A 72,089-nucleotide genomic window follows, 5' to 3' on the forward strand; every position below is an offset into this window, starting at 1 on the left:
AGTGACTAACAGGGCATGGGCCCACATACATCTGAGTGCACAAGAGCCAAGGGCTCACCCATGCATTTTTTACCGGACTTTTTATGCGTATTTCTAGTCTGCCTACCATGCAAACAATGATCAATAGAGTCAAAATGCGAAGAGTCAAAAGGTGGAAGATACTCCAAAGCACAGAGCATTTTCCTTCCTTTAAGGGACATATGCCCCAAACAAGCATACCAAAGGGATACACGGGGGATAGAACCCACAGACAAAACATGATTCAAGGTAGCTCCAGATACAAGGGATAGATGCTGCCAGACATGGAACCTCTTGCAAGCACAAGCCTGCTACAAGTAATCTTCCATGCAGAGTCTCCAAAAGACACAAAATACCCTGCATCATCAAGCTGTCCAGCTGAAATAAGGCTGCGAGTCAACTCAGGTACATGTCATACATCATGCAAAACAAAATAACTTCTAGAAGGAAGCTACAGCCTTACATCTCCAATGCCCATAATGTCAAGGGACCTATCATCACCAAGACGCACAGAACGATAGATGGTACAATAGGTATGAAACTAATCTCTACAGGGTGTCACATGAAATGATGCACTTGAATCCAAAAGCCAGCACTGCGCATGCATAGAATGTGTCTCAGAAGCCTGTAAGGCATCGCATGAGGAAGCTGCAAGTATGTAATCCTCATCTGAATCAGTCGCATGCATGACATTAACCTCTTCTATCTTCATTGGACTTTGCAGGTAATATACTGTGCTCAGAAGACTTTTCCTGCACTTTCTCTCTTCCCTTTTCCTTGCGCTTTTCATCGCGCATCTTATGGCACTGCAGCCTAATATGTCCTGCTTTCCCATAATAATGACAGGTAAGATCAAACTTCCATCCACGGGACTTACTGTGGCCAAGTGACTTTGACCTGGACTTCTGAGAATCCTTGCCCTTATGATCATTATCATGCCTGCCATGTCTGCCACCTCTAACAGTCAATGCATGTAAAGAGCGGGAAGCATCATTGTTTCTCTTGTTAATTTCCTCAATCAATAAAGCACTCTCAACATCTTTGATTTTCAACCCATCAAGCTTGTTCATGCATATGGCAGTACAGAAGACATCCCATGATTCAGGCAAGGTACCAAGCAGAAACAACAAGTGCAAGTTGTCTTTGAACTCAATACCCTGTGACAAAAAATTCTTCATGATAGCATGAAACTGACTGAAATGAGATGATAGGGATGTCCCCTCCTTCATGTGAAGGTCCATTAACTACTTTAGCTAATACATCTGTGACGCAGAACTCTGCTACGCATAAAGCTCTTGAATCTTCTCCCATAAGTCCCTTGCACTCTGATTCTCATCTGCAATAACATTATGATGGACCTCTTCTACGAGTAACAAGATAATGGTAGACTTGCATAGCTCATCAACTTCCATCCAAACATCATCATCCATATCCTCCGGTTTAACACCCTTGAAACACAAGGGTTTAATTTGCAACTTCTACACCAAAACCTGCCATATCTGGGACATCCAATACCCATAGTTGGTGCCATCCAACTTGGCAATGTTAAAGAGAGCTATGTCTTTCAAATGACCAGTCATACTGTCCCAAATCAAAGCAAAATTGCAAAATTGCAGGTTGTTGTAATTAGCAAAAAATGCACTAAAATCGATGCTAAAACTAGCTGAAAGAGTGGATATCACCAACAGAACCACATGTCCATCAAATACGACCAAGAGAACATCAAACACTAAGCATTACCCTCATACAAGTGCTCGAAATCTGCAGATTTTAGCTTGCTGGAATAAATTACAGTAGTATGTAAAACTGTCCCAAAGTGAATCAATCAGCTAAAACTAGCTGAAAGAGTGGATATCACCAACAGAACCACATGTCCATCAAATACGACCAAGAGAACATCAAACACTAAGCATTACCCTCATACAAGTGCTCGAAATCTGCAGATTTTAGCTTGCTGGAATAAATTACAGTAGTATGTAAAACTGTCCCAAAGTGAATCAATCACTGATACAAATATCACTGCAACTGTCAGGTAGCAAGATACAGCCAATAGTGAGTGTCAAGGGGCAAGAAGATACCAAGAACTGTCAAACCAATAACCTGTCAGGCAAGAGACATCTCATAGGTGTAGAAGTCATGCATGTAATGGGTCTCGGGGTAAGAGAAGAGACAGAGAAGAAACCAAGATGCATACAAAACTGACAAACCTATGACAGAGATAGGTGCCTGCCCCAATAGGCATATCAAATCATCCCATTACAGACTAATTGCAGACGTAAAGCTCTCAAGAGAGAAAATGCATGTAACTGTCCCACAAGCTCAATCTCAACTATAAGTAAAACATTGTGTACATCCAAATATGCCAAGAGGCTCCTACTAGAAGTAAAGTCAGATGCAAATAGAGCAAGCAATGCTCAAATACATCAAGTACATAGAATCACACATGCCAAATCCCAGTAGGGTACATCCAGAGCATAAATCCCAAGCTATCTCAAACCCGTAAAGCGTAAGCCTGAAAGCAGTCAAATAGCATGTAACTGACAACCAAATGTAATGCCCAGTAGGTCCAAAATCCTCAAATACATCCAAAGACGAAGCTCCAAGTGATTGTCAAGCATGGGCAAACCAAGTGGCATCCATATCTAACCAAAGCATAAATGCAAGAAGCCTAAATGTCAAGCAGTGACAATGGGCATAAATTAGTCCAAAGCATGCCATCTCAAGCCCAATGCCAGTGAATGACGACCAAGACGGAGCTTAATCCAAGATCAAAAGCATTCCAAAACTAAAAAGAAGCATTTGACAATCTTCGAATAGATCAGTATGATCATTCAATTCTCCAATAAGCACCCCGTATCCAAGAACCAATGCATACACCAAGTAAATGAGCTTCATCCCATTGTATTACAACAGCATATTCACTATCAAATGAAGCTCAATCAGTGCCCAAATGTGCTCCGAATCAGTCCCAAAGCATAGACATAGCATCCCATAACATCCGAGCATCACTAGGCATCGATAGGCATCAAACGGGCAATGCCAAAAAGCGTCAAACATTAAATGTCAAGTGTTGCCCTATTTTTGACAAGTACTGGGACTGTGTATATAGCAATGGCTGAAGGTGGAAGCACTCGTATCTATCACCGGGAGCCAAGATCCCATGCCGAGGAGTCTGAAGATGATCAAGAAGGTTGCAAACAATGCTGGGAACCTAGTGAAGGAGCTGGAAATGCCAAGAGGGAATCAACCTAGCCCCCTAAAAATGCATCGCATTTTGCGTTGGTTGCTCCTGGGGACTGAGGGGTCTTTAGTAGTACTACTGAGCACTTGGCAATGATTAGGGGGCTCCAATGCAGCCTTGCAAGGTACCGAATGAAGGTCAAAAGATCGGGGAGGATGCGAGAGATCAAAACATACCTGCAACTGAAGGTGCCATGGCTGCCATTGAAGCTTGAGTTGAACCTCTTCAAATCCGAGCTAAAGAGAATGGCGAGCAAGCTCCAATGCCTTTACTCTGATACCAGTTGAAAGGGAAGTAGAGCTCAGGAGGAAGAAGCTTGGCGGTGAGAGCTATGGCGGATGGAGAGCAAGAGCAAGAGAGAGAGAGAGAGAGACTCAAAAGTGGAAACTCCAACAACCACAATGTGTTGCTAGGCCTTCTTTTATTCAAACTGTCACTACAAGAATAAAGAATAAGTGACTGTGACGGGCGCCCGCCACCTGCAATGTGCAATGGCGGGTACTGCTAGTGTAGTAATACACGGACGGCTAGGCGGAGGCGCCTTTACCCCCAACATACAAATGGGACACATGCTTGCATTAAAGTGAGATCCATACCAAATACAATATTATCTTCATTTACCACATGGACAAGCCTATTTTTTGCTTTTTCCACGTGGACAATGCTAATATCTATGCATTTTTTTACATTGATTGATGCTTGGCTCAATTAATCTTACTTGAAGTCTTCACGAAAAAACTTGGCTTGGTAACAAGATAGAAATAGCTTTTGGAGGTTTAAATTACATGTTTTCTAGCTAAATTTTCTATAAAACTCAAGGATTTAAACCAACTTCTCTAAATTTTGAAGGTTTTTTGTAGTGTTTGTCATATTCATTTATAATAAACCTGGATTTTTGTGAATACTACTTACTTGGTTGCTTTCATGTTTTATTTGTAGTGACTTCATATTTTATTTGTAATGAAAATGATGATATCAAATGTTGCTTTATGTATAATGGCATAAAAGCACCTCCCTTATGTCAATGCTCAAGTGAATGCTGTAAATATTCTCAAAGGGAAACTTTCTTGGAACAACATTCCTATTGGAATAACACGGAATATAATTTTTTCTAAATGTGATTAATAATATGATGTGGAATCATATTGAATATAATTTTATCTAAATTGATTAATAATACGATGTTTACTGTATTGAAGTTGCAAAGAGACATAGAACAAAAACTATTCCACATTGTATAGATGTAGAGGTTAATTCAATGGTGACAATGAGAATTTTGTTGATTACTTGAATGAATAGTCAATTGTATTTATTCCACTATAAAATACAATTCACAATCAAAGACAATAATACATTTCTAGTGCAATGGACTAACCTCTACCACGATGCTTAATATTAAGCAAGAATTACATGCCATTGTACTCCTATGACATTTGCCTCTCAAACAAATAAGATAAATAGCTAGAGCACACTTGCAAACTTTTCCAATTTATATAAGATACTTGTTCAAAATTTGCACTAAAGGGCATTAGCTAAATTTGCATTGACAAATATAGTGTTTTCATTTTAACAACCCCTATATATATGCTCATAGAAACCCTAAGCACCATGCTTTTGAACTAATGCACCTTATTAAATGTCCTCATCATACATGTATCTTGCATATTATTGCTCTTATATGGATCCCAAATAAAAAGACCATGTATCATTCCCACTCTAATTGGTTTTCCTTATGCATTAGCATCATCAAGTGGATCACTAATAAGGTTTTAGAATTTAACATATAAGAATTCAAAAATCAAACACTTCTAGGAGTCTAATTTTTTCCAATGCATGAGTTTTAATAGCCAAATAGTTCTTTTGTTAATTGAGGTAGATAGCTTGCCATTAGAGAAAAAATCATATTTTTCTAAACCTTCTAGTCCCAAAGTTTTACTATTTTTCTAAACCTTCTAGTCCTCTAGAAATGCCATTATCTATTGCCTACCTAATAAAAAGATTCAACTTCCACATCATTATTAAAGTCACAAAACAACATAAAAGTAAGTCTTCAATATAGTTTATCATTCTTATCAAAGATATTAGAGAAATATTATATAATTTTGAACAAATCATTTCATTAGATATATGTTCTTTTAAGGTTAAAATTATTCAAATTTTGTATTCTCTTTAGAGATTGAATACAAAAATAGAATAATAATTTTAAAAACCTTAAAATTCATATCTTTTGGAAAAATGTGCACATTGTACCACTTTCCAAAAAGATTGGTCATTTGAGGGAATCTAAGGCAATATCCTTAGGAGAAACAAGCCATTTACCTAAAAAGTTCACAAATGTCTTATGTAAATTTGAGATTACATAATGTATCATATATGGTAATTATGTGTGATAGTTTTGTACAAAAGGTATGGTGGACAAGTCACACAAACCTCTCTAACTGAAGGAAATAGTAGGAGCCATTCTCTTTCCTATTGCCTCAAATTACATAATGCATCATATATGGCAATATAGTGTTACAGAAAAAGGATGGTGGACAAATCACACAAACCTCTCTAGTTGAAGGGATAAATGGGGGCTGTGTTATTTCCTATTTTTATTGTACATAAACACTCTTAACAAACAATGTGACACAATGAACCTATGGTGTATTGGTGTAAAGAATGCATGCACAAGTCTCTCTACTTCTTTTGTGCAATACCTTTGGCTTGTGGAAGGTGAATTACTTGACACTACTTATCTTTTTGAATTGAAATAAAGCATTCATGTCTTTAGTGCAAGAAGAGAAATTTGTCACTAAAGGATTAAATGTACTATTAATAAATTCAAAAGATCTCCAAGCAATGTCATTTAAATCCCATGCCAAGTGAAGAGATTAAACCTCTAATGAGGCAATGTTAAATCAATATACTATGGATACATCACATGTCAATGATTGTAACTTTATGGTTGTTTGCAAGCCACACTACTTGTTGGATGCTCTTATTACTCATCGATACTAGAAGCCTTTTCTTTGCACTTCTAGTTTGATGCTTTCCTACAATTCTAGGTATTATTTTACATGAAGCTTTTTTCATTGTCCATCCTTGCTTTCATAGAAGGATGTGTTTTCAATTCATTTGCATTTTGTGATACTTGAACTCCCTCTTCAATCAACTACAATAAGTTGCCAACCAAGTTGCATTGATTTTTCACCATGGAGCAATTTGTAATGGTTATGAGCTTCACACCTAACAAAATTCACTAACTTCACCAATAGACATCTTCAAGACTCCGATCAATGACAACTTAGGGGGACCGAATCTATGGTCACATCTATGTGAAAAAAGTGGAGAATTAATAAGTCAAAATTGATTATGAGAATGGCTCAATTCTTCCACTAATAGATGAGAAAATAGGGTTTTCTATGAATTGCAAAAGGGTTGAACTAGAAGAATAACTAGGAGAAATTTTGGAAGAGGTGTAGGACAAAGAGCTAGGGGAGGAATGTAGCTAAGCTATGGTGGAGAGCTTAGCCATTCACCTTATATGAACACGTGGGCCCTCAGCTCTATGGAACTTTGTAAGCTCTATCCATGGTCACCCTAAATAGTTCTTTCCTTGACACTTTGCTAGAACCTAAGAGTTGTGTTGTAAGCTTGCATTGCTTCAAGGTCTAGCCCAAACTATTTGGCAGATTCATGTGCATTACGTACCTGTTTGCTACTTTTTTTTCAATTCTTCCATATGAAAACAATTTGTTCGAATGAAAGCAAGGAAAGACTTGTTTTTTTTTTCCTCCCCCCTCTAAAAATTGTATGTGGGAGTACGACATGAGGAAGGAGTTAGGATCTGACTCATCTTAACACTGAATGTGAACAGAAGTCCACTACCTTCGCAAGCAAGATCACATCATTGGGGCTCTACAACGGCGAAATTGTAAAAATTAATAGGCTCCATTCCATGAGATTTCGCATAATTCACCATTTTACCTCAACAAGAAAAAAGTGCACCAGTGCAGTAACTCTTTGTTCTTAAGGTGAAATAGTCGATAGAAAAAAACAACTCGTCGTTATTCAACGTAGGATTATTTGTTAGTCGCATTGGATCTAAATTCTTGCTATTTCATTCTTATTCTAAATTGTGGGTATTCTTTGATTAAAGCTTTTCCTTTTGTTCATTTTTTGAAAAGTGCCATAGGAGAGATGTTGGGTATTAACCTCATGTACTCTTGCACTCCTTGTATGCAACATGTTTTAATAACCACCAAGCCATGAGCACATTGGCTTGGTGCATGGATCCGTTGCAATCTATGTATAGGCATCCTGAATTGCGTGACTTCAAAATTATTTTCCCCTCATGTACACTTCTCTTAATAGTAACTAAAGACTATCTTATTTGGCGTTCTTCCAAAAATCATGTCCAACTCCATTTAGCTTCATTTTGCTATTCCAAACCTTGCTTTGCACATTAGTTCTTAGAAAAACCACTAATTTGATAACCAATTCCATCCCATCAACTCATAAACCTCTAGTACTTTAGGAGGTTCATTCATTCTATCACATAATATACATCTTTCTCTCAGTTTTAAGCATGCTTATTAAGCAAGCCTCATATGCAAGCTATGACATGTTAGTGAGTGTTTCAACGAAGTTGAATACTTCTCCATCCAACCAAGTGGGGAGATTAGGAATTGTGATCCACACTCGATACGCATGTTGTGGTACACCATTCGGGAAAAAGGATGGGCACCATGATAAAGCCTAGACTAGATTTCCCTTAAATCCAATGAGAAATCACCAACTTGCATGTCATGTGTCTATTCACATGATTTTGGGAAGAACACCAGATAAGTGACCATTAAGAGAAGTGTACAAGAGGGAAAAATAAATTTAAATTCATGGTGCCTATATATGGATTGCAATGGATTCATCCACCAAGAAAATGTGGTGATGTCTTGGTGGTTAAAGCATGTTGCATATGAGTTCCTTTAACTTCATTTTGCTATTTCAAACCTTGCTTCTTGGAGGAGTTCCTAGAAAAACAACCAATTTGATAAGCAACTCCATCCCTCTACTCACATAAACCTCTAGTACTTTAGGACGTTCATTCTTCCTATCACATAATGTACATGCCTCTCTCTCAGTTTTAAGCATTCTTATTGAGCAAGCAACATATTTAACCTATGATATGCTAGCAAGCACTTCAAACAAGTTGAACACTTCTCCATCCAACCAAGTGGGGAGATTAGAAGTGTGATACACATTGGATACTCATGTTGTAGTACCCATTCGGTAAAAAGGATGGGCACCATGATAAACCCTAGAATGAGAAATAGCCAAGTTGCATGTCTTTTGTTTTAAAATTTTCATCGAATGTGCTAGGAAATTGAGAGTGTTGAGTGATAGATTAGATTAAAAGTTTACCCTTCTCTTTGAATATGACATATCAATGGAGATAGGTCATACGACATGGATTGTATATTGACAAAGAAGTCAACTGTGGGGTGATTTAGTATGTTTCCATTTGTTGTAGGGCTTAGCCTTAATTTAGAGTGATGGGGTGGATTCTTCTTTTACTTAGCATAATAGACATTGGGCATTATTTGGAGGGTCATCAAACTCATGGGATAGTGAATGAGGCTTCTTTCACATATGTTGTCCTTGGATTATATCCATATTCTCTATACGTGACTATTCTCATTTTCTGTATGCAATACAAGGTGCAACCACTCAAGTTTAGTATTACCTTTTTAAGCAATGTATGCTTTATTAGGTGATTAAAAACCACTTGGCTTTCAACAAGTTCATCATAGCTTTTCCCCGAGGTTGATTGGTTTGTGAAGCAATAAACGAGATAATTGCTTGGACTTCTCTCCAAAAGCAACACCCTTCAAATTCCATGAAACACACAAACCTAGCTATTTGAAGGGATCCCAATTTTACCTTGCAACAATACGCAACGTCATAATCCAAATAGAATTAGGTTTTTTAGACTTATAACAAAAAGTTGGTGCCCATCCAAGAAGGTCACTTCACAACCAATCAAAGATGAGAGTGGACTAACACTACACTTGGTTTAAAGAGAGTGAAATGAAGGGGGGTTGAACATCAACCCCTCTACCACAACATAGTCATGCATCTAACCCCTAAAAACAGTATAGATTCTAGGACTCCATGCACAATCATTGCATTCGGCCCCATCCTATCTTCCTATTGAAGAGCCATTCAACTCTAATACCAGGTGAGACATACCAACCCTAGCTAGGATAGAGAGGTGTTTTGCAGTTACTGAAGCTCGTCCATGGGTAGCACCATCTAAAACCCATGAAACACACAAACTTTGTTGGTCATGTAAATCTGAAGCCTATCTTGCAAGGATGCATAAGGCCACAACCCAAATAGGATCATCCCAAGATTTGTCCGGCTCTTAATTCTTCTCCTATAAGAGTAACCTAACATCCATCCAAGAAAGGTCACTTCACAACCAATCAAGGACTAGATCAAACTAACACTGCACTTGATTCAAATAGAGTATGAAACAAGCACACTTTATTCAAAGTGAGTATAAAACAAGGGGGAGTTGAGCATGGACCCCTTTGTCATTGCTTAGTCATGGTCTTCAGCCCTTATCTTCTTATCAAAAAGCGATCCAACTAATCGATTTCACCTATCCATAGAACACACCCATCATACTTTTATTCATTCAAACCTTGTAGTAGACTTTCCTTTGTTGTAGCTTTCAGAAGTTAGGCTTAGACCACCTATAGTAAAATATTATTATTGAGAAGACTCCAAGAAACGCTTGAGATAACATGCCATTTCAAATACAATCTTTTTAAAGCAAGAACCAGCACTGAAAAGATCAGCATAGTGTGTCCTTAATAATGATCTTGCAGATTGGTCTACATTCTGTGTTGACAAAATTACTAACACAGGAATTTCAGAACCAAGAAAACTTGGATTCACTCGGTTTCAGGCTTGTTGACCTGGAGTATATGGATAGCTATGGATACAGGCTGTCGTGGTGAGGCTACAAGCAACCCAAGTATTGCTTTTACAACACACTGGAGGACTTTTACAGCCTGTTCCTCCAGGGAAATATTGCTGCAAAGTATTGCACAAAAAGGTGTATTTGCACTTAGGCTCTCTGGCTCCTATAAATCTGTAATGCAGACATACTCGTACATCCAAGAATTACCTGGTCTTCAATATTAATACTTTTCACATCCAGAATAGAAGAGGTGTGAGGCTTGAGACAATCAATAGCTCTGAGGGTTTTCACGTCCCATAACATGAGTGATTTCGTCTCCTCATCACCAAATGCAAACAAGTTTTGCAACCCAGAACCTGTGTCTTGTGTCAAGTCACAAACAATAGCAGATCGATGCATTCCAACAGGATTCACTGGTCCAAACATTGGCTTTTCAAATTTCCATTTGCAGCTCACATTACCCAAGCTGGGCACCTGATATCCGTTCGTGCTGGATACTCCCTCATTTCCACCAGTTGTTTCACCTGTAGTTGACAAAGCCAAAACCAGGGGAACATGGACTGCACCAAGGGGAGATCCCATATGTACCCTTGCACTGTATTGAGAACACCCAACATCATCCACGGACTGAGATGAAGTAGATACCAGTGGCTCTTGGTGGAATGGCTTTGGCCGAAAAGTGGCAACAGCCATCTGTGCAACAGGACTGTATGCAAGTGCCACACATACCCCTTTATTGTCAACATAAGGAACAGAGCCTGGCCTGAAAAAAGCAGTACAGTCGTTTTATTCTCTTGCAAATACCTTATTCTAATTAGCTATAACTTATTCTAATTAGCTGTATTGAATCAATGCTTATGTCCACAACATTCAGAGGAACTTGTCAAAGAATGATTATGTCCGAAGAGCTCAAGCTCAGGTGGAAACCTGATACCTGCATCCCTGGATTCCTGAGACTGAATAGTCCCAGAAACAGAGACCGCTGGAACAAGCACCCAAGATCCCATTCATTTTATTTCCCTCTGGCAAATTATTCTGAGTAATTGAATATAGTGTGTGGACAGGCTGACGGTATAAACCGTGTATGGATGCCATTGCTGATGAAGTCTGACGAAGGTCAAAGATACTCATTGATCCATCCTGCAGCATAAGGTGTGAGGATCAACTTCAATTGAGAAATGTAGCATAGCTGTACGCATGAGCATTAAGGGCAATATTACCTGTAAGCCAGCAAAGATATAGTTTGGTTCAATTGGATCCCACGAACATGACCAGCAAGGACTCTGCCAAATAATGCCACTCACAACACCCCCAAGGAGAAAAGAAAAAGGAACAAATGAAGAAGGGTTAGTAAAACATTGATGTCTTTTACCACCAGTTGCATCCCTGATATAATGAAGTTGTTTCTGTGAATAGTTCAGTCATGCTGCCCTTGTTATAGCGGGGAAAAGAATTGTGATTTGCAGTATCAGGTTTTTGAGATGAGAAAACAGCAACATTCTTGTACCTGTAAATGGTAGGTCAGAACCACATTATTGGTCTCCATACTGCAGTACAAGGTCATAAGTCAGTTACCCTCAAAAACTTGCTAATAACGGCTTGTGAGCATGTGATGCTTGTGAATATGTGATAGGTGATGTACCTAAATAAGGATACTCTTTTACCAAGTGAAGCTATCAAAGCAAGGCGACCAGGTAACTTCCCACCAGGCGGGGCAATACGAATATCCCGAACTGTTCCTGTCCCTTGAGGAAGAGGCATAACTCCTGCTTCCATCAACGAGAGTAAACTTACCTGTCATTAGAACAATTACAGTAATTGTTCATCCCTAGACACCTATTACATGTAATCTAGAAGTAAGATAAGGAACAAATATCAGACTTACTTTGTTCAAGCAGCAACTGTCGCTAGATGTGCTAGATTTCTGGGCAACAAGAAGCATCTGAGAGAAGGAATCCATATCAAAGATTCTCGCCCCTGGCAATGACAATTCATCCTGTAAACCAAAACAAGTAATTACAATCATCCCTCTGTAACGAGTTCAAAAAGTTGATGCCTTTCTTCTATCATATCCAACACATTTTCTGCAAGAAACATAAATTTCAGGACTATGGGATAAGAAAAATCCAGTCATGCCACATAGCCACTTGCAGATTCCCTCACACACATACCAAATATACCATGTAAAAATGAAAACCTATAAAGTAGCTGCAGATAACTCTACTTTATGCTAACTATCATTCAAAGACACTCTCAAATAATGAATAAATTCTATGCAAGAGACCTCATCGCATTGGGCACATAAGAAAGGAACAGGAAAAGGCATTCAAAGCACCCCACTGGAATTATCCCAAAACATGTGCTACTTGAGACAACAAAATCATCAAAGACAATCCAGTGACACCTGAAGTCGAACAACTATGCAAAGAAACCACTCGTGGCATATAACCAATCAGAAAGCACATTGACTATTGTACATTGCACATGAAGAGAGACAATTATAAATTTATTGCAAGAGTTCCCAGTCTATTTCAACAGATAGAATTTGACTTGCCAGCAATGGACAAAGTATCTGTGGCTGAGAATTCAACAATTCATCAAACCGATAATAATCCAAAGTTAGATTGCATGTTATTGAAACTGAAAAGGTGTCATTGAAGGCAACAATATATATTGACCTAAAGATATGTGCACAGAGACTGCCAACCTGATTTATCTAAATCAAACATGTCTAACATGAATGAGTTGTTTCTCACAGCTCCCTAATCACACACATATGTGGATGAATCTAAAGTCATTGATAGGACCCTTAAACCAGCCCCTCAATCTACTGCATAGCCAACTACTCTCACAAAACATAAAGACAAAGAGACAGGCAAGTTGAAGCATCAAGATGGGGTGGTTCAAGATGGATTTCAGCAACCTAAAAAAAGCCATTGCATTGACAAACAACTGTGAAATCTTAGAATTGGAGTGCATTTTTTTAACTTCGTGATAGACTTTCACTCTAATGATAACAATCTTGCACCAAGGTTATGGACTGATGTACTGTAAGAAGGGACTGCACAATTTTTATATGGATATTTGAAGCAGCCTAGTAGATCCGACAGACAGGATAAGCTTGAAGTTATGGCAGTTATTTGAAGCATTTTTAAATTCTATCTATACATACATAAAATGTTTGCACCAATAAAATGTGTGATGTCCAACAAGGCCTTTGCAATTACATAAGTGTAGGTTAGTTTGGAGTTATACGCATACTATGCATCCAGATGTCACTTTGTCTAAAACAACAAAATCAACATCTGTTGGTTGCACAGCATGGTTTCTTTACTGGATCAACAAATTTTATGCAGCACTCAACAGTATTCTGGTATTGTGATCTTGGTCAAATATGACTTGCAGCTTTTTTGTGGCACATAATCATCTCTAAGGCCAATGAATGGCTATGCAATGCATGCTGAAATAAATGAATTTTCTCTGGAATGCATGCCTTAGTAATAGAAACTCTATAAAGCAAAACTACACCATGCAATCGCAGCATCCCCAGCTACACTCAACTGGGAGTAGAGAATACATGAGAACTCAAAATGACTTTCATGTGTTGAAAATCATGGTACTAGAGTGCACAAATTTGCAAATGCTAAATGTTACAATTAAAAGTGGATTTTTGTATGGTCATTTAGGGTCAATAAAAGACATTCAAGGTGATCAAATGTGTTAGCATATCAACATCCAAGTTGTGGCTATGTTGTGCCAAAGAGTGTTCAAAGAGGTGGAAAGCATCTAGTGGATTCATGGAGATATTTTGGGGATGCTAGTTTGGAGCTACATGATGTAGTTTTTGCGTACATAAAGAGCATCATATCAATAACTCAACTCTAATCTCATCTATCATGATTGCTAATCATGTGCTTAGCTTGGTTTAATAACTATTTTCCACTAAGTTGATGCTCTTTTTTTCAAGAAAAGAAAATTCTATCAATAACACCTCAGAGAAAAAACCTGAGGCAAATACAAAGTGCAAAGAACTGTGTAAAGAGTAGCTAAGTACATCACAAATACGGCGGTTGTGTGACCACTAAGTTGATGCTTTATTTTAGCTCTTATTTCATCTTCACCAAATATTATTGAGGGTGACACTATTGCTGTCCTGAAATAGACAGTTCTGAACAGACTTGGAGGAAACTGTTGGGGGCCGGGCCACCTTCTCAGACCTTTATGTTGGGAACTAAAGCCATGGGCTGAAGCATCTTGATCTCTTTCATCACCTATCAGAAGGTTTTAGTTCATTTTCTCCATAGAGTGAGAAATCAATCTTGCACTGAGAGCAAGCCTTAGGGTTTGCACAAACTTGTTCCCATTTGGTTCTCCACTTTCAAGTATTTAGAATGTTGTTCATGGTTTACGTCTACTGTGATGAGGTCTGCCTAGTGATGGAGTGACTGGACTACTAGTTCCAAACCTCCTCAATTATTGTTAAAGAGTATCTTCAAATCAGAGTTAGATAACACTCCTTTGTTCCTGCGTCATACTACTTTGAATTTCCCTTAGTCCATTCTTTTCTATAGCAAGTATAGAAATCACACAAAAAAGCTCAGAACCAGTGGCATTAGTCCCTATGAATCATGAGCTAAGTCATCTCATCTGTGTATAATATTATCAAAACCCTCATTCTGTCGTCCCTTGTCAATGATGTTATTGATCACTGTCCTCGTAAAAAAACTAGCAAATACTATGCATCAAATTTTGTGAAAATTACAGGGGGAACATGAAGAACTTCAGCAAACTTTGAGGGGAAATTTTAAGAATTAAAGCGGGTGTGTGGTTTGAACAAGGATATGAGGCGTATTTGGTTAATTCTGAATTTAGGGTATATTGTGGGAATTTTCATACAGTTGGCAGAGCAGTTCATGTCTTTAGATTTGACAAAAGCAAACGAGCAAGGCAGAAAATCAAAAAATGGGTCAAATCACTGTAAAGTCCAATGCATCATAACAGACCTGTAGAGAAAAATAACTGTTCGAAACACTGCCTTCCAATTCAACTAATGGTCTATTGGTATAAGATAGACCAGCATGTTGCTTTTCCCTACTGCTGCGACCAGATAATTCAGCAGGATAGATAGAGCTTCTGAAGTCTATGGATGGACTTCTATTTGAGTATAAGTGTTCCCTAAAAGAACCTGATTGAAATAGCAAGTTAATTGCAAAGCCTTTGGAAGCTGTTCCTTTGAAAAATAGTAAACCACTAGAGACAGCTACACAGTAGCACAGTTTCCAGACCTTGATTGAATGGTGCATCTCTGTTGTTTGGAACAAACTTGTTCTCCCCAAAATTATCGTGCCCATAGCTCTTGGTTTTCTGGAATCTACTTGATTTGCCATTAGTATCTGAAGAAAGGGATACAAGCAGTCCCTGACTTCACACAAATCATGTAAGCATAAGAATTGAAGAACAGAGAAATACCCAATTATTTAAGCCGGTGATTGAGTACAAATGAAAAGATGAAGTATGGCACGACATAGTACTACATCAAACTCCTTACAGATAAAGAGAGCAGCTCACAAATCTTCGACCCAAAAACCAGTATAAACACTTACATGCAGATCTCGCTTTTCCTTATTCAATCTGTCATTCTGCAGCAAAACAGGGCAACATTAAGAGATATTTGTAAATCCAAAGAGAAATGATTATGTAGCCCTTACAATTGGATAAGTAGAATAGACAAGGCACTAAGTAATCAGTATATCTAAACACTCAATATATTCATCATGTTCCAAGCTTATGTTTCATTACACTAAAGAGCCAAGACTACAGCCAGGACTACAGCCAGACCTACTTTTATCCAAACCAATGATGGACCATTGACAATGCACAGTGTATAAGACAAGGAAAAACAGAGAAAAAAGAAATGATTTGAAAACAAGTAGAAACACACAAGCTGGCTGTTGCTATTTAGTAGTCATTGAAACCGCCCACTCCTAGCAACTATAAGAAGACATCTTACACATTGAGAATAAATCATTTGTTACAGTATCCTGAACCATCTTGACATATGTTTTAACATAGCTAAGATAAATCTTTCATTGTAACCGCCATTCAAGACCCTCAACATGATGTTTCTTGACATACCTCCAAACATGTTTTTACTGTCATGATGAAACATGATGTTGCCTGACAGAAAAAATATATTATGCACCACATAGATGCATACAGTTAGAGACTTGATAGCAGTATGCATAAGCAACAGTATCCCATGGAGATTGTAAGAGTGTCAATTTTTCTAACCATCACTTTCAGAAAATGCATCATGACAACAAGAAATGTGGACCAAGCTGTGTATTTATATGAGATTACAACATTTATATTAATGCATGTTGGCTGCAGTTCATAGGTCCTGAAAGAGATCTACTTTAAAGTGGCCTAGCTTGCTAGACACCAATGGAAATTTGGTCCTGATTAACCATTCTAACTTGAATTTTGAACAATACCGTGCATGTGTTCCCGCCACACATATTACATTTCATAAAGGGTGATGCCAAGTGTCATTGAAGGTATTACACTTTGAGAGAATTTGCTTCACAGATACCCCATGAAGGTTATCATCACTTTCAAAATCTTCAGTGGCCAAATTCCTTCAAATTTTGCCTAATCCATTCTTTTCTATACCAGGATCTACCCTCAAATGCCTTGAATAAAAATCACAACAAATGAGCTCAACAATAGGATACTAGGGACCTTGGCAAAACAGGAACATGTTGGGAGTTTCAATCAAAATAGAGGGATATATTGAGACTTTTGACCAAATGTCTATGGGAAAACTCAGAATGGTCATCAAATCAAGAGCATGCTTAATGTGTGCACAAAGAGAGCTAAATGCATAGCTCTGCTCAATGTATAGACTAAACGTTTATGCTAACTTTGTTGTTCTAAGACTAATTGCACACATGCATAAAGAAAGATCCAAACACGTGGTACAAGACTATGGTCTTGCTTATGAGTTACTTACAAACTGCAATTAGGGTGCTCATACTCACACAACAAGAGAGCACCTTTTGGTCCTTTATATAGGCACCTACATTTTAAGGTTAAATGGCACCTACCTTTTAAGCCTATATCCCCCCACAACACACACACACACACAAACCCTTTTGTAACTCCCCATTCGTATGAGAGAACATGCCTTCAATTTCCAACAAAACTCACCATAGTCATCAAGAGCATGTTTAGTGTGTGCTTAAAATAGTTGCACATGCTTAAAGAGAGATCCAAACACGTGGTGAAAGAATATGCTTTTGCTTATTCAATGCAAATAGGGTGCTCATATTCATACAATAAGAGACCCCCTTCTAGTCCTTTTTATAGGCACCTACAAACTAGAGTTAGGTGGCATCTCCTATTAAGCCCATACACATAGGCAAACCCCCCTTAGTTACTCCCCATTCATATGAGGGCACATACCCTTAATTTCCAACAATTTTAATGGTACTTTGGCAACAAAGGACACGTAATTTTCCCTAAAAGTACCACTTTTGATAGTGTCCACACATACATACAAGACTTCATTGTAATATCCCGATTCGCTAATAAAAGCACGCGCGTGAACCTGCCTCAAATGAATATGAAAATGGGATAATGAAAAAAAATTTTATTCCCCCCTTATCCCTCCAGCCGACTAACGAGCTGGAGGGGGAGGGAAATAGGAGCAACTAAGCTCCTTGGTGGACCTTTGATTGTGGGGGGGGGGGGGGGGGGGGGACATGCATGTTGACACGCAGGGGAGGGAAGATCCCCCTCCCCTCCACTATTTAAATGACAGGCCAGAGATGAGAAAATAAGAGGGGAGGGCTACTGCCGCCTGCTGCGTGCCGTCAGGATATGCCATTGTTAGCCTGAGGAAGGGAGGAAGGGGAGTCGTGAGGATCGGATTTCGAGAGGCCGTGGAGGTAAGGAGCCGAAGGGCTTGATCTGCTGCGCCTCTGCCAACATCCGAAACCGTCGTGATAGATCGAAGACCGCCGTGAAGGGAGAGGGACAAAACGGGCCACCAACAAGCATCGTCAAACCATCTTCTTTCTCCACGTGTCGAAATCACGAGCCCCAAAAGCTTTAGAAGCAATTGTTGTTATTTGGCATGAGTTCATCTTTAAGGAAAACGGAAGTTAAATTAAACTGTATTGACTGGGAAAGTAAATTGTCACAAGGATAGCAAAACCGTGACAAGACGATTAATATTACCTTCCAAAAGATAACTGAACCAATCTAAACATAGAAACATTCATACCCTAAACACTTAACTACTTTGCTTACTGTAGGGACAATAAATTCGTAAAGATAAGGAACTAGGGTTTGTCCCTAAGGTTCTTAAAAGAAGAAACCCTAGGCCTGACATACGTCAGCTTAAAGGATCTAAACACATTATTCCATCGCAGGACTTGCACAACAAGTATGAAATCATTTAGTCTTGTGATTGATTCACAAGGAGAAAGTGGTAAAAACCCTCATCAAGGATAGCAGATCCCTATGCAAGTTATCTTGCAAAAAGACGTATTTTTGGATATCCTTCTAAATAAGGAAAGTTGTAAACCGGAAACTAGCATATCTAAGAAACTTTAGGGTTAACCAAGTTGGGTATGCCCTACACCGAAATGTAAAAGATCTTGCCAAGTTACAAGACACCTTGGGAACGAGTGCTGATACACTCAAAAAGGAAAAAACACTTCCTTAGCAATTTGCCAAACAACTCGATTGATTAACGGAAATGTTTGTGCTTGCTAGAGATTTTAGGGCTCTGTTTGAATTATGAATTACAAATTAAATGAGTACCTATACTTCAGGTTAAAGGTCTGAAGGGAGAGACAGCTTCAGTTACCCCCGATTGCCTGCCTGACCCTAACCAAGGGGGTTGTTGACCACGCTGGAGACGTGGACCGAACCCGCCGCGAAAGGTCTCTCCGTTGAGTTCTACTTGGAGCAGGAGGACGCTTGGGTGCCAGGGGGAGCTCTGGCCGTAAATCCCTCGCCTTCCGAGTCCTGCACAAGAGGCTAACGTGACTCGGGATTGAATCTCGAGGCCCGCATACTAGTTTACGGGCGGAAGCTTGGAATAGTGATCCCTGGGGATTATTGGATAGCCTTCGGGCAGATTATGGACAAGCCTATGGGCGGAACTCCTTGTATTTCAAAGATAAAATGATGAAATGTTAAAAGAACTTGCTTGATATTGTTTTTCTATGTCACGTGATAAGATTACGTGAAGGAACCAGTACTTAACAGGGTTAATTAAAGAAACTGATTGTTATATGTCAAATTAATGTGTTAGATAATTACATAACTAAAACAAACCAAGGAAAGTGCGAAGGATGGGCCATGGGTCCGTCTTACGGTTGGGTGGTCCCAGTTAGCTGGGAACTTTTCTCAAAAATCTCGAAGAACAACGGGATGATCATCATCATCAAAACGAATAACGAGAACGATGACCTAGAGTTACGTCTTACCCGATTTACGTTGTTTTAGGGGAACGGAATGGGACTATGCCTTATGACAGAGAGGTTAAGCCTTGCATCCCTCTCGTTTCCCATTCTCCTTGAACCAAGTGCAGCGTGAATCTGCTTCGGACCTGGCGTTTCTGCGTAAAGTAGTTCGCTCGGATCTCACGCTAGTTGCTCTTAGCTAATGACCAAACAGTAAAACCCTAATTCCGGTCGATCCTAAGTGGGAAACGGCCAGGATACTTCCGCTACGTGGCAGACGCGGGAAGACCTAGATCGCAAAACCCGTAACATTCCTTGGGAGTGCCGGGCGGAGTTTTCTAGACATCCTTTCCGATGGACTGCTAAGACGTGTCCTAGATGATACTCGGGGACACGTTATAGTTGGTATCAGAGCCGACCAACAACGGAATTGTTTTTATGAGATCTCAATAAAATGAAGTAAAGAAATTATTGATGTCCAAACATTTTCTCATCTTCAAGTGTTGTCTTGCAGAACAATAAAGCGTGGAATAAGTTTTTGGTATTTCGGATCATGTTTATGACTGCAATGCATTCTCCGCTTTATAGACAAAGAATTGGGAGGATGAACATCCTGGAGCATATTTATAATCCATCACCTTTATACATAGAACGAAGATGGATGGGGTCTTCAAGAATCTACTATATAGCCGCCCACCGGTTTGCTTATCTACAGACCAACCTAAAAAGGATCAAGTGGTTGGAAGACTTGAAAGTCGTGAAGCTGTTCATTTTTGTGGAAGCTCACGTAAATTCGACTTTATATATTCAAGGTCGGAGGGTTGAAATGAACTCATATATATATGAGAAAGTAACCCGTGTAATCCCAATCAACAGGATTAAAGTGTTGGGCCGCCATGAGAAGTATGGATTCCAACGGAAAGGGTATCCTGAACTCCCAATGAATTATCGATTCCTAAAGATCCATGACCCAAGACCCTACTATTACACAGTTCCTATAGACAAATGCAATACAACGTTGTTCTCCCCAAACTGAATGTAATGATTGGATTATCATCACACGGAACGTTGTATAAGGCTATGCCCATGTAAATACAAATAAAGACTTCTTTTATCAATATCTAGCTGTGCATAAGAGTTGTTAAAAAGTTAAGTAGCTACATTGTTTACGAGATAGCTGAACTAAAGATAAGCTAACGTCAATTATCATATAATAACGTTAAGAAAACTTTTATCCAAGCACAACCCCAGGTACAGGTTCCAAATTCGCCTCCTACATCAAGTACTGCTGTGACCCAAGAGAATAAGTTCCTCCTCAAGCAGATAAAGTTACCCGAGTTTGACGGGAGAGGCAGATTCATCCAGACTGATGCTGAAATTTGGATTGAATCCATGGAGGATTACTTTGAAGCAGATGGTACTGCACCTACAAATCAGGCCATGCTCGCCAAGTTAAAACTCGGCGGCGAAGCCAGACTTTGGTGGAAGCAATGGTGCAGGGATCAAGGGACTTCAAAGGGGTCCGTTACCTAGGAGAAGCTGAAGAAAGCCGTGCAGGGAAAATATTTGCCACCTGCATATCGTACGCAAAAAATGAATGTGTTCTACGAGCTAAAACAGCTAGGACTCACTCTTGACGCATACTACTCTAAATTCGTCTCACTTTTAAAGTATGCGCCACAAATGGATATGACGCAGCAGGTGTCCAAATTTTGGGCGGGCTTAAATCCACCCGTAAATACCTGTCTCGAATCTATGCGTCCATCAGATCTTCAGGATGCACTTATTCGAGCGGCGCCTATAATTCAAGAGGTGCAAGCTAGACCAAGGGGTAACAAAACTTGATCCTATAGTGGCCCGAACAGAGAAGCATTCAGACCTCAAATGAAGAGAGTTCAAGGTCACAATCAGGGACAAAGGAAGAAAGCAAGGACAAATAACGTCAACAACTTTGTTCCTACTCAAAGTAATGGCCGAAACCTCCGTTATTTCCACTGCAACGAACCCGGTCACTTCAAGAGGCAATGTCCCAAGCTCAGCAGAGGACATCCTCAAACGCCTTTCCAAGGTGCAGGCCGCGGTCAAGGAGCCGCCACCCGTGGAAGAGGAAGAACTGCTTGCATTGCCAATAGGCAAAGATAAGAAGAAGAAGAAGAGGAAGATCTGACTATGGAAGCAGAATTTGAAAGAGCGACAGTCCATGCCGCTTTACACAAGAAATGACCAAATCGCCAGTTCTCGGTGATTCAGACACCGTCGGACTATCAAGGTAAAGGTTTCAAAACCTTGATTGATTGTGGCAGTACACATTCCTTTATCTCACCAGCATGTGCAAAAAGATTAGGAATAGCCACAGTAGAAGCACCTACCCTGCTTGTGGAATTGGCAAACGGTCGTGAGGTAACTTGTACCAGGCAAACTGCTAAGGTGGAATTCTTTCTGGGAGGAAAGAAGACTTTAGTAAAATTCAGAGTCATGAATTTAGGTATCCATGAGTGTCTACTCGGAATGGATTGGCTTAAGCCTAATGACGCCCACATTCATTGTGGAAAGGGTCAAGTTTCCTTTCGAAACTCTGAAAGGGAATTTGTTGCAACTCAAGGTGAGACAGGAGTGCCAAGAATCCAATTAGCCAAAGTATCTCGGATCATAAAAGGAGTCAGAAAAGGATTACCCGTTTACCTGATCAAACTCAACAAAAGAGATCAAAAGCAAGAGTCTCATGAAGGACCTTCTTGGCTAAAGGAATACGCAAACGTATTCCCTGAGGAATTGATTGAACTTCCACCTCAAAGAGAAGTAGATCATGAGATTAGGCTAGTGCCTTGAACTGCACCAATTGCAAAGAGACCTTATAGAATGTCCATACCGGAAGCAATTGAGTTGAAGGAACAACTCAAGCAACTGTTAGATCAGGGTTACATCCGGCCTAGCAACTCACCGTGGGGAGCTCCAGTACTATTCCAGAAAAAGAAAGATGGGACACTTCGACTATGTATTGATTACCGAGGGTTGAATCAATCAACAGTCAAGAACAAGTATCCTATTCCTAGAATAGATGAGCTTCTTGATCGTCTTCAGGGTGCAAAGATCTTCTCCAAGATTGATCTCACGTCAGGTTACTATCAGATAAGGATCAAGAAAAAAGATATTCCAAAGACGGCCTTCAATACAAGATATGGGCACTTTGAGTTCCTGGTTATGTCATTCGGGCTTACAAACGCACCTGCCACCTTCAACAGATTAATGCAAGATATCTTTAGACCATATCTTGATGATTTTGTGCTTGTCTTCTTCGATGACACTTTAGTCTATTCTAAACAGGAAGAAGATCATGAACCTCAACTTCGGATTGTCCTTGAGACAATGAGGTCTCATAAGCTGTATGTAAAAATGAAGAAATGTGCATTCTTCAAGCGTTAGATTGAATATCTGGGATTTATAGTATCATCAGAAGGAATATCAGTAGACCCAGCCAAGGTCAGAGATGTACTTGAATGGCCAATACCAGTATCCGTCAAAGAGATACGTAGCTTTCTTGGATTGACAGGATGGTATAGGGTCTTCATCAAAAACTATACTTTGATTGCAGCACCTCTTACAGACTTACTAAAGAAGCAGACTTCTATTACATGGTCAACTTCCGAACAAAATAGCTTCGACAAATTGAAGCAAAGTTTGGTATCAGCACCTATTCTAAAACTTCCTGACCTCAATAAGGAGTTCGAGGTAGTAACTGATGCTAGCATTCTTGCCTTGGGATGTGTACTTATGCAGGAAGGTCATCTAGTAGCATACTCTTCAAGGAAATTGAAGAGTCATGAAAAGAATTATGCCACGCATGATCTGGAATTGCTAGCTGTCATCCATGCTCTAAAGCTTTGGAGACACTACCTGTTGGGTAACAAGTTTACTCTAATAACCGATCATAAGAGTCTCAAATGGATTTTTACCCAGAACGAGCTCAACATGAGGCAACGTCGGTGGATTGAAGTATTGGAGGAATATGATTTTGAAATCAAGTACCGACCAGGGAAGGAGAATTTAGTTGCCAATGCACTCAGTCGCAAGGCATTCCTAAATTCCCTAATCTTGCAAAATCCATCAACAGCCAAATCTCTGGCTACAAAAGTATCTATGCCAAACAACCCTATACTTGAACTAGCTAGAGAGGAAGCATGCCATGATTTGGCCTACCAAACAATGATAAAGGAAATATCTACCAAGGAGCAGAATCAGAAGTTACAAGCTAAGTATCAGGAATTTTCCATTGATAATGAACTTGTCTACTACAGAACAAGGCTGTATATACCAGCAAGCCAATCACTTAAGCAGAAGATATTATGGGAAGCTCATGATTCTCCTTTCGCAGGACATCCTGGCTATGCTAAAACTCTTAATGCAGTTAAGAAAAGCTACCATTGGGAGAGGCTTAAAGGTGACATTCTCAAGTATGTCACTGAGTGTTTGTCTTGCCAACGTATCAAAGCCGCACATGTCATGATGCCAGGGAAACTACAACCACTTGACATTCCCCAAATGAAATGGGAATTCATCAGTATGGATTTTGTTGTGGGCTTACCCCAAGTCCAAGGAGGATACAATTCCATTATGGTTGTGGTTGACATGCTTACCAAGGTTGCACACCTGATTCTAGTAAAGACAAACTATAAAGCCTCCGACATTGCAAGATTGTTTATCAAGGAGATATTCAAGCTACATGGGTTACCTAGAAGAATCATTAGTGATCGAGATTCTCTCTTCACATCACACTTCTGGAGAGCTATCTTTGAAGCTATTGGGACTCAACTTTGTTTTAGCACCGCCTACCATCCCCAAACGGATGGCCAAACAGAGCGAGTAAATCAAGTCATCGAGAATATGCTTAGGGCATACTACTGTCGAGAGCCGAAGAGGTGGATTCAATTCTTGCCTTTGGTTGAATTTGCCTACAATGCTTCTTACCACCAGAGCATTCAAATGACCCCTTTCCAGGCATTGTATGGTCATGATTGTCGAAGTCCCCTAAACTTTTATGATCCAACCCTAAGAGTTGAAGCTTCAAGACAAATGTTGGAGGACATGGATGATCAAATAAGGTCAATAAGACAAGACATACAATAGGCCAAGGATAGGCAAAAGGCATACGCAGATTTGAAACGTCAAGATAGAGTCTTCGAAGAAGGAGACATGGTCTTCATTCGTGTACGCCCTAAAAAGAGTTCTCTATCCCTAGGAGAATGCAAGAAGCTAAGTCCAAGGTATTGTGGGCCGTACAAAATCCTCAAATGCCTAGGACCCAATGCTTATAGATTGCAACTCCCTGAGAACCTAAAGGTTCACAATGTATTCCATATCAGCCTATTGAAAAAATATATACCCAACCCTAATCATGTACTTGATGACCAACAAATTATAATGCCTAGTCAAGGAGTCCTTGAACTAAGATCGGATAGGGTCTTAGATGTTAGGGAAAGACAGTTAAGATCTAGAACCCTGAGAGAATGCCTCTTCCAGTGGAAAGATTATCCCGAAGAGGATACCACTTGGATAGATGAAAGCTCTCTCAACCATCAATATCCCCAGTTTATCTCGAGATGAGGACATCTCGATTCCTCCAAGGGGGAGAGAATGTAATATCCCGATTCGCTAATAAAAGCACGCGCGTGAACCTGCCTCAAATGAATATGAAAATGGGATAAATGAAAAAAAAAATTATTCCCCCCTTATCCCTCCAGCCGACTGACGAGCTGGAGGGGGAGGGAAATAGAAGGAGCAACTAAGCTCCTTGGTGGAGCTTTGATTGAGGGGGGGAGGGGGGGACATGCATGTTGACACGCAGGGGAGGGAAGATCCCCCTCCCTCCACTATTTAAATGACGGGCCAGAGATGAGAAAATAAGAGGGGAAGGCTGCTGCCGCCTCCTGCGTGCCGTCAGGATATGCCATTGTTAGCCTGAGGAAGGGAGGAAGGAAAGTCGTGAGAATCGGATTTCGAGAGGCCGTGGAGGTAAGGAGCCGAAGGGCTTGATCTACTGCGCCTCTGCCAACATCCGAAGCCGTCGTGACAGGTCGAAGACCGCCGTGAAGGGAGACGGACAAAACGGGCCACCAACAAGCATCGTCAAACCATCTTCTTTCTCCACGTGTCGAAATCATGAGCCCCAGAAGCTTTAGAAGCTTCTTGAGAAGCTTCTAAAGCCCCCCCACCCCCTTTAGGAAGCCCCCCTTCTTGTGGGCTTCCATAAGCTCTTCTAAGTGAATGTTGTTCCCCACCTCCCCCCCCCCCCCCCTCGGGTTTCAAAAATTCCCTTAGCCCTTCCCATGGTTTTTGGAACCACACACCCCCCTAGGATTTTAAATTCCCTTTTTCCCTTAAGCCCCTCCCTTAACTTTGGGAACCTACATCCCCCGTATCTTATTCCCCTAAGCCTTATCACCCCCTTATAACCCTTTTAACCATTTTTCAACCCCCCTCATAACTCTTTTCTTCTTTTTGTTTTTTCTTTCCCACAACTCCCTAAGCTTTCCTCTTAATCCCCCATATCCCCCTTATTAATTTTTCCCCCCCCTAAACCTAAAAATCCAAATTCATCATCATGGCCTCGGATGATATCCCGTAAGAGAAAAGTAGCAGTGAGATAAAAGATAGGGAGGGAAAGTAGAGGGAGTGAAAAGGAGTGAAGGAGGAAGAGTGGAAAAAAGATAAAAGAAAGGGAAGGAAGGAGAATAAGTGCTTTCTATTCCTTCTACCCCAAGTCAAAATCCTCCAAGGGTTCCGTGGTTGCAAAACCACACTCACCCATAAACTTTTTTTGATCCAAAGAGACCCTAGAATTCCAGAAGAAAGAGGAAAAGGCTATCTCACATTCGAACTACGATGCCGCCGAAGAAAGTCCAAGGTGTAGCTGCGGGAGGGTCATCTCCCGGTATCCATGTGGATATCTCACCCCAAACCCAGGTTTTTGTTATTGGCTTTAATTCGGTTTTAAGCCGATCATGCAAAGGACAATTGTTAAGGATAGGATATATTTGTTCGAGTTATTTGTAACGAAGGAGTTTAGCTTATGAATAACAATGTATAGAACTTAGTTTTCTTCAAATTGCATCGAGCATTATAAATTACGAGCAAGATTATCCATATACTATAGTAGTATATTTTAGTTAAATCCTAAGGTGTAGAAATTATATCTTGCACCATTAGTCTTATTCATTTCGCAACGAATCATTGTAAATGGTTAAATTCATGAAAGGTTTCTTTCGATGCTCAAATTACTAGGGAGGTATCTTTGCTAATTGCACATCTTAGCAAGGCAATTGTTGTTATTTGGCATGAGTTCATCTTTAAGGAAAACGGAAGTTAAATTAAACTGTATTGACTGGGAAAGTAAATTGTCACAAGGATAGCAAAACCGTGACAAGACGATTAATATTACCTTCCAAAAGATAACTGAACCAATCTAAACATAGAAACATTCATACCCTAAACACTTGACTACTTTGCTTACTGTAGGGACAATAAATTCGTAAAGATAAGGAACTAGGGTTTGTCCCTAAGGTTCTTAAAAGAAGAAACCCTAGGCCTGACATACGTCAGCTTAAAGGATCTAAATAGATTATTCCATCGCAGGACTTGCGCAACAAGTATTAAATCATTTAGTCTTGTGATTGATTCACAAGGAGAAAGGGGTAAAAACCCTCATCAAGGATGGCAGATCCCTATGCAAGTTATCTTGCAAAAAGATGTATTTTTGGATATCCTTCTAAATAAGAAAAGTTGTAAGTCGGAAACTAGCATATCTAAGGAACTTTATGGTTAACCAAGTTGGGTATGCCCTACACCGAAATGTAAAAGATCTTGCGAAGTTACAAAATACCTTGGAAAGGAGTGCTGATACACTCAAAAAGGAAAGAACACTTCCTTAGCAGTTTGCCAAACAACTTGATTGATTAACGAAAATGTTTGTGCTTGCTAGAGATTTTAGGGCTCTGTTTGAATTATGAATTACAAATTAAATGAGTACCTATACTTCAGGTTAAAGGCCTGAAGGGAGAGGCAGCTTCAGTTACCCCCGACTGTCTGCCTGACCCTAACCAAGGGGGTTGTTGACCGCTCCGAGAACGTGGACCGAACCCGCCGCGAGAGGTCTCTCTGTTGAGTTCTACTTGGAGCAAGAGAACGCTTGGGTACCAGGGGGGGCTCTGGCCGTAAATCCCTCGCCTTCCGGGTCCTGCACAAGAGGTTAACGTGACTCGGGATTGGATCTCGAGGCCTGCATACTAGTTTACGTATGGAAGCTTGAAATAGTGATCCCTGGGGATTACTGGATAGCCTTCGGGCAGATTATGGACAAGCCTACGGGCGGAACTCCTTGTATTTCAAAGATAAAATGATGAAATGTTAAAAGAACTTACTTGATATTGTTTTTCTATGTCACGTGATAAGATTACGTGAAGGAACCAGTGCTTAACAGGGTTAATTAAAGAAGCTGATTGTTATATGTCAAATTAATGTGTTAGATAATTACATAACTAAAACAAACCGAGGAAAGTGCGAAGGATGGGCCATGGGTCCGTCCTACGGTTGGGTGGTTCCGGTTAGCTGGGAACTTTTCTCAAAAATCTCGAAGAACAACGGGATGATCATCATCATCAAAACGAATAACGAGAACAATGACCTAGAGTTACGTCTTACCCGATTTACGTTGTTTTAGGGGAACGGAATGGGACTATGCCTTATGATAGAGAGGTTAAGCCTTGCATCCCTCTCGTTTTCCATTCTCCTTGAACCAAGTGCAGCGTGAATCCGCTTCGGACCTGGCGTTTCTGCGTAAAGTAGTTCGCTCTGGTCTGACGCTAGTTGCTGTTAGCTAATGACCAAACAGTAAAACCCTAATTCCGGTCGATCCTAAGTGGGAAACGGCCAGGATACTTCCGCTACGTGGCAGACGCGGGAAGACCTAGATCGCAAAACCCGTAACATTCCTTGGGAGTACCGGGCGGAGTTTTCTAGACATCCTTTCCGATGGACTGCTAAGACGTGTCCTGGATGATACTAGGGGACACGTTACATTCATTGCCCATGTACCAAGAGTCTCTGAACTGCAAAGGGCTTGAAGTGGATGCATGCTCACAAGAAAAAGAAGACTGAATACTGAAAGGAGGCTGATATCCATAGACTGTTGTATGCTGATCTGGATGACTTGTGAACACACTTCACAAGTGCCTGACTGGGTTGACTGTATGTACATGACCTCATAGAGACCTCAAAGATCAGTACACATCAGGTTGGCCAGAAAAAACTGAAACTGAGAAAAAACAATACATAGAACATTTTTGGAATGTATTAGCTGAATAACTTCTTGTAAACAATCTACAACAGCAATTCATCACTTGTGCATTCACTGACACACACCAGAATGAGGTCAGAAACAAAACAGACAGCATTTTTCTCAAGTAATCATTTGAGAAAAATTGTCCTTGTTGTGGTACTAGTTTTCGTTAAATAAGATTTGTTGTTACAAGTTCTAACGACATTGTAGAAGTACCCTTACTTCAGCAGTAAGATCTTGGTACTTTGATTGTAGCACTCCTAGCTCCTGCACAAAAATCAAGCCATAAGATTCATATTACGTTTTCAATTATAATTTATAACAGTTCTCAGTAAAAGCATAAGCAGGGTCAATACCTCGAGCAGCACTTGATGTGCCCCATCAAGGACAGTCAAGAAAGGAACATACAAATTCCGAATATCCTCAAGTTTTGCTTTTCGGTTGCAATGAGGACACTAAACAGCCACACCTCAAGAAGCAAGCTCAGCATAAAATGGTTTCTTTTATATAATTAGAAGGCCATGCAGTATCCTTACCTTACCATTCTTCTTTCCTGCTTGCTTGAGCCATCGCCTAATACATGATCTACCAAACAGATGACCACATGCAAGACAACTGCAATAGAGCACCCCATGCATTACAATGCAATTTTAACAACACATTCAGCTTTCTAAATATCCAAAGCTTGATAAGGCTAAACAAACAGTAGTCAAAAGAGAGCCTGTCAAAAAGAAAAAGAATTCTGAAAATCCTGTGCTTTAAAGCTTCAAGAAAAATGACAAGCCTAGTTTGATTTCACAAGCTGCAGACCTCATTAAATCAGGCGGCATGTTCATTTACCTTTGCATGCATTTGCAATAAATCATGAATTAGACCAAAAAGCCTAAATTTTTCTTGCATTTGACCTCAATCAACAATCAAAACCTAGTATAATACAAGGCAGCCAAACTCAAAAGTGTTCAAGATCCATGTAGCAGAACAAATGATCTCTGCACGTGTCTCTTGGTTTAGTACATAGAAGTGAATATAATAGAAAGCTGGAAAACAAGAAGCAAGAGAGAAAGCAAGAGAGAAAGCAAGAAAGAAAGAAAGCTTTGAGAGGCCAAAATAGCATCTAAGACCCCAAAGTTATACACGTCAACTAAGAAGTATATCCTTTTCAAGCAGTACAAAACAAGAATGAACATGAAAATGAGTCTGCACATGGGACAGGACAGGAGCAGGGACAGGAAAAGGAATTGTCATCCCCTATCACCATGAGTCATGACAACAGCTCTAACACATGGACAAGACTCGGATGATACCGGGACAAGATGGGACTAGGACGGCGCGCAGCTAGAAATTTGCCATCCCATGATGACGTAGACACCTATGACTATCCAAGGCTACAACAAAAGATGGGGGCACGGGTGGCACCTAGGATGCCAGGGGGTATGTTTTGGGTGGGTCGGTGGGTGATGGGATGTGTATGATTCGGGCCTGAAAACCTCACAAAACAGGCCATAGTACATAGTGCAGGAACATATATAGTGCTTCTCTAAGTCAACCTCTACCCTACATAGCTGGCAAATTGTCATGTCATAACAAAAAGAAATTGTTATCCTTTATTTTAAAATGGTATATTGTCTAAAAAACAGTAAGTACCAGTCATTCCAAGGCTACAACAAAAGATGGTGGCACAGGGACATGATTCAGCAGTGGCCCAAAGACCTCACAAAATAGGCCATGGTACATAGTGCAACAACATATATAGTGCTGCTCTAACTCAACCTCTACCCTAAACCAAGGGTGCCCTTAGTGCGTTCACACTAAGTCATCTCATGACCACTATGACCAGTGCTACTAGAACCCATCCGGATGTCTAGGGACATAACAAGCTGGTCAGCCAACATTAAATACTGACTGACTGGCATTAAATGCCACAAATAAATCACAATAAAAATGCCTAAAATAAGGACAATGTGCCCAACCCTAAATGGCATACACAGACTCACACATGAGCTGACAATCCTACTAACAACCTCTCTCAAATCATGGGTGATCTAATACAATGATACAAGGAGAATAGCTCACCATAGGCCATACAACATAGAACCACCAAAGTAGAACCATCAATACCCAACCAATGGGGTGATCAAGCCACCACCAAGGTACCTCAAAGAGAACCTAATGTCAATGTCGATCATACCAGCTCCTGAAAATAGAGAAGAACAATCAATGTCTCCCAGTAGCATACAAGACCATCCTATCAAAAATGCCTTTGAACATACATGACCATAAATTCTCCGCCTTTGGCTAGCAGACCACCAAAGTGTCCCCTCATGTAAGCTCAAGACTAGGAGCAAAGTCCCCCCCTATATCAAATAACAACCCATCATGAACCTAGATGTCAATCCAAGCTCCAGAGTTTAGAACCTACCAAACTTCAGTTGATGCGTCATGAATGTCCCTCTCTGGAACCTAGGCACCTGTATACCTACATAGATGAGGTTCACCAACCCTAACTTGCCACCCTCTCACTCTCCCTCTTTGGCACTCGAGAGTCATGAGGGATGATCACATCACTTGGACTAGAAAGTAGCAAAGGAAGCGGATCCCTTCTGCACCTTGGACTTCTCCTTGGTTGGAGGATCGAAGTCAAAGTCTAAGGAAAAGAATGACTCGTCAGAGGAATCCGCATCCCACTTCTTCTTTCTCTTCTTCTTCTTTCAAGAGACACTTGATAGTGACAGTGATTATGGTTCCAGTTTTTCACTTTCAAACATTTATTACTCTGCATTATACATTATGGACATTTGTAACTTCATCCACGCTATCAGGATGATATGATTGTAAAAGGACACTTGGGCAAGCGAACCATTCCCTTGCAAGGGCACTATCCAAGTAGCACCGTTGCATTGCATTTTACATGAGCACAAAAACTTGCACCTTCCTTTGCATTACCCCTTGCATTGGCATTCTATTCATGTGAACATACACTTGTGCGCATTTATTCCTTATAATCACCCTTGGAGTGGTTGACTCTAGATCCACCATACTCGTAGCATTGCATATGGTAGTCTCCAAAGGCAATTTTTTCCTATGCTTGCATGCTGGATTTGCTTGTCTTACTTGCTCCTGTCGTTTTACCTCTCCACATATTCTCCATATGATTGGCGCATGCACACACACACACACATACACACAAAGAAATCCCTAGGTACTTATCCTAATAGTGCGTGAAATTGTTTTGCTTATTTTATGATGATAGTGGGGCTATCCATCCTTCTATCCCATACTTCGGAACACACTGACTCAATGGGACGAACATTGATTTGAAACTCTCATTTAATGCTAAATCTTGTGCACAAACTCAAACTACACCCTCACCACCAAAGAAAAAAAGTACATCATTGATTCCATCCGCCTTTATCAAACTTGGTAGGCCCTTGGGCAGCCAACACACACCCTTGGTCCAATGCCCTGGTCTCTCTGGGGTGATCACTTGGGCTCCCTTGGTAAAATAAGCAACCGACATGCATCCTTTGCCCAATGCCCTGGCTGCTTTGGGGTGGGGTGTCTTAGGGTAAAAGAAAAATCCATATCAATGGCTTATTTCTCATGGCTCAATTTTGGGCCTGAGAGGTGGTGTTGAGCTAAAAATGCATTGGCCTGACTTAAACAGCTCCAAAATATGTTTAATTAATGAAAAAACCTTCTTATTTCGAAAAGAAACGCGATCTTAGAGAGTTATTGTCTTATATATAAAACCCTAATTTGGATGCCCCAAACTTTCTAAAACTAGGCATGCAGCCCACCACTCTCTCTTAATCCCGTTTTTGCAGGTTTCAAGAGCCATAACTCTACTACCCACACCTCGTTCGCAGAGGACATTGCAGTCAAAGCTTCCCCCATTCATTTGCTACGATTTGGCGCCTGATTCTAGACTTCACCTTCACTCTACACCTATCACCTACACTCTGATTGCTGCGTTTGGTGTTGTAAACCATTGAAAACTTAGCATAATCTGATCATAAACTCATCATTTGCTGATCTGAGAACTGATCATAAACTGCTACAAATGTGACCCCAAACTAATCACCAACCAATTGCAAAATTTGATCTACAATCGATGCAAAAACTAATCCCAAAAGTGATCATAAACGTTCTCAAACTAATCAAAACTGAGTTGAAACTGATCAAAATTTTTGTCTCAAAACTGAGCAAAAACTCATTCCCACAACTAATCATAAACTAATGCAAAAGTATAGTTTCAGTGCTCCAGTGAAACTTATACTTGTTTACATACATCTCGCAGTGACTAGTACACTGAGTAGTGACCTCATGGCAAACATACTGTCAGCACAGTGCCTTGGATGCATATTGAATACATCCAAGATTCACTACATACGAGAGCTGTCCAAAACTGGTAGAGTGGAAGTGTTACCTCCCCCTCGAGCATCAAGCAATGCTCCGAACCCCTGCTCTATTGAACCTAAGTGAGTTGATTCTAACTGAAAGACATCTCAGTGAAGTTGCAACAACTAAGGATGGTCTACCAAGTCATCCTCTTCCACCCACTTTGCATTTATTAGTGAAACAATGTTGAAGCTTTACCAAGAAGCATATATATTGTGCTAAGAAATGCACTTAGCCACTTAAACAGCCCCAAAACATGCTTATTTTAGGCTTATTTTAGCCAAAACCCTAAAATGGGGAGCGGATCGAGAAAGTTAAGTGGGAGAGGATCTAAAACCCTAATTTTCTATAAATTAGCAGCCAGCAAAGCATGGTACTCTCTCAGAAACCTAGGCCTTTGATCTGAAAGCTCTTCGCAAGAAGAAAGTATAACAATAGATTCAAATGACTTCGAACACATCAACACCGATTCAATCTCCAAATCAGCCTATGCCGAGAACCGAGTGAGAGTGGGCCGATCAGCTTGCTCCACAAAGTTCCGACATGGTGGGAGAAACATTTGAGTACATGGAAGAAAAGATAGGCAAGCTGACCTCTGAAGAATATAAACTGATCATAGCCTATCGACAAAAGAAGATTGAGGAGCTCGACCGAAGGATTGCCCTTCAAGAAAAGCTTCTAAATGAAGGTATACATGGATTTTACTCTTCAGATGTTGCGCATAAGTCTGATGATGTTGCAGGGTTATCGAGACCTCCATCAAGGATGGGCCCCCCTCTTGGAGAGTAAGATCTGGAGTATGTTCCATTTTTTCAGACTCTTCAATCCTCTCTAGTGCAAGGTACTTTTGATTCATCTTTTGTGCCTTCTTTTTTAATCCCTTCTGTTTTGCAATATACTGGTAAAGATCATGTGGAAGAAAGAGTCCAGTCTGTTGACTACGGAAAAGATCCTCTAGAGGACCAATTCTTGTATATTAACACACGTCGCGGGGATTATAAGAAAAAGCCAAGTAACTCTTCTTCTATCCTTTCTTCTTTTTTGTCTACTTCACATAATCAGAATGAATTTGATGTTCCTTTCATTTCATTACATGGTGTATCATCATCTTCACAATTTCATTTTCAGTCTTTAAATTATAAAAATAAACAAAAAGAATTTGCATCTCATACACCTCACTTTCAAAATCCACCCATCCCACCACATTCTTCCATTGCTTCACCACTTCCATTTACACCATTTACATTTCCATTTCAGACACCTCATGTCGCACCGCACATCACACCGGGGGGTTATGGAAACATAGACACATCCTTTAGGACCTCATCCTTCTCTTAGCCAGGTGGTGTTTCACCTACCTCATATACACTTTCGGGATCATTGCAGCCTGGGTATCCCACTTAGTCTCTCTCGAGTATGGATCAATTGCCTCCACAATTTGCCTCCATGGCATTGCCTAGTGGACCTTCTAGTCATAATGCTGTGTCCCAGCCTTACTTTGGACAAGGCTACTATGTCCCAGTGCCTCCACCTACACTGGCACCTTATGGAAACATTCATGTTCCAGTGCCTTCGCATCAATCGGCACTCATTGGACACTCACAACCTACTTCTGCCTACCCACCTCTTCCCCCTCCTTCTTACTCTTATCAGACACTCTCACCTCCATCTTTTCCACCATCATCTTACTCCATCCACCCGACACCTCATGGTTCTAGCTCATCTTCTGCCAAGAATGCGTTTAATGACAAGACTCGTTTTAACGGGTTAAACTTTACTACTTGGTCGAATTTGATGAGACATGTCCTTGATTCACAGAACCTATGGGAACTAGTGCAGGGGTTGCAACCCCAACCCGATCCCACATTTGTTCCATACGAGATCATCTGCTCATGGAAGGCTAGGAATGCCTCCGCTATTGTCGAGCTGATACAGGGCTTGTTGCTAGAGTTTCATTCTTAACTTCAACATTTTCACTTAGCGTCGGAGCGATGGGCACACTTGATTGACCGCTATGCGGCTCAAGATAGGACCCGTCGTATTAATCTTGACCATGAGCTTCAACTTTTCAAAATCACTGACCGAGATGACTTGAAAGTCAAGTTGGCTGAGTATCGGCGTCTCCTCGCTGAATTCTCTACTACAGTGACTCCCAAGTTCTCTGATGATCACGTCACATTGTTCCTAAATAAACTCCCCAAGAAATACTTCAATTTTGTGGAAGGAATAGTTTCAAAGCCTACCATGCCTACATTCTATGAATTTGAGTGTGAACTGTTACGTTACGCACGGTTATTCGATCAGTTTCATATGAATTCCTCTTCAGAGGGGGCTCTTCTTGCTCATTCTCAAAAAGGGTAACAAGGGAAGGGCAAACCAAACCAAAGCTCCACTCAAAATCAAACTCAAACTCAAAAGCTAAATCAATCTAGGGATTCTCAAGGAAACTCCCACTCACAACTCAAACATGGATAGCAAAATGTACCTAAAAAGAATAGGTATTGTCAATATTGTCAAAAGACTGGCCATTTTAACGACGAGTGTCGATCAAAGACACAAGGCACAACATCAAAACCTAAGTCTCAGACCCCTGCCCCTCAATCGGCCAACCCCTAGCAAGGGAGGCAAGGTGATGGCAAGGGGCAGTTTAAAGGTCAGACTCACACTGCCGCCGCACAATCATCTCAGTCGACAACGTTCTCAACTCTAGAGGGCTTGTCTGACTGGTCTGCAGAGGCCCATATCGTCTCCATAGAGACATCAGATATGAGTCTCGTCCACCTCTATGAGTTGCCTCTTGACGAGGTTACTGCAGAGACCCACACGTCATAGCCGAGCACTTCAGCTCCAGTTTGGATTGTGAACAGTGGAGCTACACATCACATGACTCCTATAGAGGACATTTTCCGTACCCGAGCCCCTGCAACCAAGCAGATCCGTATAGGAAACAACTCCTCGGTCAAGATTCAGGCTCAAGGTTGCGTCAGTTTTGCCACTAACAAGGGTCCGGATCTGCCTTCACTGGACAATGTATATCATGTCCCTCAGCTTGGGTGAAACTTGTTATGTGTTTAGCAGCTTTGCCGGTTGGGGCGAGCAATTTTCTTTACAGCGACTACAGTCAAGGTCCTTGACTGTCTAACTAGTTTAGTGATTGCTCGGGTGAGGCACAGCCTAATGGCCTATACCACATGACACACTTTCTGACCAAGCCGACCGCTGAAGGCTCCCTGTTCCATAGCTTCCAAGCCTTAGCCACATCTCGAGAGCCTACGCACAATGAGCGTCTTTGGCATTTTCGCTTAGGACATCTTGGTTATGACTCACTTTATGAGTTGTCACGCCGTGAGCTGGTTGAGGGCCTTCCACGCTTGAAGCTAGCTCGAGATGTCTGTAAAGCCTGTTAGCTCGGGAAGCAGCACCGTACCCCATTTCTTCAATAGTCTACACATAGAGTTGAGGAGCCTCTTAGATTGATTCACGTTGATCTTTGTGGGCCGACATCCATTGTTGCTTTGAACGGCGCGCTGTACTTCTTTTCGATAATGAATGATCATTCTCGATACATGTGGGTGTACTTCCTCAAGCATAAGTCAAATGATTTCACATATTTTTCCACTTGGGTATTGCTGGTTCATAACCAGACTCGTTGTCGTGTTGGGTACATGAGGAGCAGATTCTGCTGCCATAGCAGAAATTAAGGGTAAGCTTAAAGCTACATTTGAAATGACTGACCTTGGTTTATTGTCTTATTTTTTGGGGATGGAGGTAGTTCATTCTGGAGGATGTATTTTTGTGTCACAGCAGAAGTATGCACTTCAGCTTGTGGAACAGTACACTTCGGATCAGACACGGCCAATGGCCACACCTATTGATCCTACTGTCCACTTATCGAAGGATACCCTAGGACAGCCCTTCGATGCACACACCTATTGTTCTGTTGTAGGAAAACTTCTTTGGTTAATTCACACTAGGCCAAATTTAGCTTACTCAGTTAGCATACTTTGTCAGTATTTCACAGCATCTATAGGATGTCACATTGGATTGCATGTCTTCATGTGTTGCGTTATTTGCGGTGTACTTTTTCTTATGGCTTGACATATGGTTCTGGTTTATGTTTGCAAGGGTACACTGATTCTGATTGGGCAGGAGATCCTGACACCCGACGTTACCATAGCAGCTCCCTCTTTACCTTGGGCATGGCTCCCATTTCTTGGTCCAGCCATAAGAAAGAGACGATGGCAGCTTCCACGGCCGAGGCTAAGTACTGGGCTCTCTTCGATGGCATCATTGAGGCTATCTATCTGAGGAGTTTACTGGCGTCGCTTCATTTTCCATGTGACTCTCCCACAGTTATCTACTGCGACAACCAGAGTGTCATTGCCCTTGCAAGCAATCCGATCCTCGCACCACAGACACGACATGTGGGAGTCCACTTCCACTTTTCCAGAGAGCAAGTTGAGCTAGGCACTATTCGCCTAGAGTTTGTGCCTTCATCAGATAATTTTTGCAGATATCTTAACCAAAACGGTCAACCGGCCGGTTCTTCAGTACCTGCTACCCAGAATCGGCTTGGGTACACCCTCCCCTACTTCTTCAGCTTGACGGGGAGAGGATGCTTTCCTCTTACTTTCCCTTCCAGTTTGAGAGGAAGCGGCTCCTACTCTTGAAGGTGACAGTGATGATACTTGCAGTTTTTTAAACATTACATTCACTTATTCTTTTGTATTGTATTATGGGCATTTATAACTTCATCCGCACTATCAGGATCACCTGATTGTAAAAGGACACTTGGATAAGCGAACACTTCCCCTGCGAGGGCACTGTCCCAATGGCACCGTTGCATAGCATATTGCATAAGCATGACATCTTGCATCTTCCTTTGCATTACCCTATGCATTGGCATTCTGTTCATTTCAACATGCATCTCTGCGCATTTATCCCTTTTTGGTCTTTTGGCATGGTCGACTCTAAGATCCACCATATTCGTAGCATAACACATGGCAATTCTCCTAAAGGCAGTTTCCCTACCCTTGCTTGCTTGCTTGCTTTGCTTGTCTTGCTAACCCACCGTTTTTTTTGCCTCTCACATATTCAACACATGATTGGCACATACACTCACTTTTATCATCCTTAGGCACTTATCCATGTCAGTGCGAGGGATTGGCTTGCTAGTTTTGTGAATAACTTGGGTTTAAAACTCTCTTTATCTTTTCCTATTTGTCACTTAATCGGCCGCTTATATTACTTGTGTATTTTCAAAACACTTTTCAAAAAAAAAAAAGCAAAACAAAACAAACAAGTCCATTGTTGATTCCATCTGCCTTTGTAGGCCTCGGTAGACCCTTGGACAGCCGACGAGCACCCTTGGTCTGATGCCCTGACCTCTCTGGGGTGATCACTTGGGCTCCCTTGGTAAGATATCCATCGCCTCTGTAGTGTGCACGCTACTTCACTAAGATTGATTTGCGATCATGTTACCACCAAATCAGAATGAGGGTAGGTGATGAAGTCAAAACCGTCTTTCTCTCTCCTGCAGTCTATTCTACCTACGTTTTCAATCTTTCTCTCCTGCAGGCTCCGTTTTTAGTCTTTCTCTCTCCTCACTGTTGTCTGCATCAGATCCAGCTTCTCACTGCTGCGTTTGCTGGTGTTCAACATCCGAAGGTTGCCTTGCTGCGATTCGGGATCCATTCAAAGTACGGCACACTCTCCAGCTTATTACCCCTACCCTAATCCTAGAGATACAGGAGTTCAAGGTTCAATATTCCTTCACTGCATAATGTGTTTGCTGCATGAGCAGCGTATTATTAGTAGTCATATCATTTCATTTATTCATTGTCTCTGAGTTACTCTAACCCTAACCCTAACTGTGTTCTTTTTATCAATCTGTGCTTTGTCGTACGGTTTCTGTTTATGTTTCTGTGTTAGGGCATTTTTCTTTACAGTTAACGACAGAGATTGACTAAAATTTCTCTCTCTGACGGCTCAAACTGCTGAAAAATGCTAAGATAAATTGAGAGATGGCTGGAGGATGAGAGAGAATGCTGTAGAGAATAAATTTTAGAGTTTCATCATAAGAAATGTGGAAATGCTACTACTGCCTTACTCAAAAAGCCATGGAAGCTATCACCTATAGCTTAAGACCACCAAAAAGACTATTGCCCCATCCTATAAATTGACTTTTGCACCAGAAGAATCTTGGGATGCCATCACCTGCTCTTGGGGAGCTCCAAACTACTATCACATACTGTAGGATTAACCTCTAGTAGTTGCAAATCACATCATCTCCTCGCTCTCTAACAACCTCCTCTCTCACAATGGCTTGAATAGACTCAACCAACCTCTAAAAACGTTTTTCTCACTTGCATGGGCAAGTTTTGCCAACTGGCAACTTTCTAACCCCATTTTTCAATATTATCCAACATTGATTCTGAAAATTAATTTAATAATTATTCTAGTGCTCAAAAAATTAATTCCACCAACTAATAATTAAATTGGCTAGGCTAATTTGTTTTCACGTATCCTTGAGCAGTTATTAACCCTTAGACTGTGAGAGTGCGCAACGGAAGAAGAACACGAACACAGAGGAGGAGAGAGAGACAGCAGAAAATGAAGGAAGAAAATCTGCACTGACTGTAATGAATGCTGAATACAAAACTGTGGACTGATCAGTCCCTGCACACAGCCCGAAGCGTCAGTGAGGGCACCAGATCAGGCTGATGATGACGGCAGCACCGAAGACGGAGGAAGATGACGGAGTCGGAGTGTGCACCTGCCAAAGAAAAAGGGAAGATGATAATACAACTGACTGCCAAGTGGGAAATGGCTATAAATAGCCAAAAAAACCCAAAAACTGGCCGACCTGAAATTTGAGGCCATAAATATGTCCGACCAGCATTTAATGCTGGTAAAAATGCCAAGAATGCTCAAAAAATCCCGAAAAGGGTGGAAAATGTCCGGCAGGTGAGGTAGGCTGAAGAATGCAGAAACTGCCCAAAGAAATGCACATAAAATCCCGACTAGAGGAGAAAATGCACTGAAATTCAATAAACTGAGTGCTCTAGAATGAGCTACCTCCTTCGTCAAAACAAGTGATAGACAAGTCAGAGCTCCTAAAGTCCTCGTCTGACTCAAACTGAGGCTCACAGGCAAGAGATGACAAGGCATGACAAACATGACTGCTAACACCCCCTCTCAGATCCTGGATGTGGTTGAAGGCCAAGGGAGAAACGGATCCTGGGGTGGCAAGAGGAATGCCAAGGTCGATGAAGTCCGTCGATGTAGACTGTTGCTGAAGGAGCTCCTCACGATCCTGGGAATCCCTCTCTAAAACACTAGGGGCCAGGGAATCCACAGCCGCATCACCGAGATCGTCCCCCTCTAAAAGGGATGGGGGGTACGAGGGAACCACCGGAGGAGAAGGTGGGGGATGGGAAGAAACCTGTGGAATAGAAGGTGCACAAGCGGGAACGGGTGTAGCAATAGACTGCCTCGGAGGACCCTGCATCAAAGAAGGGGAATGGAGCCTGTAAAGCTCGCTCTCCTGCCAACCTGTAGATAAGACAGCTCCTGTAAGAGAATCCTCAATAACAACGGCATGCTCGGTGAAGATCATGCATGTGCCAAGCCTCGTAGGGCCATAAACTGAGAGGAGGGGAAGGCCCAAATCCGGAACATGTAGGGCCTGGAAAAAGGAGCTCGAAGGTCGGTCGGTAAACAAAGGCAATGTGCCAACACCACTAATAGGCACCGATAAAATGTCACCGACAGTGACTGAACCCTCTGATGGACATAGATCATGTAACAAATCACCTCGGGGAATCATATGACTCGAAGCACCACTGTCCACTAACCAAGGCTGCGCAGAAGACACTGCAGCCACGGAAGAAGGATCCTCCTCCAAAGCATGGATATGAAGGAACACTGACTCATGGGTAATAGCTGTTGTAAAGGTAGAAGAAGGCTCTGATGTAGATCCATCCTTCGCTCCCGGACGAAGGTGAGGGTACTTCTTCCAGCATTTCTCCTCGGGATGTGTCCCTTTTCCACAGTGTGGGCACTTCGGTCTCTCTGAATCTGAGTCAGAGCCTGAAGAACTGTCCTTCTGCTTAGCCTTTGACTTCGTCTTCTTCTTCTTTTGTCCTCCCGATCCTGCAACATAGGCTCAAGTGGAGTCGGATCCACTAGCACTGACCTCTTTGAGTCGCTCGTTGTGCTCCAAGACAAGCGGGGATAGCTCCTCCCATAGAAGCTTCTCACGGATCCTCAATGTAAGAAGGCTGGTGTAGAATACATCAAACCGAGGCGATGGCAGCTGAGTCAAAAGAATCATAGCCATATCTTCAGAAGATATCGTTCGACCGAGGGACGCAAGCTCATCCCTCATATCCTGTAATCTATTGATGTGGTCCTTCATGTAAGGACTATCATCAATAGCGAGCATCCACAACTTCTTTTCAAGAGATATCCGGTGGGCAAACGTCTTCTATTGATAGAGAGACGCGAGCTTTCTCCACACGTCTGCTGCAGTCTTCAACCTGTGAACGTGAACAAGGACAGAATCCTACAAACTCAGAAAGAGGAAAGATCTGGCTCTAGAATTAAGCCGATCCCATAAGGCTGCACGATCCATAGATGTCCCATCTACGGGATCCACCTTAGGCCGGGGAATAGGAACAGAAACAAGCTCCCAAAGATCGAAGGAGTCCAAGATACACTCCACCTTGCAGGACCATAGAGAAAAGTTGGAGCCATCCAACCGGTCCTCTTTGGGCAGCTGAGGAAGTACGGGTACCTATACAGGGGAAACAAAGGCTGCATCTTCGGCCCACTAGAAGGGGATCGCCGAGATACATGAATAGAAGGGGGACGGGAGAGAGGAATAGACTCCGGACGACGGTCCTCGTGATAAAAATCACGCCTCCGTTCAGATGAGTGTTGAGACAAAAGCTCGTCATTTGAGTCATCAAAGCCTGTAAACTGATAAGAAGACATCTTCCAATCTGCAAAACACCAAACACCAAAGAAAACTGTGCCGAAGTTGAAGTAGGACCAGCAGTCTGGTCACCAACCACCAAAACGCAGGCTGTGATAGCCTACAAACACCTGGAGCTGCAAAACGCAAGGATATCTGATGATGATCACCAGAACAGAAACCGCCAGTACCAAAACGCAGCCTGGGAGTGGGTCGCCAACAGGAGATGAGCCACCAGGAGTGGAAACGACCATCGGATCTGCAAAACGCAGCCGGATGATGTGTCGCCCACCTGAAAGAGGGGCCGCCTGATGGAAAACACAAGCAGGAGTCGTCGTTTGATGACGTGGCAGTCTCGAGAGTAGTCGTCTGTAGCAAACGCAAGAAGAATGGCCAACCTGGAGGGGCCGCCTAGATAGTTGGAGATGAGGCAACAGCAGCAAAAGAGGGGTGAGGTATCTCTCCACAAGGTTAGGTCCTCCGTGCTCTCAGTTAGGCCATGATACCATGTGAGAGTGCGCAACGGAAGAACACGAACACAGAGGAGAAGAGAGAGACAGCAGAAAATGAAGGAAGAAAATCTGCACTGATTGTAATGAATGCTGAATACAAAACTGTGGACTGATCAGTCCCTGCGTCAGTGAGGGCACCAGATCAAGCTGATGATGACGGCAGCGCCGAAGACGGAGGAAGATGATGGAGTCGGAGTGTGCACCTGCCAAAGAAAAAGGGAAGATGATAATACAACTGACTGCCAAGTGGGAAATGGCTATAAATAGCCAAAAAACCCAAAAACTGGCCGACCTGAAATTTGAGGCCATAAATATGTCCGACCAACATTTAATGCTGGTAAAAATGCCAGGAATGCTCAGAAAAATCCCGGAAAGGATGGACAATGTCCGACAAGTGAGGCAGGCTGAAGAATGCAGAAACTGCCCCGGGAAATGCACATAAAATCCCGACTAGAGGAGAAAATGCACTGAAATGCAATAAACTGAGTGCTCTAGAATGAGCTCCCTCCTCCGTCAAAACAAGTGATAGACAAGTCAGAGCTCCTAAAGTCCTCGTCTGACTCAGACTGAGGCTCACAAGCAGGAGATGACAAGGCATGATAAACATGACTGCGAACATAGACTAGCATTAATTACTTAATTAATGCCTAGTCTCTAATATCACCAATAACATTAGTGGCTAATAAATTGGTCTAGGCCAAAATCTAACACCAAGTACCACCTAATACCTGTCAGGCATAACTTATTACAACTTTCACCTTTGACACCCACTGCATTCTCGAGATCCTTAGCTTATTACTATGAAATAACTGCCACATACATCACATGTGCTAAAGAACCTTGCACATTTGATTAATATCTTCATCAAATGCTATCAGCAAGATTATAGCATCTCAAAATTTCACGTCCCTGTGGCATCATGGATACTCTCGCAATAAGTCCCATGGTCGTAAGTCCACATTGACTTATCACTATTGTGGAAAGCATGGTCATATTCAACCATAGTGCCATAAAGTACATGATGACAAGCGTAAAGAAAAGGGAAAGGATAAAGTGCAAGAAAAGAATAATGATCACAGCATTGACCCTAGCAAGTCTAGTGTCAAAATTGAAGAGATTAATGTCGTACAGACTAATTCTGATAATGACTACATACTTGTAGCTTATTCTCTCAATGTTTGCAATTGACTGACACCTCATCTCCCTATGCTCAATATTAGTTGCTTGATTTAAGGGCTTCATTTCATGTCTCCCCTCATCGAGAGTGGTTCCACTCCTATCGCAGCATGACAGGGGTCTTGACGGTAAGTATTTTAATTCTTGTAATCATTGTTTTTATAGCAAGCAAACTCATAACTCGCATAATAAGTCTAGCATTGCACGCATGGGTAAGCAATTGGCTCTTATTCATTCTGATATTTGTGGACCTATGCCCTGCAGGTCATTAGTGGTGCAAAGTAACAAAATACTTTCATCGATAATTACTCGCATAAGATTTGGGCATACTCTATAAAGTAAAAATTGAAAGTCTTGACTACCTTTCAGCATTGGCTTGCTTGTGTTGAGAACTAGTCTAGGTATAGGTTGAAATGCCTACAATCTGACAATGGGAGCAAGTATGTATCTAAAGCCTTTGAGCAATTTTGTGATGAGAGGGGTATTAAGTATCAGTTGACCGCCCCATATACCCCACCCCAAAATGATATGGCTAAGCGCATAAATAGAACAATTCAATAGTGAGTTTGTAGTATGCTTAGCCAAGCAAGCTTGCTGCAACACTTTTGGGCTGAGTCAATTACTATTGCTGTACATTTAATCAATCGATTCCCATACACTGTTCCTAACTACTAGGTTGTAGAGAAAGTATGGTCTCGAAAACCTCTATTATATACTCATTTGTATGTGAGGCTTTCTACCATGTTCCCAAGGACAAGCGCAATAAGATGGATCTTATGTCTATAAAATACATTTTTCTTGGTTACAAGGAAACAGGTGAGATAGGCTATCGCCTATGAGATCCACAAGCTTGTAAGGCCATCCCCAGCCATAATGTTTTCCATGAGGAGAAAATGCATAAGCACCCTAAGTAGGTCATTGAGGTACGAAGGGTGATATTTCAAGAGGAGCCTCCTATTACTATACAGCTAGCTAGCTGCTAGACAACTTGTAATAACTGATACTCCAGTGGCCCAAGAGCATAATGTTAAGACAGAAGATACAAGCCCCACAACCTATTTTGCAATGGTCTACTAGAGATGGATGTCAATCCGATTAGTTTAAGCTCGTTATAAATTATGTTATGGTAACAGACGTTGGTGAGCCTCTTGCCTATAATAAGGCCATATGCAGAGATGATAGTCACTCAAAAAATCATATGCGGGATTTAGTTCCTTTGCCTAGTGGAAAATGTGCTTTGCCTTGCAAGTGGGTGTACAAGTTGAAAAGTATTCATGGATGCTCCAAGTCAATCTATAAGGCCAGATCGATTACTAAGCAGGAGTATGGTGTTGACTTTGATGAAATCTTCTCTCCTGTTGTCAAGATGACTACTCTACACTTGGTTTTGGCTTTGGTTGTACAGCTTGATCCAGACCTCTATCAAATGGATATGAAGTCAACTTTCTTATATCGGAACTTGCATTATGAGATTTATATGCAAGAGCCTAAGAACTTTGAGGAAAAAGACAATGAACACCTAGCATACAAGTTGAGAAAGAGCATTTATGGCCTTAAGCAAGCCCCTAGGAAATGGTACCACAAGTTTGATGCTTTTACGCATTCACACGAATATACCCATAGTAGTAATATACATTCGAGTTTATACACGAAGAAGACCCATAATGATAGCCTTATGATTTTGGTACTCTATATGGACGATATACCGATTGCTAGAAGTGCTCATGATGAGCTAGATGCCTTGAAAGATCAGCTCAAGAAGAGCTTTGAGATAAAGAACATAAAGCATGCCTCATATTCTTGAGATACACATCACACGCAATCGCTCTAAGGATCTACTTTACTTCTCGCAGAAGGAGTACATCCAAAAGATTCTTTAGCAGTTTGAATGCAAGATGTTAAGCCTATTGGTTATTCTTTATTTTCTCATGTGAAGGTTAGTCAAGCCAATTGTCCGCAGTCAAATGAGCAAAATGCCGAGATAGCTAAGATCCCTTATACATCTATAAGGACAATTTGATGTATGTCATGATAGCCACTCATCTCGATATAGAATTTGCAGTGAAAGTTGTGCACGCTATATGGCTACACCTAGTATGCGGTATTGGGATGCCATGAAAGGTATCATGAGATACCTTAAGGACATAGCAAATATGTACATATGTTATGGTGGTCAAGATACAAGAGTCGTGGGGTACATTGACTCTAATTATATAGGAAATACAAACAGTAAAAAGTCCACCTCTGGGCTATATCTTTACATTTGCTAGAGGCATTGTTTCTTAGATGTCCAAGAGTAAAGAAATACACAATCCTATCTACTACAAAGACAAAATATGTTGCAATCACTAAGGCTTGCAAAAGGGCTCTCTAGTTAAACCATTTGGTCGCAGACTTTAGTATTACTAATATAGTCTGTACATTGTATTCGAATTCTATGAGTGCCATTCAGTTGGCCAAGAATCCAAACTTCCATGCGAAGACAAAGCACATTGAGATGCGCTATCACTAAATCAAGGAGGTGATAAAAAAAAAAGTCTTTTGAGCTTGTCAAAATCTTGATCAATGAGAATTCTAAAGATCTGCTTACTAAAACTCTCTCCACGGAACGTTTTTCCTTGCTTAGAAAGATGATGGGTGTAGAACAAGATGACATCTATTTTTCATCCTATCGTACTTTATGTACATTTGTACTTAGTCACTTTTTTCTTGTTCTCTCCTCACCAGGGACACATTCGTATTTAACTAGAAGCTTCTTGGAAGTAAAGGCAATTGTATCTAGCCACCCATGTGTTCATTACACTAACAATACCCGCACAACTATATACTACAAGTAGTAGACGCCCATTATTCTTTCACTAATATCTGAATAAGGGAAGGCCGGTCACATACTGTGACTATTGGAGTTTCCACACAATGTCTCTTTCTCTCTCTTGCTCTCTCGCTCCATCTACCACAACTCTTGCTTCCACTTGTGTGCTTTCACTCGGCTCTACCTTTCACAAAATGAATATATATTGGTAAACTTTAGCACATGCGTGACATAAATAAACTAGTCTACGAGCAAGAAACATGCACTACATGAAAAGTAGATCATGAACGTGTTTTAAATCTATGGCTTTACAAATACCAATGAAAAGTAGACCATTAATCTTTTAAACATGCCTCAAAAGGTGAGGGTCACATTGATGACAATAACAAAGTCCAAATAGCTTCCAAACGATGTTGGATGCATATCTTTGCAAACAATAGAGTTCAAAAGCATAATCTGTGAATAATCATGATGGAACGGATTTTTGGCTAATGGCTCGTGATTCCTTTTGGCACACTTGTTTGTTTGTCACGTAAAGATGGTATTTTTGTGATGCTTTACGTGATTTGTTGATATGCTATAACATAGCCAGCTTAACAATTGGGGTGGCCCCAAGTGTATGTAGGGGCGAAAGTGCATTGAAAAATCATAGAAACCTTGGTTAAATTCCAATCATCACATCCCACACTGTACAGCTAGTTTTAGGAGATGTTAGGAGTCCATAAGCAGTTGCTACACATGCACACCCCCACCCCACCTCATGCAACTACTTATAATAAAAGATGGTGGTCCATAAGCATCTTTCTAACCCTAAGAAAACGTCAGAAACTTGAAAATTGTAAATCAGTACCATATTCTATGGATGCCATCCCCTGTCCAAGGTTCCATACAGATGGGACATGTTGCAGATTCGGCAGGGGCATCCACGGCGGCAGCACTACCTTCTAGTCCTGCAGGCCTCTCTCCGCCTTGACTCTCTCTCCCTTCTGTGTTGGCCCCAGGCCTATTCTCAATTCTCACATCGTCATCAGCATCAATGACCACTGGCTCTGTTGCTGCTGCACCTGCGATTGCATCTACTGCACTTCCAGGTACGGGTAGGGTATCACCCGCATCTTGAGTCGTTTGAGCTGTAGGGTTTTCGGCCGTCGACGATGGTGGCAAAGGAGCGGGAATTAACTCGGAAAAAGGAGGGGGCAGGTCTTCTGATGTTCCATGGGGGCTTGAGGAAGTACAAGGCTCTCCATCACCTTGAAGCCTAGAGCTCGAGGGTTGACCATGGCTGCTCCTGAGTCGCTTCCGCAGGGGCTCGTCCCGGTCCTCCATATCATAGAAGATACAAGGCTTTCAAAATTTTGAATTTAGCTCCACTAGCGATGGTGAAAAGACTACCTTTAGCCATAGTGATCTGTATGGCCAACGTTTCTCCTTACAACATAAAGATAAAAGAATTCTCGATAGGTTTAATATCTATACTTACGATCTTTTTCGTGTGACCAGCAATTGGAATGTTTATAACCTCTACGTGGTTGGAATGTTTGAATCTCCATGGCCAATTCTCTTTCTTTCCAATTCATGTGTGATAGTCAATAAGCCAAGCCAATAATAAGTGCAACATATTAGCGATGCCCTCCTATGGGATCCAAGAGACCCTCTAGGACACTCCCTCCCATAAGTCACCCTGTTTGTTACAAGTTCTCAAGGCCACCTACATTTTCGTGTCTCAGCATGTTTTGTGACTCTTGAGGGATTGATTTGCCTTAGAGAGGGGGAATTAGGCAAATCTAAGAGAATGTGACTTGGACCCACCAAGACCATGGTTTGCCTCATAATATTAGGCAAACCATTGATTTGCCTAAGAGAGGAAGAATTAGGCAAATCTAAGAGCATGACTTGGATCCACCTAGACCATGGTTTGCCTCATAAGATTGACCTTCATGTTCTATTGGTTGAGGGAGCTTCTAACTCATCTCAACCCACAAGGCATTTTGCACTCACCTGTGAATTAAAGCAAAAAAGCATTAATGTGGCTAAAGCCAAGTGCGATTTGATAAGAGGCTAAGCATAGATTCTCATCATTATTGCATAATCACACTCCTTATGGACTCAGCAGTGGTCTTCATGTGCCATGCATTCGAAGGCATGCACCCCCTAGTGTTTGACACCAACCACTCATTGGCAAGCGAGTGCAAATTTGTGACAATACAAGCTTTGAGATATGAAGCATCAACAATGTATCTTTTAGCCTCTTAAAAGATGGTGAGAGGGGTTGCCATGTGGATATAATGGCCTCCAAACATTGCATTTTACTCCATAGTTTTAGTATACCCCATCGCTCTTTTCCCATGGTAGTGTGGCATACTAGGGTTGGAAGACCAACAAATAACCTAAAAATAAACCATGCGTACAAGTGGCAAATAGAAAGAGTTCTTCCAAATCATTATAATAACTCTTGTGATCTAAGTGATGCCCCCTAAAGTTGCTACCCATCTTCTCACGATGGCAAGCCATTGCAACTACAAAGCCAAGGGAAGAAGAAAGAGAAGAAAAGGATTGAAAAGAACTTTTTCCTAACCAAATTGTTAAGTGATTTGGTTGGTGGTCTCATGATCCAAGTGGTTTGATTGGTGGTTTCCTGATCCAAGTGATGTCCTTAAAATTGCTACCCCACCTTCTTCCAATGGTAAGCCATCATTGCTCCAAGCCAAGAGAAGACAAGACTATAAAGAACAAGAAGGAGAAGAAAAAGATGGAAAAGGACCTCTCCCCAATTGGTACATCATTCTCTCCCTCATGCACCTCCTCTCACTCAAACTCTTGCCCTCTCAAACTATGGAAACAAGAAGTAAAGAAGAGGTGGAAGAAAGGAGTGAAATTAGAGCTTCACCTTCACTAGTTTCTCACTCCCTCTCACACTCTCTCCTCCTTGTTCTCTTGGGATGGATGATAGAAGCTTGTAAGCAAGAAGATGGATAAGATGACTCAAAGTATGCACACACAAGATTGAGTTCTCTATTCACTATGTTAGGGTTTGGGCATGCTCTACTCTATTTCTCTTGTGATTGATAGGAAAATTAGAAACACATCCTATGGATGAGTGGTGCCTAAAATAATACAATGAACTTCTCAAAGATTACACGAATTTGCAAAGAATATACATGGCAATCTAGATTGATATTTGTGTCCTTCATCTCCAACTTTAGATTAGCTCCTGACAACTTGCATGCTCTTTGGCTTAACATTTACATCACCTGCCAACCCAAATGTCAATCCCAAACACACTTCATCAATGCAAGAGGGTGTTTTGGAGATCTGGATATTGGAGATGTGAAGAACTCGATGGATGGAAGGGCAATGTGTGGGATAACATATGTCAATGAGGAAAAAAGAGATGTTGAAGTTGATGGCTTCCATGATTGTTCTTCACATGTACTTGCACAAAACAGTGTGCTCTTTCTCGAGGTGTGCTTATCTAACCATGCAATACAAGTGATGGAAGTGCAAGTGCAACCTACTAGGGGATGGATTTTAGGCCAACAGGTTGAAGCTCCTTAGGTGTGTCCCTCGCTTGAGGGCTTGGGCCTAGTTGGTGGAACGGGTAGATGGGTGCAATGAAATTCAAGATGATGGGTCTATTGAGAAAACTAGTGATGTCCTATCCTTGATGTGCCCTAAATTTGTGTTGTGAGGGCAATGAGCTAGAGAGTAGATATGGAGCTAGTTAGTCAAGCCATCGAGTACCTTTAACTTAGAAAACCACATAACCCTTATGTGTAGTGATTGTGGGTGCATCCATTCTATAATGGAGCTTTTGCTCTCTTTTTTACTTATTCTTTTTTCTACTTTTCCTATTTTTGAATGAATTTTACAACTCACTAATAAGTGGATACAAGGTTTATGATAGGTGAATGTTACTCAAGTTGTATTCCTCAAGTGACTCTTGCAATGGAATAAACGATTCTAAGAAAAAAGAGTTTGAAGGTTGGGCAAACCTACGGTCCACTATATCCTTCGGCAATTTTAGGCAATAAAATGGGAGAAGCAATGCTTGAAGTTGATAGAGTCATGTCATTGTGATCAATCAATCCTAGCATTGACATCAAAGAATAATAATGTTAGCTTGACTTCGTATAATGTGGGCTTCTACTTTAGCATTTTGATGAGAAGCCTTAGCTCATTATAGGTGATGATGGAGGGGTTTGGGCATATGCTAAATCTCTTGGTGAAGGCAAGAAAGGACTCCTTGAGATCTCCTAGCTAGAATAGATAAATCTCTTCAAGCTCTATGGCATTCATAACAGGGATCTTTGGTAAGTGGTACCTCATGCCCTCCTTTTGGATCATAATCTCAACTACATTATCTAGGATATGGACAAAAGGTTACATTAGCCATCTGTTATGGAGTGGTGTAACAAAAAGAAAATCAAGCTTAATCATGTGCCTCTAGGATGGTGTAGCACCACTCTAACTACATCTTCCATTGTGCTTGGGCCTTTTGTTGGAGAGTCACTTTTTTCTCTCTCCAATTTTTACATGCTTTAGTAAAAGCCACTCTATTTTTATTTTTCGACTATTTATTCTTTAAAAGCATAGGCAATGGCATAGCATTAAAAAGTCCAAATATCAACCTACGAAGTACGATTCATGTGTAAAGAGAGAGGAATCCTACCAAAGGAGTAATCAAAGACTGATATTAAGTGCATCAATTGCATGTATTTAAAACTGCAATGCTAAAATGGACTATGATGGTGATGTACATCAATTGAAAAATAGTAGCATTTTGATTGTATAGATATAGCGAACTATGTATAATGCAAGATTGGTGGCGTATGATGGCTAATGATCTATAATAATGCATGCCTATGTATCTGTATTTTGGAGCGGGGAGATTGTGAAGCACATGGTGCAAAGGTTTGATGTTGTTTTGATGAATGTATTAATGGTGCATAGGGGTTGGTATGAGAGAGATCCAGTATGTAAACAAGCATTGTAACAAGTTATCATCTTGCAACATTGGGTGTTCCTCCCTCCACCCAGGCCTTGTGCCAACATAATACAACTACTATCTTTCACTCTCAAAGCTCTCTTGCTTTCTATTCTCTTTTCTAGCAAAGTGCCTTCTTGCATGCAAAGGTGGTGGTTTGACTCTACGAGCGATCACGATGTCAACCGTGGGTGACGAACGAAAAGTTGGGAAAAGTACTATGCTCACTCCTAGTGCGTCACACTTGATATTAGAGCTCTCCTCGTGGGAAAGCTAGATTTTTAACGGCCGTGGGAGCGATCAACAAGGAAAGCTAGTTGTGGTTCATCAACAGGGGTGGACACAACAAGAACAAAGGTGGAATTCGAGATGACCGGGATGAGATCTCAGTGGCCCTTAGAATTGGGGCAAGTAGACCTCGACTGGAGGTAGATGAAGGATATGCAACCGAACATGAAAATGAGTTAGATGCAACACTACATGATGGAGAGGTGCCTCTGCACGAGCTAGACCCAATGAATGCCCTGCAAGAGATGATGAAGGACTTGTTGGCTACCATGCTGCCCAAAGCTTAAGCTAAGACCCCGACAATGATGGGGATCATCACAAAAGACGCAGAAAGAAAGAAAAGAAGGATCAGGATGACTCCTCATTGGATAAAATAGGGAAGTATAAACCTCAAGCACTAGAAAAGTATAAAGGAGAAAGGGACTCTGTGAGTCTAAACAAATGGATTCGTGAAGTAGATGGGTACATGAGACTACTTAAAGTCTCAAGCAAACGGAAAGGATTGGTAGCAGCCCAACCGTTGGAGGGTAACGCTTCAAAGTGGCTAATGTATAAAGATGAACAATATGGCAAGAAACTATCATGGGATGAATTACAAAGGAACATGAAAGATTACTTTGTACCAAAGAATGAGCCATTCAAAGTCAGAGATGAATGGAGAAGTCCAAGGCAAAATGCTGGAAGAATGAGGGACTATGTGCTAAAGTACAGATCTCTAATGCTACAACTCCCCGACATGGATGTGACTACAAAGCTACATGGTTTTCTATATGGGATGCAACCCTGGGCTCGAAGGGAAATAGAGAAATAAGAGCTAGGAAGTGTAATGGAGGCTATGACCATGGTCGAAAGGCTAACAGATTTTGAAGGAAGACAATGAGGGGGAGGGTGTGGCACCTCCCAAGGGGGTAACACCACTCCTACAAACTCAACATGGGAAAACAGACAGAGTGAGGGATCATTTCCAAGTAATGCACTTGGAAGCAGTGGATGGAATAATACACAACCCCTTTGACTAGAGTACAACGAGGGAACTCAGTCCGAGTCAACTCCAACGAACAGTTCTACTAGCTCTAGAACTCCCAACTCAGGAGTGGGCCGAGGGAATTACACAAATATAGGAGGTTACGGAGGGGAAAATAGATTCGGTTAAGGTAGAGGAGGCCCATTGTCTTGCAATACATGTGGGAGACCTCACTTCATGTGAGATTCTCTGAGAGGGGAAACAACCTCAACAAGTGGGTCCAGATTTGCTTATGCACAAGCACAGACAGAGAGGCCTAAGTCAATAGTGCAGATTATAGAGATAGAAGATGAAGGCAATAAGTGGGAAGCAAAGGCCAAGGTGGGTGCTGGGGGCAAAACCCTCACCTACCGTGCTGACTTTCATTCTGAGCATCTACAACACGTTTGTTCAAGCTACAGTGGGAAATCAACCACAAGTGATGATGGTGGACACAGGTGCAACACACAATTTTCTATCACCTCAAGTAGCTGCTCGAGTAAGTGTGAGGCCTACGAGGGCAGAAGGATTGGAGGTGTCATTTGTATAGGGGAAATACATATACTGTGAATTGGCAAAAGATGTATTAATTCAAATTGAGGGAAATGACAAAAAAGCTTGAATTTCATAGTGGTTTCGATGGATGATTTTGAAGGCATATTGGGCATGGATTGGATAGACAACCATGTTGTTCAAATAATGGGTATGAGAAAGAATAAGATCTACTTACAAACCCCACAGGCAATAGTGTGGATACTGAAAGGTGAGAAGGATCGAAGCTTGCTTGGAAGAGCTATGGTAGGAGAGCAAGAGCAAGAAAGAGAGAGAGACCAAATGGAAACTCCAACAGTCACAATGTGTGATGAGACCTTCCTTTATTCAAACTATTACTAAAGGAATAAAGAATAAAGTGACGGTGATGGGCACTCGCCACCTACAGTGTGCAGTGGCGGGTACTCTCAGTGTAGTAATACACAGGTAGCTAGGCGGAGGCGCCTTTACCCCCAACAACCTCCCACGTAAAGGTGAGTCTACCCTAGTGAGGAGTGAGAACAAAAAAAAAGAAGAAAAGACAGTACAATGTACACATGTACAACATGATTAGGAAAAACGTCATCTCATCCAACGCCCATCAATCTCCGGAGGAAGGAAAAGTGCTCAGTTTAGTAAGGCTTTTCATGAGCAGATCTACGAGATCGTCATCAGTATAGATCTTGACAAAGTCAACAAACTTGTCCTCCACGACCCCACATATGAAGTGATACCTCACCTCAATGTGTTTTGTCTTCGCATGGAAGATCGGATTCTTGGCTAGCTGAATAGCACTCATAGAATCCGAATGCAACATAGGTATAGTGTCAATCCCAACGTCATGAACCAAAGGTCTAATAATATGGCCTCCTTGAATGCCTCAATGGTTGCAACATACTTGGCCTTAGTGGTAGAGAGAGTTGTACACTTCTGAACCCTGGACATCCAAGAGATAGCACCACCAGCATAGGTGAATACATAGCCAGAAGTGGACTTCCTACTATCCGCATGTCCTACATAATCGAAGTTTGTATACCCCACAACTTTTGTATCCTAGCTGCCATAGCAAATACACATATCTAATGTGCCCTTCAGGTATCTCATGATACCCTTCACGGCATCCCAATGTTTCTTGCCAGGTGTAGCAATATAGCTTGCCACAACACCAACTATAAAGGCAATATATGGACGAGTGGCTATCATGGCATATATCAAACTGCCCACGGCTGATGCATAAGGGATCTTGGCCATCTCGTCCTTCTTGTCATTTGTCTACGGACAATCAACCTGTGAGACCTTCACATAAGAAGGTAATAGACAACCAATAGGCTTTATGTATTGCATGCAAAAACACTCAAGGACTTTATGAATGTACTCCCTCTGTGAGAGGTAGAGTAATCCCTCATGCTTGTCGCGCTTAATGCACATACCAAGAATGTGAGAGGCCTATCCCAAATCCTTCATCTCAAATCTCTTCTTCAGTTTTTGAGATTTAAGAGCATCAAGCTCATCATGAGCTTTCCCTGCTATCAGCATATCATCCACATAAAGTATCAAAATAAGCAATGAGCTATTATGGGCTTTCTTCGTGTAAAGACAGATCCATAGCACTCCTACTATAGCCCTGTGAGACTACATAAAGGCATCAAACTTATGATACCACTCCCTAGGTGCCTGCTTCAAGCCATAAAGACTTTTCTTCAACTTGCACACTGGGTGCTCCTTGCCAAGCGTTGCAAAGCCCTTAGACTAATCCATGTAAATCTCATCATGCAAGTCCCCATGTAAGAAAGTCGTCTTGACATCCATCTGGTACAAGTCCAAGTCAAGCTGTGCAACCAAAGCCAAGACTAAGTGCAAGGCAGTCATCTTAACTACAGGAGAGAAGACCTCATCAAAGTCAACACCATGCTCCTGCTTAAAACCCTTTGCTACTAATCTAGCCTTGTATGTCGGCTTGGTGTGTCTAGGGGTACTTTTCAGCTTGTACACCCGCTTGCATGGAAGAGCCTTCTTGCCGGCAGGCAAGGAAACCAAATCCCAAGTCATATTCTTATGCAAGAAGTCTATCTCAGATTGTATAGCCTTCTTCCAAAAGTGACTGTCACCCCTGCATATAGCCTCATCATAGGTGAGAGGCTCTTCTACATCTATAACCAAGACATAATGCATCGAGGGCTCAAATTTTATCAAGTGGACGTCTATCTCTACTAGGCTGTTTGGACAAGCTCTGCTGCCTGTCCAATACCTTGGCCATGTATACCAACTACTGTTGCACACTGTCCAACTAGCTATGCAGGCTGAAGTGGAGCACATGGCTCCTCCTAGAATATAACCCTATGTATCTCTACCACCTTCTCAAGTTGCCTATGCATCTTGTCTTCCTGGAAGACTACATCATGGCTACGGATTACTTTCCACGCCTGCAGATCCCAGAGGTGGTAACCCATCTCGCTTGCATCTCCCTAGCCAAGGAAAATGCATTTGACACTCTTAGAATCCACCTTAGTACGCTTGTCTTTGGGCACATGGCAGAATGTCTCACATTCAAAAACACGTAGATGTGCATAAGACGGAGGTTTCTGAGTCTATACCTCCTCTACAACCTGAAAATCCAAACCAATGGAAGGTGATCTATTTATGATATGCACAACTATACTGACTGCCTTAGTCAAAAAGCTCTGTAGTAGGCCTACATGGCTAAGCATACTATGTACACACTCCTGGATGGTTCTATTCATCCCCTCAGCCAAACCATTCTGGGGTGGGGTATAAGGGGCGGTCAACTGACACTTAATACCCCTCTCATCACATAACTGCTCAAAGGCATGTGACACATATTCTCCCCCATTGTCAGTCTTAAGGCATTTTAGTCTATGCCCAGACTGGTTCTCAACCAATGCAAGCCATCTATGAAACAAATCTAAGACATCGGATTTAAGCTTAATGGGATAAGCCCATACTTTACCTGAAAAATTGTCAATAAACATCACAAAATACTTTGCACCACACCCATAGACTAACATGGCATGGGCCCACAAACATCCGAATGTACCAATGCAAGTGGTTCACTCATCTGTGTCCTACCAAACTTCTTATGTGTGGTCCTAGTCTGTCTATCATAAAGACAATGCTCACATGAATCAAAACACTCATAGTTAAGGGGCGGAAAGTACTGCAAACCAAAAAGCATTTTCATTCCCTTCATGGACATATGGCCCAAACGGGCATGCCAAAGAGATACATGTGGGATGGAACCCACCAACAAAATATGGTCAACAAAGGACCCATCAAATATAAGAGGATAGAGGCTACCAGCCTTGGCACCTCTAGCAAGCACAAGTCTGCCACGTGTGATCTTCCAGGCAGAATCCCCAAAAGAGACATGAAACCCAATATCATCAAGCTACCCTATAGACATAAGACTGCTTGTAAGCGCAGGTACATGAGATACATCCTGTAACAGAAAAGTAATGACAGTAGAGAAGTGCAGCCGTACATCCCCAATGCCAACAATAGCAAGTGACCTATTATCCCCCAAGTGAACTAAACGAGAGACAGTGCCGTAGGAGTGGAACCACTCATGGCATGGTGTAACATGAAATGAAGCACCAGAATCCAAAAGCCAGCATTGCATATACATAGAGTGAACCTCAATCAACAGTGTAGCATCACAAGAACTAGCTGCAAGTATATACTTCCCATCAAAATCATTAGTCTGCATGACATTTATCTCCTCAAATTTCACACTAGATTTTGTAGGTACCATGCTACGATCAGAGGACTTTTCATGTACTTTGTCTTTTCCCTTCTGTTTGTGCTTCTCATTGTGCAATTCATGACACTGTGGGCGTATATGGCCCTTCTTGCCGCAATGATGACATGTCACATTAGCATTTCTTCCAGAGACTTGCTACGTAACTTACCACGTGACTTAGACCTAGACTTCTGTGAGTCTCTGCCACGTCCATACCCATGGTCATTCTTTCCAGTACCATCTCTGCCTCTAACAGTCAAATCATGCGATACATGAGAGGCATCCAAGTTCTTACAGTTGATCTCTTCTTGCAGAAGAGCACTCTCTACATCAGGCAAGTTCAAAATAGTAGCAGGAGCACATAAGGCACATAAGGCAGAAATTTAATTATATCAACATGTAGTACTGCACTTGCGATTGCACATAAGCAATAACGTAACTTGTATCCATATGTATTAATACTTTTGATGCGTGTGTATGTTAAACAAAAATTAAGAGTCGTGTGTTTCAAGAAACAAAACAAAACAACTTTACTTAATTATTTGAATTCAGTACACATCGCATGAGATATTATGTATATATATATTTAAATATTCCAATGTGGCAGAGTATACAAAATTTGGCCTTCCAAGATGCTATGGTGCTATAACACTCATTACAAAACCTTGCATAATTAATCTCATAACCTATGGAGGAGTCCCCTTGCCGTGTCGAAGCCGAACGATAAAGTTCATGTCCTTTATCTATGATTGTGATGTGCTTTGCATGGATGGCCGTTAGCTGTGTGCTGTTGTACTAGAAGAGGCTCCACCTTATGCTCCAGGTTTCATTGCATTCCGATATAGTTTAGTATTTTAAAAATTATCCCACACGAAAATTATGGATGGATTGATAATCAAGAAATCAACATTGTGATTACTGGCCCTTAGAAACTTCGCACCACATAGACTATAAAGAGGCATCAGAAGTAAAGTCTGCAATAAGAAATGGCAAGTTTTTGTATGTTTTTCCTATTTAAATTGACAGTGCTAGCAAAACCTATAAGTAAAAGTTGATAACACATCAAAGATGCACAATCAAAGTTGAGAGCGAAGGACAAGAGTAAAAATTTAGTTCATATTTTAAGGGCGTGTACAACAGTTTTGCACTGGGACATAGTCATATGTCCAATGCACAAGGAGAACATTATGTCAAAAAAGATAGCATTACAAACTGTGTTCATTCCATTGGAACAAATCCATCCTTCACTGCTTGAAGATTTCTTACAAGTTGGAAGTCCTTGGGAGTTACAGTGATGCGCTTCGCATGTATTGCACAACGTTGAGCATTAGTCATCAGGTCAACTAGAAAGGCCTCTACAGCACACTGTAAAGCATGAAGACATTCTTTTGTAAAGGGATCATGTCTATCATGTATCCTAACCTTGTGCCAAAAACCACCTCGTTATTTTTGTGCGATAGAGGTCTTGCACAATCTCGCCTTCGGAATGATGAGATCAAAAGAGCATTGATACCTCCTGATTTCTCTCAAGGCCACTATATCTCACTTCCACTTGTGTTTCTTGTGGGCATGCTGAGGAGGACCCTTGTGAGGGCAACTTGAGGAAGCTAGGTTAGGTTGAGAAGGGGATGCATGTGAGCTAGTAGATGCTCCTAGGGGCTAAACACAATATGGGGCTCTGAGTAGAAGCTTATTTGCAACCGTCTTAGATCTAGCCATCTTTCCTGCACAAGAGATGTGAGAACTCAATCAATAAGATAGAAAGTGAAATCTTCTTTTATATAACCCTAAAGTGTAAGACTCATTTACATAGATGCAAACTCTCTCATTCTCTCTTAAACTATGAATTACATTCATTGAACACATTGTTCATCTTACTATCTTAGCTCTCTTTGAACCCATTTGTTGCCTTGTCAAAGCCTTGTTTCTAGCCACTTGGCATGGTTTTCTTTGGCACTTGAGGCTTCATAATACACTCTTTTAGTGACACGACATGATTCCATCATGTCTATAACCAATTCATCAACACTTTCATTTGCTCTCTTTTGCGAGAGTTTAGCTTCATCTGCTACTATAATCCTATACTACCAAGATAGCAATTAGATCATTGGATTGCTACCATTCACCCCTCCAGCATGATCGTTTTTTCTTTGGTATGCACCACGTGCTATCTAATGTGAATTTTCCATCCCTTGTGTGGACCAAACTCTGATGCTTCCCTTTTATGCAAAGTATGACCCATGTGCCTCAAGGATATCCTACAAAGACATGTATCACACATGAGTAAAACTATGCTCAATAGTTTATACAATTCATATAATTTTAAAATATTAACTTAGTACACACCATGTAATGTGTGATATAGCTTTTGCCCCATGCTTCCACCATGTTTTCATAGAAACTATGCACAACATCGATAAATTCTTGCTTATCTTCATTATTAAACACCATCTTGCAAAGTAAGGTAGCCAATTTGTTAAGACTTATCCAAACCTTAGCTTTGGCCAACTTTGTTTTTCCTCCATTACTTCGATCAGGAACTGCAAAATGTAACTTTTTCCACCCATTGTAGTCCTATGCGCTACGAACCATGACATTGCCTTCCTCATTGATGGGTGCTGAGAGAAACTTCCTAGCCTTTGCTCCTTCAAAGCAAGGCTTTTTTGGCAAGTTACCAAATTTTCTTGATCTCTTCTCATCTCTTTCAATCGTCACTTGATGCTTGTGTAGCCCAATTTCTGATAGCACTCACTCCACATTCCTACACGTTGTAATAGATTCTTTTTCTAGTTGCATCCTATAAGCAAAGAAAATGTATTCATATACAAGTTTCTCCACAATTTTGACAAAAGAATGTAATGAAAAAATGTGAATACGATTCAACGTAATGTTGAAGATGGGCTTCCAAGTGGGATCTTCGTTATTGCGCATCGGTGCAGTACTTGTCACCCTTTGCCAGTTCTTCTTTCCTTCCATCCTCTCTGTCCAGCAATATAGACATGGATTCTTTGTATTTGCACCATTGAAGATTCGTCACATGCATTTTAAAGTTTTCAAGTCTCCTGCAAGATGCCATTCAACCAAGTATTGACCATACCCTTCAACTAAGAGCATCTCACCATGTTCCTGATGATCGATGATACTTGGAATGCTTGTGTGTATAAAGAACAACTGTAGCACCTCAAATGTTTCCTTAGGATCTTCAAATGCAGTAAGGCACCACTCATGGCACTCAGATTGAAAACTAAAGTTCACTGGGTTGTTCTTGTCGAATTGTAAAGCTCTATTCATCATAGTTACACTAACTCTTTCAAGCTTTACTCCTTTGAAGACCTCACTTTCATCTAATTTTATAACAAATTGCAATTTACCATTACATTCCTCAACATACATATTGTAGTACATTACAATTGTCGATTGCACCTTGTACAAATCTAAATAGTAATTGTTGAGTTCGGTAAACTTCACCTCATATGCTTTTTTGGTCTCAAACTTTAGTGTTTCCATGCAATGACCATGCATGGGATCTCCTATCAGCTCCAAAACCTTTGTATTAAGTTTTTGTTGAGTGCGGAATACATCCCATGACTCACTGAGGGTCCCAAGAAAAGTATCCCAGAAATTCAATCTCCTGTACTACAAACTCACACTTTTCAAGCTTGACATATAATTCATTGGCCCAGAGTCGGGAGAAGACCTTCTCTAGGTGTTCCAAGTGCTCTTCCAGAGTTTTGTTATAAATCAGAACATCATCAATGTATATGATTACAAAGTCATCCAAATAATTGATGAACAACTTATCCATGAGCTCACAAAAGGTAGCTAGTGCATTAGTGAGCCCTTCTAGTATGACTAGCCACTCATAACTTCCATACCGCCTTCGAAAGGCCGTCTTCTCTTCATCACCTTCTGCTATCTTGATTTGGTGGTACCTTGAACTCAAGTCAATTCCATTAAAATAGCATGCCCCTTGTAACCGATCCAATAATTCATCTACTACTGTCATAGGGTGCCTATTTCTCACTGTCGATTTATTGAGAGCCTTGTAGTCCGTGCATAGCCCAAGAGACCCATCCTTCTTATTGACAAAAAGCACTAGAGCACCATATGGTGATCTATTGGGTCGGATGTGCCCGAATGCTTCCATTTCTCCCGGTTGTCTCTTTAGCTCCATTAGTTCCATACCCGTCATCCGGCCTAACTGGAGGTTGAACTCCTAACAAGAGATCAATCCTATGATCTACACTCCTGTAGCGAGGCAAACTGTCAAGAATAACATCCTGGAACTTGTTCAGGACCTCTCACACCTTCTCATCTCCAATGGTCCAGATGATCTACCGAATCACTGGCTCTTCTTCAATAAGTTGCATCATACAGAGTAGTAGTTGGCCCCCATGTTTCAACTCTTTCTCCAATTGCTTGGCCGTGATCCCTATGGGACATTGGACCTCTATTTGTTCTTCAAGTTTCCCTTGAGTTGTCTCCATTGCTTCAGCTTGGTTCTTTGTCGGTTCTATCTCTAGTAAGCTCTTATCTTGTTTCTCATGTTTTTGATCATTTGTTGGCCCCTTTGGCACCCATACTTGTGTGGCACTATCTTTTAGAGGACTCCTTGTGTCACTCACCTTCATGACCACTAGCCTAGCATCCACTGCATTGCCTGCCAATGATGTGTTGTGGCCCTTGCATCTTGTGCAAAAATATGGTACTTGTTGGGGGTAAAGGCATCTTCGCCTCACCGCTCGTGTATTACTACACTAACAGACCCCGCCACTGCACACTGCTGGTGGCGGGTGCCTCTCACCCTCACTTTATTCTTTATTATTTTAGTGACAGTTTGAATAAAGAAAGGCCCGGTCACACACTGTGAAACTGTTGGAGTTCCCATTTGGTCTCTCTCTCTTTCTTGCTCTTGCTCTCCTGCCATAGCTCTTCCAAGCAAACTTCAATCCTTCTCACCTTTCAATTGGCATTAGAGCATGGTTGCTTGAGCATTCCAACTTGGTTCGTGACTCCTTCAACTTCCAATTGATTATCTACACTCATTGGGTCTCCTTCTTGGCAACCATATTCGACTCCTTCGAGCTCTGATCATTCCGACTTCCCGAGCACCTACCCGGTCCATTTGGGCACCCTCATGGCATTCCTTCAAAGTTATTGAAGCATTCTTTTGAGTGTTTATTTCAGTTTGCAGGGTACTGCAAGAAGGGATTGCAAAAATTCATTTTTTGCTTTAGCTCTCCTTTGACAATCAATTGGTAACCTCATTTGGACACTATACACTTGGTTTATGCTTGGCATTTGATCTCGAGCCTTGGCATTGAGTATTGATGTGATTTACTTCAGGTTTGGGACTATTATACGCAATTTACAAGCAACCCACAATAGTGCTACATTAGCATTTTATGTCTAGACCACTTTGGCATTAACATTGGTTGCCCAGTCCCGAATGCTAGGCGAATGTATGCCTATGATGTGAGATGCTTTTGGGGCTGAATTTGCTCAGCCATTGACTATTTTACATAGTCCGCATGCAGCCAAAAACAAGGCAGTTTCGTGTCATTACATTTTATGCTTATGCTACATGGTCATTTGATGCTCGATTATGCCTGGTTGGTGCCTATACATACGGGAAAGTATGCCTATGGTTTTGAGCTTGGATTGAGACACTGTTTGCTTAGTTTTGGCCATTTATTTGCTACTGTAATATTCAGGGCTAAAGCTATTTGCATATGTTTGGATATTGAAAGGTGAGAAGGATCAAAGCTTGCACGCGAGCTATGGCGGGAGAGCAAGAGCAAGAAAGAGAGAGACCTTTCAACTTTCAACTGGTATCAGAGCTTGGCATTCTCTTGCTCGAGCTTGACTCGGTGCTTCCCGACCTTCGCATCAACTCGCTTCACGCATTGGATCTCCATCCCGGCAGCCATATCCGATCTCCCCGAGCTCCTGTCACTCCCCAGCTTCTCGAGCACCTTCCCGGCCTATTGAGGCACCTTCAAGGCATTGATACTGAGGTATTTGATCATTCTTTCAGGGTTTTATTTCAGTCTACAGGTTGCAAACAGCAAGGGCAGCCATGGCTTCAAACCCTTGAAGCTTATTCCCCTCATATTGTGCCTTACACCTATCAAGGCTCAAAGAGGCTTGTCATAGGCCTTCGATAGGCCCTTCTTGAGCCCCCCATTACCCCCTTTTCAGCCCATGTGGAGCAGCAGCAAGTTCAGCACCAACAGGGCAGATTGCATCATTTTTTTCCAGGCTGTGAGCACTCATCTACTTTAGCTCCACACTTGGCCATTGCTTCTTGCTCTCTACCTTGATCAAGAGGGCTATAGACTTCATGTTTGATGTCATTCAAGCTTTGGGCATTGGTCTTGATCATTCGGGGCTGATCTCTTCAGACTTGGGACTGTCATAAACTGTCATAACATGCTGAAAACATGGCAGCACCATTGGCATTAGCATTTGTTGCTTATACTCCATTCCGGTTGTGCTATTTGATGCCCGTATGCGGTCTACATGATGCCTAGTGCCTTGGGAATGTATGCACATGATTATGCCATGATTTTGGCCTGAAATATTGGCTGATTTGGGACTATTATTTACTGTTATATAGTGCTGGAAACAGGGCAACCACACTTGGAATTGGCATTTGATGCTTATACTCTACTCCGGTTACCTTATTTGATGCCCGTATGCGGTCTACTTCCTACCCGGATGTATTGGGGATGTATGCATTTGGTTTGACCATGATTTTGGCTTGAATTCGGGGCTGAATTCTACTGTTTAGAACAGTAAATACATGCTGGAATAACAGTGGGCTGAAGGTACTTTACAGGCTTTGGCACTTACCTATACTGGATGTATGCTTTGAGGTTTGGCATGATGTCTCTGACATTTGGGGATGGCTTGGAGCATATGTATGAGATTATGGGATGCTTTTGAGCTTCGCATTAGCTCCGTCTTCACTGGCATTTGGACCGACTTGGCATGCTCGTGGACCGCCTATGCCTCATGCCTTTGCTTGACAGTTAGGCTTTTTGCATTACATGCTTTGGTTCGTGACATATGCTATTTGGTTCGTGTATGCCATACCGACATTTGGAGCTTGGATTTGGATGTATTTGAGCATTCCCGGATTACTTGATCACTAATCTTGGTTGCTATTTGGATGTCATTGAGTTGACCGAGAGCTTATTTGGGCTTATGTATTGCTTCATGGTTAATACGACCAGTGCTTCATGTATGTCATGCTCTCTTGGATGCGCTTGATGCATTGACAGGGTCACTTATCACTGGTGCTTTCTCTTGGGTTGTTTGAGCTTCTGAGCTCGCTTTGTACACCTTTTGTGCCAATGGGAGCATTTTACATGCTTGCTTGACCTTTGACAGTTGCATGCTATTGGAGCACTTACATGTATTTGGAGTAGTTTATGTCTTGAGCAACTACATACGCATTGAGACTTTGGGATCATACTCCGATCTTTATGGATATGCATTGATGTACTCTTGGTTCACAGGATGCTTATGAGCTAAGTCTCATATTTGGATCTTTCTCTTTGAGCAGACACCTATTTGTGTCAGGTTTTGGCAATTACAGGAACACTTTGCCTAGAGTGTCTGGGGGTGTGCCTTTCACTGGCAGATGTTATTTTGACATGCTTCAGTGTTGAGCTCATGTTCTTTTCACTGTCATTGGCCTTGCTTATGTCCATTTCATGCCGGCTTTGGACCTAGCAGTGTTTGCTTGACATTGGATCCTATTTTGGGACAGTTTGCTCTCTAGACTGCATACCTGCAATTTATTACAGCAAGCAGTTATTGGTGGACTGAGGTGTACTTTTCATGTTGAAATATCCTGATTTGGTGTATCGCACCTAGTACTAAGTGGGTAGCAACTTTTGGCACACTTTGCTCGCCCTTTGGACCCTGTTTTGGTCATTTTTGGGCAGTTTCTGCAGTAAAACAGCAAGCAGTTTTGGACTGTTTGGGCATTTCCAGCCTGCATAATGGCGTCATCTTCGCATGATAGTGCCATCTTTAACATTACAAAGTTGGATGGTACCAACTACTCTTATTGGAAGAGTCAAATTTGGCAGGTCTTGGTGCAGAAATCTCAAATTAAGCCACTTCGGTTGAGTGGGGAGCAACCTGAAAGTACGGACAATGACGACTGGCTTGAACTTGATGAGCTATGCAAGTCCACGATTGTATTGTCTCCCACTGAACAGATACATTATAATGTATTTGAGGAAGCACAGAGTGCATGGGATCTATGAAATAAGATCAAGTATCTTTATGATAAGAAAAGTTCGGCGAGTCAGATGTACTGGTTGAAGCAGCTTATGGATCTGCACATGAAGGATAATGCGACTATGTCTGCTCACTTGAGCCAGTTCCATGCTATACTGAAGAACCTGACTTCATAGGATATCACCTTTGGAGAGGAAGTAACTCCTCTTTTCTTGCTTGGGACTCTGAATGAGTCATAGGATCTTTTCCGTACTGCTCTTTGTGCCTCTAGTGCTACTCTAAAATTGGCAGATGTTGAGAGTGCTCTTCTTCAGAAAGAGGTGAATCGCAAAAATTTGGATGCCTCTCGTGGTAGTCGCGCTTTGACAGTTAGAGGCAGGAATGACAGGAATGATCATGGTAATAACCGTGGTTGTGACTCGCAGAAGGGTCGGGTCTAAATCTCGTGGCAAGTCGCATAGTAAGTCACGTGGGTGCAATGCAAATGTCACTTGTCATCATTGTGGGAAAAAGGGCCATAATAGACCACAGTGTCATGAGTTGTGCAATGAGAAGCGCAAGGATAAGGGGAAAGATAAAGTGCAGGAGAAGTCCTCTGATCGCAGCATAGTACCTGCGAAGTCCAGCGTCAAGATTGAGGAAATTAATGTCACGCAGACTGAGGAGTCCGATGGTGGTGATGAGTTTATACTTGCAGCTAGTTCTTCTGATGCTTCACACTTGACTGAGACATCTAGTATGTATGCACAGTGCTGGTTATTGGATTCCGGAGCATCCTTCCATGTGACGCCTTACCGTGAGTGGTTCCACTCTTACCGCACTATATCTGGTTCAGTCAGACTTGGAGACGACAGGTCTCTTGACATTGTGGGCATGGGTGATATTCAGTTGCAGTTTTCCACTGGCAGTTCATTTTTGCTTAGGGATGTACGCCATGTACCTGCGCTTACGCGCAGTCTTATGTCTGCAGGACAGCTGGATGATGCAGGATTTCATGTATGTTTTGGGGATTCTACCTGGAAGATTACTCGTGGCAGACTTGTGCTTGCTAGAGGCGCCAAGTCTGGCAGCCTCTATCCTCTTGTTGTATCTGGGTCCTCAGTTGACCATGTTTTGGCAGTGGGTTCTATCCCACATGTATCACTTTGGCATGCTCGTTTAGGGCACATGTCTTTGAAGGGAATGAAAATGTTATCTAGTTTGCAGTATCTTCTGCCTTTGGATTATGCATGTTTTGACTCGTGTGATCATTGTCTTTATGGTAAGCAGAATAGGTCTACGCATAAGAAATCGGGTAGGCCACGCATGAGTGAGCCCTTGGCATTGGTGCATTCTGATGTCTTGGCAGTTTTTCAGAGATGGCTTGCTCTTGTTGAGAACCAGACTGGGTATAGGCTGAAATGCCTTAGGACAGATAATGGGGGAGAATATGTATCGCATGCTTTTGAGCAGTTTTGTGATGACAGGGGTATTAAGCGTCAGTTGACCGCCCCTTATACCCCACCCTAGAATGGTTTGGCTGAGCGCATGAACAGGACTATTCAGGAGCGTGTACGCTCTATGCTTAGCCATGCAGGCCTACCCCAGAGTTTTTGGGCTGAGGCAGTTAGTATGGCAGTGCATGTCATAAACTGATCGCCTTCTAGTGGATTGGATTTCCAGGTTGTAGAGGAAGTTTGGGCTGGTAAGCCACCCTCTTATGCGCATCTCCGTGTCTTTGGATGTGAGGCATTCTGCCATGTGCCCAAGGATAAGATGAGCAAATTGGATCCAAAGAGCATTAAATGCATATTCCTTGGCTATGGTGAGTCAGGAGAGATGGGCTATCGCCTATGGGATCCGCAGGCGCGGAAAATAGTACGCAGCCATGATGTCGTCTTCCATGAAGACAAGATGCACAGGCAGCCTGAGAAGGTGGTTGAGATCCACAGAGTGATCTTTCAGGAGGAGCCTAAAGCTCCAGCACAGCCAGTAGTACAGCCTGCAGTAGTTACTCCACAGGGCCAGGGTGTTGGACAGGCAGTAGAGCCTGCAGTGAGACGGTCTGCTAGAGACAGACGCCCACCTGACAAATTTTAGCCCTCTATGCATTATGTTTTGGTTACAGATGCAGGAGAGCCTTTCACTTATGATGAGGCTATGCGCAAGGGTGACAGTCACTCCTGGGAGAGGGCTATGCAGTCTGAGATAGACTCCCTGCATAAGAATGAGACTTGGGATTTGGTTGCCTTGCCTAAGGGCAAGAAGGCTTTGCCATGCAAGTGGGTGTACAAGCTGAAAAGTACCCCTGGACACCCCAAGTCGGCATACAAGGCTAGATTGGTAGCAAAGGGTTTTAAGCAGGAACATGGTGTGGACTTTGATGAGGTCTTCTCTCCTATGGTTAAGAATGACCACCCTGCGCTTAGTCTTGGCTTTGGTTGCACAGCTTGACTTAGATCTATATTAGATGGATGTCAAGACGGCTTTTCTACATGGGGACTTGCATGATGAGATCTATATGGATCAGCTTAAGGGCTTTGCAGAACCTGGCAGGGAGCACCTAGTGTGCAAATTGAAGAAGAGCTTGTATGGCTTGAAGCAGGCACCTAGGGAATGGTATCATAAGTTTGATGCCTTTATGCAGTCACAGGGCTACAGCAGGAGTGCTATGGATCCGTGTCTTTACATGAAGAAAGCCCGTGATGGCAGTTTGCTTATCTTAGTACTCTATGTTGATGATATGCTGATAGCAGGGAAAGCTCATGATGAGCTAGATGCTCTTAAATCTCAGCTGAAGAAGAGCTTTGAGATGAAGGATTTGGGACAGGCCTCACATATACTTGGGATGCGCATTAAGCGCGATAGGCATCAGGGGCTTTTGTATCTCTCACAGCGGGAGTACATTCATAAAGTCCTTGAGTGCTTCCGCATGCAGAACGTAAAGCCTATTGGCTGTCCATTACCTTCTTATGTGAAGGTATCATAGGCCGATTGTCCACAGACAGATGAGCAGAGGGCCGAGATGGCCAAGATTCCTTATGCTTCAGCCGTGGGCAGTTTGATGTATGCCATGATAGCCACTCGTCCAGATATTGCGCATGCAGTTGGTGTTGTGGCACGCTATATGGCTACACCTGGCAGCAGACATTGGGATGTCGTGAAGGGTATCATGAGGTACCTGAAGGGCATAGCAGATATGTGTATTTGCTATGGCAGCCAGGATACAGGGGTCGTGGGGTACACTGACTCCGATTATGCAGGACATGCAGATAGTAGGAAGTCCACTTCTGGCTATGTATTCACCTATGTTGGAGGGGCTATCTCTTGGATGTCCAGGGTTCAGAAGTGCACGGCTTTGTCTACCACTGAGGTCGAGTATGTTGCAGCCATTGAGGCTTGCAAGGAGGCCATATGGTTAGGCCGTCTAGTTGCTGACCTTGGGATTAATGCTACACCTACACTGCATTCGGATTCTATGAGTGCCATTCAGTTGGCTAAGAATCCGGTCTTCCATGCGAAGACGAAACACATTGAGGTGAGGTATCACTTCATACGTGGTGTCGTGGAGGACAAGTCTGTTGACCTTGTCAAGATCTCCACTGACGAGAATCCTGCAGATCTACTCACGAAGAGCCTCACTATTGAGCGCTTTGCCTTCCTCAAGAGGTTGATGGGCGTTGGATGAGATGTCGCATTTCCTCATCCCTTGTACCTATGTACATTTGTATAGTCTTTTCTTTTTCTTTTCTCTCTCACTAGGGCAGATTCGCCTTTAAGTGGGAGGTTGTTGGGGGTAAAGGCACCTCCGCCATGCCGTCCCGTGTATTACTACACTGACAGTGCCACCCCGTGTATTACTACACTGACAGTACCCGCCACTGCACACTGCAGGTGGCGGCCGCCCGTCACGTCACTTTATTCTTTATTCTTTTAGTGACAGTTTGAATAAAGGAAGTCCCGGTCACACATTGTGACTGTTGGAGTTCCCATTTCTTGTCTCTCTCTTTTCTTGCTCTTGCTCTCCCGCCATAGCTCGCGTGCAAGGGTAAAGGCGCCTCCGCCGTGCCACCCCGTGTATCACTACACTGACAGTGCCGCCCCGTGTATTACTACACTGACAGTACCCGCCATTGCACACTGCAGGTGGCGGGCGCCCGTCACGTCACTTTATTCTTTATTCTTTTAGTGACAGTTTGAATAAAGGAAGGCCCGGTCACACATTGTGACTATTGGAGTTCCCATTTCTTGTCTCTCTCTTTTCTTGCTCTTGCTCTCCCGCCATAGCTCGCGTGCAAGCTTCGATCCTTCTCACCTTTCAGATATGCCTACTGGATTCGGGCTATGTCTTGGATGTATACATTAATGTAGTGACTCTCGGGGATCGATATAGAGCTTGGATTTTCTCTTGAATCATTGGTTGAGCTTGAGATCACTTTGTATAGCATTTGGATCTTCATCTCTGATATACTTATGGCATGTACTTTGCTTATGTTTGACTGGTCTTGACATGCTTGGCCTATGCCACTACTACATGCCCGTTACATTGTTTAGAGTTGGATGCTATTGAGCCTTGCTTTGGCTTGACACTTGATCGCCTGGAGCTTACTTTGGCTATTTCTCGGCTTGCCAGAGTTACAATTTGGATGCACTTGATGTCTATGGATGCTATGTATGGATGCTACACTGCCTATATGCTCATGAGGTATTATTGATGCTTGATCTTGGATCCTCTGGCACTGGTGCTTTCATATGCCCTTGTTGAGCTTCTTTGCTTGATATTTACGGCTTTTGTGCGAGTGGGAGAGTCTTGATATGCTTGACAGACATTGAGCAGACGGTTTATGCTACTTGAGTATTCGAATACTTGAGACTTGGATCTTCACTTGGATGTTACATGGTTGATATGCCGTGGTCCTCACTGATGTACTTGGGCTGATTTGGGCTTTGCACTCCCTGAGCATACACCTATTTGTGTCAAGTCTTGCCACTATTGTATGCACTTTGCTCTCTTACACAGGGGCTGTGCCAGCTTATTGACAAATTCATTTGACATGCTTGGGTGTTTGATCGATGTCTGTATGATTGTCACTTGCTGATTTATGCTCGTTTGATGCTAGTTATACTTTGACAATCAGCGGTTGACTTGGTGAATTCATTTTTCCTACAATTTGCTCTCATTGTACCTAATTGTAATTTATTATAGCAAGTAATTATGCATGGACTATGATGTATTTTTCATGCTGAATCATCCTGATTTTATGTACTTTTGATGGTACTTGGTGGCTAGTATCATTAGCTATCAATTCGTGGTCATTTTGCCTTGGTTTTGGTGGTATTTTGGCTAATTACATAAGAAAACAACAAGCAATTTTGAATAGTCTGCACCATTTTGGACTACAATATGGCATCTTCTTCCATTGACTTGCTCATTTGAGCCAATTCCATGCTATTCTCAAGGACTTGACTTCACACCAAATAATTGGGAGGCTCCCCACAAGGTTGGTCAAGTTAGAGAGTTTCTAGGCTTTATAGTCTTTTATCACAGAATTATTCATGGATATAGCAAAATCACGACTCCATTAACAAATTTGACAGCAATTCAGCTACTTTCCAATGGAAAGAGCAAGAATAACAAGCCTTCGAGTAGCTAAAGAGTATGATGATTCAAGCCCCAGTGTTGAAGATGGCGGATTTTTCTAGACCATTTGAGGTCCATATGGATGCTTCAAGCTATGCCATTGGAGGCGTGCTCATGCAAGATGGCCATCAAGTGTGCTATGAGTAAAAGAAATTGGATCCAACAGAAAGGAGATGGGATACACATGAAAAAGAGATCTATGCAGTGGTATACTACTTAAGAAAGTGGAGACATTATATGAAAGACAAACTGACAAAGGTGTATACATATAACATCTCCCTCAAAATTTTCCAAACTTAGCCCAAACTATCTCCCAAGAAAGCCAGATGGCAGGATTTCCTAGCCGAGTTTGACATAGAAATTCTCCATAAGCCAGGCTCCTCCAACAAGATGCCTAATGCTCTAAGCAGACAAGCGGAGTTACATGCCATCACTGTGGCAGAAAGCAGGTTTGGTGCTCAAGTGCGAGAGAAAATGGATGGAAACAAGGAGGCACAATAGCTTTTGAATGGCATACAAGCAGGAAATACCCCATGGGGAATGTATGAAATAAGGAATGGTCTCATCTATTATCAAGGAGTCCTATATGTTCCCAAGAATGATGATCTCTGAAAACAAGTGCTCTGGGAATGTCATGATAACCCTAGAGGTGGTCACTTTGGTCAAGTGAGGGCATTCAACTGCCTTAAAAGATTTTTCTATTGGCCTAAAATGTGGGAGGACGTTACAGAGTATGTAC

The 72,089-nt window shown here is 41.8% G+C and overlaps 1 protein-coding gene across 5 annotated transcripts; it reads right to left on the bottom strand.

Annotated features, from left to right (window-relative positions):
• Window positions 1-10,022: 10,022 nt before the first annotated feature.
• Window positions 10,023-48,352, bottom strand: LOC148020915 (Transducin/WD40 repeat-like superfamily protein). Of its 5 annotated transcripts, none has more exons than XM_087698730.1 (13): window positions 47,762-48,348; window positions 29,573-29,651; window positions 29,393-29,491; window positions 29,259-29,303; window positions 15,833-15,868; window positions 15,515-15,647; window positions 15,233-15,414; window positions 12,115-12,225; window positions 11,872-12,023; window positions 11,737-11,776; window positions 11,450-11,512; window positions 11,164-11,369; window positions 10,023-10,992 (listed from the first exon to the last, which is right to left on the bottom strand). In XM_087698730.1, exons 1-13 carry the CDS (start codon window positions 48,235-48,237, stop codon window positions 10,377-10,379), a joined length of 2,238 nt encoding a protein of 745 aa, XP_087554856.1. In that variant the 5' UTR covers window positions 48,238-48,348; the 3' UTR covers window positions 10,023-10,376. The 5 variants fall into 5 exon arrangements, with proteins under 5 accessions (XP_087554856.1, XP_087554855.1, XP_087554857.1 ...); XM_087698729.1 differs by having other exon boundaries at window positions 29,253-29,303; XM_087698731.1 differs by having other exon boundaries at window positions 10,024-10,992; window positions 29,253-29,303; window positions 29,578-29,651; window positions 47,762-47,974.
• Between the last annotated feature and the right edge of the window lie 23,737 nt (window positions 48,353-72,089).

The sequence above is a fragment of the Lygodium microphyllum genome, chromosome 18, assembly GCF_053477565.2.
Source record: "Lygodium microphyllum isolate KBCC chromosome 18, Lygodium_microphyllum_v1.1.10, whole genome shotgun sequence".
NCBI classification, from domain to species: Eukaryota; Viridiplantae; Streptophyta; class Polypodiopsida; order Schizaeales; family Lygodiaceae; genus Lygodium; species Lygodium microphyllum.

Bases quoted from the DNA above. Each gene is read 5' to 3' on its own strand.
- LOC148020915 (XM_087698729.1), bottom strand. From the start codon at position 48,237: ATGGAGGACCGGGACGAGCCCCTGCGGAAGCGACTCAGGAGCAGCCAT. The intron at 29,652-47,761 runs GTACTGATTTAC...GCTCTATTGCAG, and splicing joins GATGGCATCCATAGAATATG to TTGTCTTGCATGTGGTCATC. The intron at 15,648-15,832 runs GTAAGTGTTTAT...GTGTGAAGTCAG, and splicing joins AGGAAAAGCGAGATCTGCAT to GGACTGCTTGTATCCCTTTC.